The following is a 72,089-nucleotide window of genomic DNA, read 5'->3' on the forward strand; positions in this document are numbered from 1 at the left end:
TTTTATATCTTACATATTTAATTTAGTTTCAATATAACGAACGATTTCCAATTTTTCATTATTTTTAGCGTAATTCAAAGGCTTTGTGTCCTTAATATCAATAATACTTAGATTTGCACTCTTTTCTTCTACTAAATATTTTACAGTATCAAGTTTTCCAGCTCTTATAGCATAATATAATGGAGTTCTTTGAAACCAATCTACACCATCCACATCACTTCCTTTATTTAATAAAAGTTTAATAATTTCTTTATTTCCTATTTCTGTTGCAAGATGCAAGGGCATACAACCTTTATAGTATTCTTCAAAATTTGATGAAGTACAATTAAATAGATCTTTACAATAATGTGACAATTGACTGTTAGGATTAACACCATTGCTTAATAAAATTTGAATTGATTCCACGTCGCTATTATAGACTGCATAATGTAATAAAGTCCCAAAATTTGCATCATAACTATTTAATATACTTTTCTTAAAATTAGATTCAGTTGTGTTTAGAATATTTCTAATTTCTTGATGATTTCCGTTTTTCATTTCATTAAAAATCTGAAGAAAAGTACTATTTAGGTTTTCAAATAATTCCAAAATTTCCAATGAATATTTTAAATTATTTGAAATCGATTCCAATTTATTCATTATATTATTTTCGTTATGTGAAAAATTAAAATATTCCCAAAAATTTACTATTCTTTCAATATTCTGATAATTCTCTAATTTGTATAAAATATCTTGTAATTCATCATCAATTTTAATGGCTTCTAAATTAAAAATATGATACAATTCATCAATTTTATATGAGTTTCCTTTTAATTTAGAATTTTGAAGCCTTTGAAAGTTATGAAACACTTCATTAATTTTAAGTATATCTTGTGTCAAATTTTCTAAAAATATTTCAATATCTTCGGTTCGTTCTTCATAAGAATCAAGTAATCGTCTAAGTAAGTTTTTGGCTAGATGACTAAGCGAATTACATGACTCATGCCGGATTATTTGGAAACTACTCTGTGAAGCAAAGTTAATATCATTGCATTTTTTAAGGGACTGCATTGCATCCCGTAAACTATTTGCACATAAATATGACTCATTAAGTTTTCCTGTTGTTAGATCTTTATTAGAAAGGTTTGTAGTTCGAAATTGTTTTGGAAATAAATAAATTATTTTTTCTGTTTTAAATTTTATAGAGAATCCTTCATCATCTAGTTCGATATCCCAAGTCAAAAGTCCTTTGTTGATTTGATTAATAAAATTCAAAATGTGCTTTAAAATTAAATCAATTGGACTACAGTTTTGTACAGTCTCTTGGTTTTGTATTTTGAAAACCCTATCAAAAAATTTAAAAATGTAATTAAAGTTTTCAACATATTTTATTGTTGTTAATTTTGAACTTGTGTTCAAGCAGTTAAAACCAACACCATATTTTAAAAGTTTTTCAACAGCTCCAAATGATTTAGTAATAATTTTTTGATTATAAATATTAAAATTTAAAAAACCAGTAGCAAACAATGCGTCATGGTCAAAATTATAAGGCATAAAGTTTGCAATCTGTGCGTTTTCTTTCGTTATTGCCTCAAATAAAAAATTCATGCCAAGTGATAGATTTATACCTTTTTTCATTATAAAATCAATTATATTTTCATTATAGTTACATGCACATAATGCCAAATCATAGGAGTATTTTAGATTAGAAAAATGTTTGAATTGGTTTACCAAATTAATATCGAGATTTCTAATGAATAACTTTAAAACATTGTCTGGTGGCCGCTGGTACATAATTTCAAGTAGAGGCAGTTTTTCAGAGTACAAATAATTCACATTTAGTATATTTAACTCCATTAAGTTTTCTAAGACATTAAACGACCTAGAACGAAGAATTTTTTCGAGCAAATAGTGTCCTGTGAAATCGCGTGTTGTTTGCTTACTATCCATAAATTTTTCATAAATACATTTTAAAATATTAAGACTATTATTTTTAGCACTTATCCACAAAGGTGTTTCTTGCAATGATTTTATATAATAATAATGAACAAAATGTTTATCAAGTTTTTCTATAACAAAATTTGCAAGGTTCGGATAGTTCATTTCAGCGGCAAATGTTAAAATTTTTAATTGTTCATAATTTTCTAAATCGTTAATAATTGTGAAGAATTCTGAATCAGCAGAATATTCTTTGCAGGAAAACGATGTTTCTATGATACTCCAAAGTAATTGTAATGAATATTCTTTAGTAAACGATATAGAAGTTTTTTTTATAGAGTTTTTGACAAGATATTTTAACAAATAAATTATTTTGCGACTATAGTCAATAAATTCTATATTTTTAGTTGTAATTTCATGTAGTTGTATAGATTGGAAAAATTTACAGATTTGTTTTCGGCCCTGTAAAATTAAACATTCAATTATAATATTTTTAAAAATATTTTCAAATTCGTTAAAAGGTGTTGATATAAAGAGCTTCCAAAAGTATTCAGCAACGAAATATTCAATAAAAGTATAATGAATAAATTGAGGTTTCCCATCAATGACAGAAACAATGATTCCTGTCTTTTCTTCACCTTTCTTAATTCTTTCTATTAAATTTTTAATGTTTTCCCTTTGATTTTTTCGAACAAGTCTATCATATATTTCCTTATCGTCTTCGAATAACACATATAGCGCAAGTGTTTGATGATCTTTGAAAAAATATTCTTCATACATTCTTTCCAAATAATTTTCAATAATGCAAAAACACGATTGACAAATGTTTTCGAAAAATTTTTTTTTAGTAAATTTTTTATATAAACTGGCTAAATTTAGTTTTTCGTTGATTTCTTCTTTATGCATATTAAAATTATCTTCACTTTTATAGAATTTTTCAAAAGTTTTTTCGAAAACACCTCCAACCATATTTATATGCAATGGTATGCCCAAAAAACCGTCGGCGTTAATGTTTATTGAAGTTGAAAATTTTGTTAGTATATTTTCAACGAAAATATTAAAACGTTCACTTCCATTGAGATTGGTTTTCAGTTTTGTTCCCCACAGTTTTTCTAAGTATGTCTTTTGATCTTCTCGACTAAATGGCTTCAATCGGAATGAAAATGTACTTAACTTATTTTCTAATTCATTTAAAATATTATAATCCCGTGTTGTTATTAATAATTTCTTAAGTTGACATTCTTTAAGAACCATTAGCATATTTAAAACTTCATTTTTATAATATGGAACAATTTCGTCAAAACCATCGAGAAGTAATATGATTTGACGATTGTTATAAAAATGTTTGAATAGCGCAGTTTGTATGATAAGTAATCCATATTGTGCATTAAGCTTGTCGTTGTTGTTATAAAATTCGTTACTTAATATATTCGGAAACAAACTAATCAATCTCTGCATCATGTCATTTTCCTCTGTCGAATGCGAAATGCATATTTTGCACAAGAATTTTTCCACTTCATTTTTATTTATAACAATATTATTTATCTGCCAATCACGAAAATCTTTTACGTGATCCATAAGATTAAGTCTAACAATATTTATAGAAGGATCTAAAGCTTTTTTATCCTCTGCCAATTTTGTTAATACAGTCGATTTTCCCATACCAGGTTCTGCACAAATTATCATAATTTTTTCTTCTAAATCATTCAAATTTTGTGTTGAATATTCCATTTGTTTTGAATGAGACACTTTACGTAATTTACATAAAGTACCATAAGATTTAAGCCAAAATAATTTATAATCTTTTCTTTTGACCCAATGTATATTCCATTTGTTATAAGTTTTGCATAAATTTTCAAAAATTTCCTGATTATTTGAAATTACAATGATATCTTGGCTACTTTTTAGATTTTCAAAATTGTTTGATATACTTTTATTATCATCTACGACAAAAAAGTCTGTAACATTTGTAGAAAACTTTTCAATAAGATAAAGCGAACGAGTAAAGTTTCGGTCAATGTAAAGATCTTTTACATAATTATGATTTAAAATATTTTTACCAAACTCTATTCTTTCTTTTTTAAGAAATTTTAATAGTACTTCACCATTTATAAAATTTTTTAAATGATCATCAACAATAAGTGATTGTAGTCTAACTTCTTGCCCTTGAAATATAATTGTTTCGTTGTCTAAAATTTGATTTTGTGAAGAAACTGTGAGATTATTAAACCATATACTTTCACATTCCTTTGAAAAGTGTTCATTTTGCTTAATTTCTTCAATATTATTATCACATTGAGTTATAAGGATGATTTTTTTATTTTTCACACACTGCAGTACATTTGATAATTCTTTATAAAAATTTCGCACATTTTCTTTCGTTTCTGGTATTTCGCTTTCAATAACAAGTAAATTAATTTTGTTACATTCTAGCGCTTGCTTTAAAATTTGCATAATACGATTTGCGGAAACTAAACCTATCAAAAGTGATTCTTTTTGAAGCTCCGGTATATCCTTCAGGATTTGATTTATTTTAATGATAGTCAATAGCGGCTGTTGATTTATAATATTTAAAATCTGGTTTTTCTCAAAATTTGGTTTGCGGTTTGAAAGAAATTCTAACAAATTTTCCTCCTTAGAAGAATTTAAATCAAATGTGACATTAAACTTTTCAATATAAGTTCTGTAATCTAAATTAATGCCCGTTAATTTTAACTCACATAATTTCTGTTGTGCGCATTCAAATAATTTTTTACTGATATCGGCGGATATGAATTGTGTGCCTTGGCCCTTTAAGTAATTCAACATATATTCAAAAAATTCTTTGTATATGTAATCTGTTTCAATAGAATTAAATTCAATTCCAATATCATTTACAATTATATCTCCTAACTCTTTCTCATTAGGGTAATTAACAGCTAACACCAAATGCTTTAAATATTCTCTGATGTCGTCTTCTTCGATTGAAATTTTTATCAAATTAGTATTTTCTTTACTCGCTTTTCTACCTGACTTACGTTTTCTTTGTTTTCTTCTAGCTGAATTATAATTCTCTAAATGGCTTTTTAACAACGGTATTATATTATCGTTGAATTTGTACTGTTTGGCGGGTTTCGCTAACTTTTGGCTGTCAAAATTTAAAATAATATTCTTTTCCTTCACTTCTTCAACCATGTTTCGAATAGTCTTAATTTCACCAAACCATTTATATGTATTCTGCAAATCTAGATCGATATTAGTGCAAATTATTAAATTCTCAATAGTGCCCTTTTCGAAAAGTTTATCCTTGATGGTTTTTTGAAAAGAAAAGAAATATTTGGACAAGCAATAATCACCGTCAACATCTTTTAGTAAATCAATGAATTTAATTTTTTTAGATTGTTTTATTTTGTGTTTAGCTTGCAAAAGCCAATATTCTTTTCTTTCATTTTCAGTAATTTCAAAAATCAAATCATTGTATTTATCGGCGCCATCAAGTTCTGAACCCAAACGAAAAGAAAAGCATTCTTTTTGTGTTTTTATAGCCATTCCCCGTTTTAAAAACAACATCAATAACTTAAGCTGATAAATTTGTCCTTGAAGACTTGCTAATGGTTTCTTGTTTTCATTCTTTTGTGTTGTTGCACATGCAATATTGTTTGCAGACATAATTAATCGCTGGAAATAAAGAAAAAATAGATAGAGCTACAATAATCTAAAAAAATGATACAAAAAACTCAAAAATTTTAAACATTGAATTTGTCTCCTTACTCAGCATTTACACATACAAGTTACTTGCAAGCAAGTTTGTATAATATTAATTGTCAATTAGTTTTTCGAAATGTCAAATTACTTGCTATTATGACGTAGGCGTTTAGCAAGTTAATTTTTGAAAATGTCTTAGAGAAGAAAACAACTAGCAATATATATAATTGTTTATAAATTTTAGAAACCATAAGTTTGCTAAGTTTAATTTATTCAAAACAAAATTCAAAAATTTTAAATTAAAAAAAAAAAAAAATCAAAACAACAAATTTTTTTTTGTGAATTTCTCAATATGTCAAATTACTTGCTCAAATTATTGGCAGCAAAATTTTCTTGCAAGTTGAACTGCAAGTAAACAAGCAAGTAGAAATATTTCAATGTGTTAGTAAAATTTTTGTATGTATTGCAACTTTCTTGCAAGTAACTTGTACGTGTAAATGCTGGGTTAGTAACATACGAAAAAAGAAAATGTGGAAAAATCAAGACTTTTTGAAACCTTATTTTTTGTTTCTATTACTTCAGCTCTATCCTACATCAATTGCTAATTTCCATCTGCGTTGTTAAACAGTATTTCGGAACTAAATTAATGAATAATGGTGACGAATATTTTTGACTTTCGAAAAGCTTTATGTTCTTTTGACTTTATTTTGTTTGTTGTTAAAGAAAAGATAAGAAAAAAATTAAAAATGGTCATATAAAGATAACCATTTTTAATCAATAATACTGTAGTTGTGCGTAATTCCGCACTTAAAATTCATAAGCTTAAAAAAACCTATAAAATACAGCACTATTGCAATTTTTAAGTTATTATTCTGACTTTGCCTAGCTTTACGCAATAAAATTTTTGAAAATAAAGCCAAATTACCGTTTTGACTCTGTAGGCTGATAAAAAAAACGAAAGAAAAAAATTTGGGACGTTTTCTTTATACATACTTACATATATGAATTTAAACGAAATGTTTCCACTAAAAGTAAAATTAAAGCTTTCAACAAATTTTTAGTCACATTTTCCTGTTTTTGATATTTTATTAGTTTGAAAAGTAGACATGCAAAACATGAGTTGGGGCCTTACTATGTAGTTCAATTTTCGTATTTGGAACATTGCATGGTAGTACCAAAGTAATTGGATTGTAATACCTTTCCATTACTGGAAATACAAAAATTGTTCAACGAAGATCGAATTATATAGTAAGACTCCTGATTTGTCATGGAAAAATGTACCTGTTTCGGAATCGAAATGGCCGTAAGTTTACGTTATTTCAAACATGCATCATTGAAATAATGTATGATGTCATTAAAGTTGATATGAATATTTAAAATTAAAATAAAATTGGTAAATATAACAAAAAGCTTTTCAAATAGTAAAGCTTAAATATAGCTTTTTTCAGTAGGCATTTATTATGTTGTTTTGGTTGATTTAAAAAAAAATATGCCGCTTTTTTCTTCATTTACATAAGTACACAATGTATTCATAATTGGGAAGTTCCCGTATCAAATAAATAAATATCTAATTACTGATTAACATGAATTTTTTTTTGTCCAGCTGATATTTTCATTATTCCAAGTAGCGGCAAATTAACTTAAACTTAAAGTCCTATATGCACTTATAATAATATATGTATGCTCATATCAGGTAAATAGAAATTTTTTTAATTTTCATTCATTCAAATTTCAAATAAAAAACTTAAATTTTTAATAATATTGTATTGAAATCACTAATGATAACAGCAGAAAATATTTTAATGGAATAATTTAATCAATACATACCTTACAACAATATATATATATGCTATTTAAATAATTCAATTTACTATTTTAAACACTTGGATTCTATACGCGAGCAATGTAATATTTACTTTTAAAATTGTGCGTTTGCGTTTGCTTTCTATAACAAGAATGATCGAATAATGAAGAAATAAAAAAGCTTTACTACAAATTTTTGTTATAATTTGACATATTTAACTTTTAATAGTGTTAGCACTTATAATTCTTTTTTATATGTATATTGTATGGAATGTGCTTACAACGAATTAAATTGTTTTTATTAATGCCATATATAATGCCATGTATCTACTGGCCATCAAGCTCAGAGAACAAATCAAAAATTCCAAATATAAATTTGGAATTATATGGAGTTTAAATGGAAGGTGCGTTGGAATTTTATTTGTGTGAAGGAAATTGATCAATATTTTTGGCTCCACTGACTCTACATATTTTTTTAAATTTAAAATTTAAATTTAAAAAAATCGGTTTGTAAGTTCCATCTGAAAAATGAATTTCAAAAAAAAAAAAAAAGTTGCAATTTTCAGCGCAGACAACCTTTTTTGTCTTCCGAATGGAAGGGTACTGAATTACAGAGTAAATTTTTAAATAAAAAATAGAATTTAAAAAAAAAAATCAAGAAAAAAGCAAAAAAATAATAATTATAATCTAGATGGCTTTTAAAATCATACTAAATAAAATGAGAATTATAAAGAATATTCAAAAATTTCATAAAAAAAATAAAATAAAAAAATATTTCAGTCGGCATAATTCGAAAACATAAAAGATTGAGAATTGTTTTTGTATTTTATTCCGATTCAAAATTTCGGAAAATATTTTGAGATTGACGGCCTGATAGACATGTGCATTAGTTTTCATTCATTTTCATATACTTACATACGTATATATGTATGTGTGCTTTCGGTTCGGTTTTTGCTCAAGCAAAAGAGGTTATAATTTAGTCCGACAATTCTGTTCGTATAGATCATTCGGGAATTACTAGATGTCAAAAAAATGCATTCGGAAATTCATTTAAACATCAAGTTTAAATTGTAGAGAAAAACTTGTAATATTACAAAGTAAAAGTCATACTATGTAAAAACGACTGTAAGCCCCAGTATATTGAAATACCATAATTAACGTATTTATATTATGCATGTATGTATTTAAATACTTATTAAATTTAATAAACATTTTATTTATTCATTCACATTTATCCGTTCTGTATAAAGCCATGCCAAGATTACATTGTATTCTGAAGATAAAGTTTATGTATATTAGATATATAAGATATATTAGATTAGATAAATATAACGTTTATAATAGTTTAATGTTGCATATTTTTAACATACATATTAAGGATAACATAATAAATAAGAAAAATATTTTGGTTTCGCCAAGTTGAAATAGAAGAGAGATATATAATTAAATTTTGCCGTACTTCATAGGTAAGGAATGACTTGCAAAATTTGTACTACTTTTTCGTGTGATACATATATGTGCGTATGTGCGTTGGCTTTGCTTATGAATTATAACTGCAAGAAGTAAACGCTTTCAAAATTGATACATCAACGTTATAAAATAAAAAACTGAAAGTGATATAATGCCATGCCAATAAATTTACATTTTGTCCTGTTAAAATTTAACTAAGTTATTTTTTAATTTTTATCTGGGGAGGGGTTTTTAATATCAACATTATTATAAAACATTCAAAATGGTCTGTTAACAATTTTTATTTATTTTTTTCTTTTGTGCAAATTTTTATTAAGCAAAAATTTTTATATCTTACATATTTAATTTAGTTTCAATATAACGAACGATTTCTAATTTTTCATTATTTTTAGCGTAATTCAAAGGCTTTGTGTCCTTAATATCAATAATACTTAGATTTGCACTCTTTTCTTCTACTAAATATTTTACAATATCAAGTTTTCCAGCTCTTATAGCATAATATAATGGAGTTCTTTGAAACCAATCTACACCATTCACATCACTTCCTTTATTAAATAAAAGTTTAATAATTTCTTTATTTCCTATTTCTGTTGCAAGATGCAAGGGCATACAACCTTTATAGTATTCTTCAAAATTTGATGAAGCACAATTAAATAGATCTTTACAATAATGTGACAATTGACTGTTAGGATTAACACCATTGCTTAATAAAATTTGAATTGATTCGACGTCGCTATTATAGACTGCATAATGTAATAAAGTCCCAAAATTTGCATCATAACTATTTAAAATACTCTTCTTAAAATTAGATTCGGTTGTGTTTAGAATATTTCTAATTTCTTGATGATTTCCGTTTTTCATTTCATTAAAAATCTGAAGAAAAGTACTATTTAGGTTGTCAAATAATTCCAAAATTTCCAATGAATATTTTAAATTATTTGAAATGCATTTGAATTTCTCCACCAAATTATTTTCGTTATGTGAAAAATTAAAATATTCCCAAAAATTTACTATGCTTTCAATATTCTGATAATTCTCTAATTTGTATAAAATATCTTGTAATTCATCATCAATTTTAATGGCTTCTAAATTAAAAATATGATACAATTCATCAATTTTATATGAGTTTCCTTTTAATTTAGAATTTTGAAGCCTTTGAAAGTTATGAAACACTTCATTAATTTTAAGTATATCTTGTGTCAAATTTTCTAAAAATATTTCAATATCTTCGGACCGTTCTTTATAATACTCAAGCAATCGCCTAAGTAAATTTTTGGCTAGTTGATTAAGCGAATTACACGATTCATGCCGGATTATTTGGTAACTACTCTGTGAAGCAAAGTCAATATCATTGCATTTTTTAAGGGACTGCATTGCATCCCGTAAACTATTTGCACCTAAATATGATTCATTAAGTTTTCCTGTTGTTAGATCTTTATTAGAAAGGTTTATAGTTCGAAATTGTTTTGGAAATAAATAAATTATTTTTTCTGTTTTAAATTTTATAAAGAATCCTTCATCATTTAGTTCGATATCCCAAGTCAGAAGTCCTTTGTTGATTTGATTAATAAAATTCAAAATGTGCTTTAAAATTAAATCAATTGGACTACAGTTTTGTACAGTTTCTTGGTTTTGTATTTTGAAAACCCTATCAAAAAATTTTAAAATGTAAATAATGTTTTCAACATATTTTATTGTTGTTAATTTTGAAATTGTGTTCAAGCAGTTAAAACCAACACCATATTTTAAAAGTTTTTCAACAGCTTCAAATGATTTAGCAATAATTTTTGGATCACAAATATTTAAACTTAAAGAATCGGGAGCAAACAATTCGTCATGATCAAAATTATAAGGCATAAAGTTTGCAATCTGTGCGTTTTCTTTCGTTATTGCCTCAAATAAAAAATTCATGCCAAGTGATAGATTTATACCTTTTTTCATTATAAAATCAATTATATTTTCATTATAGTTACATGCACATATTGCCAGATCATAGGAGTATTTTAGATTAGAAAAATGTTTGAATTGGTTTACCAAATTAATATCGAGATTTCTAATGAATAATTTTAAAACATTGTCTGATGGCCGAAGGTACATAATTTCAAGTAGAGGCAATTTTTCAGAGTACAAATAATTCACATTTAAAATATTTAACTCCATTAAGTTTTCTAAGACATTAAACGACCTAAAACGAAGAATTTTTTCGAGCAAGTAGCGTCCTGTAAAATCGCGTGTTGTTCGCTTACCATCCATAAATTTTTCATAAATATATTTTAAAATATTAAGATTATTATTTTTAGCAGCTATCCACAAAGGAGTGTCTCGCGATGAGTTTCTATAATAATCTAGAACAAAATTTTTATCAAGTTTTTCTATTAAAAAATTTGCAAGGTTCTGATAGTTCATTTCGACGGCAATTGTTAAAACTTTTAATTGTTCATCATTTTCTAAATTGTTAATAATTGAAAAGATTTCTGAATCAGCAAACCCATATTCCTTGTAAGAAAACGATGTTTCGATCATACTCCAAAGCAATTTTAATGAATATTCTTTAGTTAACGAAGGAAAAGTTTTTTCTATAGAATGTTTGACAAGATATTTTAACAAATAAATTATTTTGCGACTATAGTCAATAAATTCTATATTTTTAGTTGTAATTTCATGTAGTTGTATAGATTGGAAAAATTTACAGATTTGTTTTCGGCCCTGTAAAATTAAACATTCAATTATAATATTTTTAAAAATATTTTCAAATTCCTTAAAAGGTGTTGATATAAAGAGCTTCCAAAAGTATTCAGCAACGAAATATTCAATAAAAGTATAATGAATAAATTGAGGTTTCTCATCAATGACAGAAACAATGATTCCTGTTTTTTCTTCACCTTTCTTAATTCTTTCTATTAAATTTTTAATGTTTTCCCTTTGATTTTTTGGAACAAGTCTATCATATACTTCTTCATCGTCTTCGAATAACACATATAGCGCAAGTGTTTGATGATCTTTGAAAAAATATTCTTCATACATTCTTTCCATATATTTTTCAATAAAACAAAAACACGATTGACAAATGTTTTCGAAAAATTTTTTTTTAGTAAATTTTTTATATAAATTGGCTAAATTAAGTTTTTCGTCGATTTCTTCTTTATACATATTAAAATTATCTTCACTTTTATAGAATTTTTCAAAAGTTTTTTCGAAAACACCTCCAACCATATTTATATGCAATGGTATACCCAAAAAATCGTCGGCGTTAATGTTTATTGAAGTTGAAAATTTTGAAAGTATATTTTCAACGAAAATATTAAAACGTTCATTTCCATTTAAAGTGGTTTTAAGCTTGGTTCCCCACAGTTTTTCTAAGTATATCTTCTGATCTTTTCGACTAAATGGCTTTAATCGGAATGAAAATGTACTTAACTTATTTTCTAATTCATTTAAAATATTATAATCCCGTGTTGTTATTAATAATTTCTTAAGTTGACATTCTTTAAGAACCATTAGCATATTTAAAACTTCATTTTTATAGTATGGAACAATTTCGTCAAAACCATCAAGAAGTAATATGATTTGACGATTGTTATAAAAATGATTGAATATCGCAGTTTGTAAGATAAGTAATCCATATTGTGCACTAAGCTTGTCGTTGTTGTTATAAAATTCGTTACTTAATATATTCGGAAACAAATTAATCAATCTTTGCATCATGTCATTTTCCTTTGTTGAATACGAAATGCATATTTTGCACAAGAATTTTTCCACTTCATTTTTATTTATAACAATATTATTTATCTGCCAATCACGAAAATCTTTTACGTGATCCAAAAGATTAAGTCTAACAATATGTATAGAAGGATCTATAGCTTTTTTATCCTCTGCTAATTTTGTTAATACAGTCGATTTTCCCATACCAGGTTCTGCACAAATTATCATAATTTTTTCTTCTAAATCATTCAAATTTTGTGTTGAATATTCCACTAATTTTGAATGAGACACTTTACGTAATTTACATAAAGTACCATAAGATTTAAGCCAAAATAATTTATAATCTTTTCTTTTGACCCAATGTATATTCCATTTGTTATAAGTTTTGCATAAATTTTCAAAAATTTCCTGATTATTTGAAATTACAATAATATCTTGGCTACTTTTTAGATCTTCAAAATTGTTTGATATACTTTTATTATCATCTACGACAAAAAAGTCTGTAACATTTGTAGAAAACTTTTCAATAAGATAAAGCGAACGAGTAAAGTTCCGGTCAATGTAAAGATCCTTTAGATAATTATGATTTAAAATATTTTTACCAAACTCTATTCTTTCTTTTTTAAGAAATTTTAATAGTACTTCACCATTTATAAAATTTTTTAAATGATCATCAACAATAAGCGTTTGTAGTCTAACTTTTTGCCCTTGAAATATAATTATTTCGTTGTCTAAAATTTGATTTTGTGAAGAAACTGTGAGATTATTAAACCATATACTTTCACATTCCTTTGAAAAGTGTTCACTTGGCTTAATTTCTTCAATATTATTATCATATTGAGTTATGAGGATGATTTTTTTATTTTTCACACACTGCAGTATATTTGATAATTCTTTATAAAAATTTCGCACATTTTCTTTCGTTTCGGGTATTTCGCTTTCAATAACAAGTAAATTAATTTTGTTACATTCCAGCGCTTGCTTTAAAATTTGCATAATACGATTTGCGGAAACTAAACCTATCAAAAGTGATTCTTTTTGAAGCTCCGGTATATCCTTCAGGATTTGATTTATTTTAATGATAGTCAATAGCGGCTGTTGATTTATAATATTTAAAATTTGGTTTTTCTCAAAATTTGGTTTGCGGTTTGAAAGAAATTCTAATAAACTTTCCTCCTTAGAAGAATTTAAATCAAATGTGACATTAAACTTTTCAACATAAGTTCTGTAATCTAAATTAATGCCAGTTAATTTTAATTCACATAATTTCTGTTGTGCGCATTCAAATAATTTTTTACTGATATCGGCGGATATGAATTGTGTGCCTTGGCCCTTTAAGTAATTCAACATATATTCAAAAAATTCTTTGTATATGTAATCTGTTTCAATAGAATTAAATTCAATTCCAATATCATTTACAATAATATCTCCTAACTCCTTCTCATTAGGGTAATTAACAGCTAACACCAAATGCTTTAAATATTCTCTGATGTCGTCTTCGTTGATTGAATTTTTTACCAAATGAGCGTTTTCTTCACTAACTTGTTGTTTTCTTTTTGCTAAACTATAAGTCTCCAAATGGATTTTTAACAACGGTATTATATTATCGTTGAATTTGTACTGTTTGGCGGGTTTCGCTAACTTTTCGTTGTTAAATTTTAGAAAAATATTCTTTTCTTTCACTTCTTCAACCATATCTTGAATTGTCTTAATTTCACCAAACCATTCATATGTATTCTGCAAATCTAGATCGATATTAGTGCAAATGATTAAATTTCCAATAGTGTCACCTTCGAAAAGTTTATCCTTGATGATTTTTTGAAAAGAAAAGAAATGTTTTGACAGGCAATAATCACCGTCAACATCTTTTAGTAAATCAACGAATGTAATTTTTTTAGATTGATTTATTTTATCTTTAGCTTGCAAAAGCCAATATTCTTTTCTTTCATTTTCAGTAATTTCAAAAATCAAATCATTGAATTTATCGGCGCCATCAAGTTCTGTACCCAAACGAAAAGAAAAGCATTCTTTTTGTGTTTTTATAGCCATTCCCCGTTTTAAAAACAACATCAATAACTTAAGCTGATAAACTTGTCGTTGAAGAGGTAATGGCTTTTCTTTTTCATTCTGTTGTGCTGTTGCACATACAATATTTTTTCCGGACATAATTAATTTCTGAAAATAAAGAAAAAAAAATATAGCAGCTACAGGTAACAACATTCGTTTTTGTTTAATCTAAAAAATATAATTTAAATTCTTATAATTTAATATATATTGCGTGTTTTTGGGAACATATGCAACTTTCAAAGGATATGAAAAAATTAAGACTTTTTTAAGTTTTGATGAAGAAAAATCTTTTTCTAACTTCTTCAGCTGTACCTGAAGAAGTTAAAAAAAAACTAAATGCCTAGGTGTTTAAATCAGTTCTGAAGTTCCACCTGCTCCGTTGAACCAAATTAATATAAATTTTGTCGATGTTATTATATTTATTATGCTCGTATGATCTTTTGACTTTATTTAATTATTGTCCTAATAAGACAACCATTCTTAATCACCGATAATAATACTGTATTGGAGCGTAATTCGGCACTTACAATTCATAAGCTCAAAAAGTTGTAAATAAAGTATTATTTTCATCTTGAAATCATTTCTCTTAGTTTGCCTAAATTTACACAATAAAATATTTAAGAATAAATCAAAGCCAAATTTCAGTTTTGACTCTATAATAAAAAGATAATGGATACAAGTAAAATTGAAGTTTTTAACAAATTTTTGGACAAATTTCTTGTTTTTGAAATTCAATACTATGAATAGTAAACGTGGAAAATATCAGCTTATAAAAATGTACCTTTTTTCGGAATTGAAATGCTTACTCTATCTAAAATATGCTTCAATTGATAATTAGAATACCATATTTACTACATTAACATATGGTATTGTTAATGTAGTAAATATGGTATAACACTACTTTAGAACAATTTTTTTTAATATGAGCTTTAGCTATCTTTTTATAAAATAAAAATGCCCACATACTTATAAATTACTCAACATGCTAATTTCTTTATTAAATTCACAATTTCTAAAATTAAAAGAAAATAAGTAAACATAACTAATTTGAAAAGCTTTTAAAATTCCAAAGTGTAGATGTTGCTTTTCGCAATAGACACTTATAATGTTATTTTAATCGTTTTTAATAAAATTTATGCTGCTTTTTTCACAGCGTAGTTTTTTCGTACAGGGTGTTTGCACATATTCGAACTTTAATATGCTTTGTGTTGAAAACTGCAGCCCATATCAAATTAATTATAAAATAAAGAGCAATTAATGACCAGTAAAATAAGCCCCCGAAATTACCCTATGTCACATGATACTGAAGTTATAATAATTTATTTGCATATATGCAAGAAAAAACTGAAATCTTTTTTTCAACAGGATATAGCTGTAAAACTAAATTCTCACCACTTTTTTAGCACTTTTTGAAAAAAAATTTTTAAAAATTTTTGAAAAAAAGTCCATCCGTCCGTCTGTCCGTATGTCTGTTTACAAAACTTCTACACCCTTGAAGATAGAAAGCTGAAATTTTGTACGTACACAGATCTTTACTAGAAACTTATTTCCGTAGAACAGAATTTTTACCTATCTCCCCCCTCTAGAAGTTATACCCCCCTTAGTTATGTTAATCCCTCTTTATATTAATTTTTGCTTTATTTCAGAGACTGCATGTATGCATCGTCCTAAATATATGCAATTCTAGAAATACCTTTGTATATGAATGAAAATAATTTTAATAGTGTGAGAGATATATATATGTATATAAAATCATCACTGAAAATATTTGCCATCTTATGCGAACACCCTGTCTATTTACATAATTTGTTTATTTTATTTTTAACCTTGACATTACAAAAATAAAAAGGCGTGGACCCTGCGTTTTTTGGGAAAGATACATACGTACGTAATGTATTTATGACGAAATAATATCTTTGAAGAATAATTTTTTTATTTGTTTCTTTTGGAAAAATGATGATTTTTCATTGCGAGTTTTGTAATCGAAAACTTAAGTAAAACCTGCAAAATTCTATATGAAAATAAAATTTGGGCTTTCTTGAACAACATACATATAAAAAATATGAAATCCAGCTTAAAATTTCAACTACAATTTTCATTAAATACAATTTCGAGTTTTTCCCGCATTTTTTTTGAGCAACCACCATTTTAAGATGTCAAGCAATAGAGAGTAATGGGAGAGAATTGAAGAGAATTGGTTTGTTGTTTTGAAATTTCGGTGTAAAGTAGTGTAATAAAAGTAGGGTTTTTATTTTTTAAATGCAGTTTTTGGGTAGTTGACTAGATTAAAAATGTAAAAATTTTATGTGAAAAGAAAATTTAGAATTAATATTTTTAACTGGTGGTGGATACTGGAAGTTTACAAAAAAGTATTCCAAAATTTTTATAAAGGTGATACATTTTTTTTTATACAGTGAATAAAAAAGAAATTGTGACATGCATATTATTAAAAAAAAAAATAGATCTTTGATATAATTTCATATAATTATGATGCGCGGTTCCTGGTTGTCTGTCCAATTAAAAAAATAAACATAATAAAAATGTAATTAAGAAACATATTCCAGTTTTTCAAGTTTTCCACTGAGCAGATTTGTAGGAAAGAATGGGTTGGGGATATTCCCAGAAAAAATTTTGAACCTTTTAAGAGTACTGGTGTAGCCATTTATATAATACAAAAATATCCTTTTATCCAAAACGACAAAAATGGCTTCGGTTAATTGCAGAAGCGATTTAACTTTGATATAGACGCACATTAATACAATTAATATAGCACAGCTGACAAAAACATAATGAGCACATATATTTATTTCAAATGTACAATTTTTCAAATTGAGGAAAACAAAAAAAATCTGCTCAATTCGTTATGTCACAAAAAAAGAAAAAAATATCCGATTTTATTTTTTACCTGTAGTGTAGTATTTTAGTGAAATCTCTAAAAATTTAACATAGTCCGGAAGATTTTTTTAAATCAATTTTTTAATGTTTTTATGACATAAAACTTTAAGAATGTTGTTAGCACTATTAAAGTAGAATAAGATTAAATTTAAAAAAGTTGATCTTGTGGTGACCAAATATTTGAAAAAAACTGATCTTTTGGCAGACTTATGATGTTAAAAGGCGTACTCTATAGACACCCTAAGAATATATATGTAAATTACATGTAACATATCAGATGTAAACTGTCGTTCTCTCAGGGTTTAGGCCAGTATTTTTGTCAGCCATGTCAACATTTCAAACATTTACGGGAAATTCCCAATTGTAAGCAAGTACATACATTATGTACTTCTATTTGGGAATTTCCCGTTTCAAAAAATCAATATCTGGTTAATTTGTATTTTTTTTTTCTCAGTCGATATTTTAATTATCCCAAGTGGTGGCAAATTAAATTAAAGTTGAAATCTTGTACACAATTGTAATAATATATGTATGTATGTAAATAAGTTTGTATACTAATTCCCGGTTAATAAAAATTCTTTTAATTTTCATTCATTCAAATTTCAAATAAAAAACTTAAATTTTTAGTTATATTGTAATGGAATCACTAATGATAATAACAGAAAATATTTTTATGGAATAATTTAATCATTACATACCTTAGAACAATATATATATATGCTATTTAAATAATTCAATTTACTATTTTAAACACTTGGATTCAATACGCGAGCAATGTAATATTTACTTTTAAAATTGTGCGTTTGCGTTTGCTTTCTATAACAAGAATGATCGAATAATGAAAAAATAAAAAAGCTTTACAACAGAATTCTGTTATAATTTGACATACATATTTAACTTTTAATAGTGTTAGCAATTATAATTATTTTTTATATGTATAGGATGTATTAACAATGAATTAAATTGTTTTTATAATATAATTTACATTCTATTCGTTTTGAAATACATAATATGTAAATATTTTCATATACTTATATAAGTAATATGAATATGTATTTATGCTTTCGGTTAAGAGTTCGAACAAAAGAGTTCTAATTCAGTTCGATAATTTAGTTATAACTTTTACGTTAATACATTAAATATTAAGCAGCAATTACTAGCTGTAAAATGCGTTCGAAAATGTCAGAAATGTAACGCAGACATCTAGTTTAAATTTTTTCGCTCCGCATGAGATTTTTTTTTTAATTTTAATATTTCAAAACTTCAGATTTAGATATTGTAGTGTAATTAAAGTAAGTTTTCTTTAAGTTTTTAAATCTTATTAATCACGTATGTATATTTTGTCAAAATTTTAATTTTCTTAATGTTATTTATGTAATTTTCGAACGACGGATTATTTAAAAATATTTCAGAATTTGCAGACTGTGTAAACATAACAAACTTGACTGAAGTATTTGTATAGTGTGTATCGCTGTGACTTATAAATATAAGTTCTTATATAAATTATTATCACTTTATTCAAATTCAAATTTTTATACTTTTAAAGTACAATTTTTGTTTCATCATGACGTTTTCATTGACATATTGTTTTTAGCAAGGACCAGGGTGTTCGGATAAGGTGATATAACAGTTGGGCGATTTTTTTTTGACTAATTTGGTCGCATGCAATCGTAATAAATGGTAGATATAAATATGCACATATTCTTATAATTATATGCTTTAATAATATAAAAATGGGTAAACTCTGAATTTTTTTAATATTTTTTTAATAGTTGAATTAAAATTTAACATTACATTTTAATATAATATAAAAATTAAAAAATTAAGAATACTACATGATTTACAAAATTACCAACTTTCATAAATTTAGTATTAAAATTTTGCTTTAAAAAATTATGTACACATAATATTCATATAGATTTAATGTTAGTACTAAAATTTAGATTTATCAAAAAATTAAAATAATACATTTAATGGCACTTAATGTATCACTTATTTTTGGAACTGTTAGATGTTTTAAAAAATAACCTAAAATTTCTATCTGGAAATGCTATTATGATTTAAATTTAAAAATAACTTCAAAAGTTAATATGTATTGTCAACAAGATTTTTGTTAAATTTACAAAAAATATAAGTAGAAAATAATAAAATTTATGAGTATGTACATACATTTATACATAGTTTAAGGGTTCTATTAGTTCTATTGTTTAATATTTTATATTGTCATTATTATATTGTAATTTATTTTGAAGAAAATTAATCAAATTTTCATTTTCACTCTCATTTGCATAATCTAAAGGTGTTCTTCCATATTTGTCAATGTCATTTATATTTAAATTAATATTCTCTACAAAATATTTAACAATGTTTAAGTTTTCAGAATAAACTGCATAATGTAACAATGTTCTACCATTAAAAGTTTTAATATTAGGCTTGAAATATTTTTTATCTAACAAATATTTTACAATTTCTAATTTGCCTCCTTCAACTGCACTATGTAAAATGGTTTCATCATTAATATTCCTGATATTAAAATTTGCATTTCTTATTTCTATATAATATTTTAATATATTTAAAGCTCCAATGCGACTAGCATAATGCATAGGAGTTTCATTATTTATACAAAGAGCTTCAGTGTTTAAAGTAGTTTCCTCTACAAGATATTTAACAATTGTTAAGTTGCCCGACTCAGATGCAAAATGTAAACTAGTTTTACCATCAAGATTTTTAGCATACACATCAAGTTGTTTTTTTATTAAATATTTAACGATGTCTAATTTTCCGCTTTGAACTGCGCAATGAAAGAGTGTTTCTTTTGATGTATTTCTAATATCGGAACTGAAATTTTTATTTTCCATAAAATATTTTAGAATATTCAAATTTCCAAAACGAATAACATCATATAAAACTGTTTCCCCACAATAATTTTTAGTATTAGACTTAACGTCACTTTTTTCAACGACATACTTTACAATATCTAAGCTTCCTGATAAGACAGCATAATGTAAAGTATTTTTATTCCAAAGACTTTCTATATTCGGATCAATTTTTAATTCTTCTATAAAATATTTTAAAATTTCAAAAGCATTGTATTTAGCTGCATAATGCAAAGGTATTTCATTTTGATAATTTTTCGAATTAGGCTCACAAATTTCATTTTCAATAAGATATTGTACCAATTCCAATTTTCCACTAAATGTGGCATAATGTATAATTGTATCCCCGTATTTATCCACTGAATTAAATTTAATATCGGGAAAGTTTGCCATAATATACTGTAAGACATCAATTTTACCTGATTGAGCAGCGCAATGTAATAAATTTCTTTTAAAACAATTTTCATTTTTTGAATTTTCTTGTTTCATCTTTTCAATCAAATGCTTTATGATATTTAAATTACCCATCTCAACAGCACAATACAATAGACTTGGTATGAAAATATCATAAATATATTTATGATTATTATCTGTATTCTTATGTTTAGAACTTATCATTTCAAGAAAATAATCAAGTATTTCAATTTTTTCTGATTCAATTGCGTAATGTATAGGCGTTCTTCCAAACTTATCTTTGTCATACATACTAAATTTACGTTCTTCTATTAAATATTTGATAATATGAAAATGACCAGCGCCAGCAGTAATATGTAAGAAAGTTTCATTTGGAATATGATAATCAAATGCGTCAATTTCGTTTTTAGACTTATAATCTATAATTTTGTATTGTTCATTACTGCAACAGATCGGTATTCTACCATAAAGATTTTGAGAATTGCATTGAAAATTTTTTACTTCTATTAAGTGTCTTACAATATCTAAAAATCCGAATTCGCAAGCGTAATGCAATATATTTTTGCCATAAATATCGTTTTCATAAACTTCATCGGACATATAGTCTACCAGATATTTAAACGCTTTATATTTTCCTTTTCGAACTGCATAATGTAAAGGAGTTCTTTCATGAAAATCTTTTACATTTAAAAATTTTCGATTGTCTAGCAAAAATTTTAAAATTTCTATTGCATCATTCTCAGAAGCTAAATGTAATATCGTACAATTTTTATAATTCTCTTCATAATATTCTTTTGTACAATTTAAAAACGAATACATATTTTCTTTTAAGCACAGATTATGGTTGGCACCCAAACTTAATAAGAGTGCAGTGCTTTTAAAATCATTATTATAAATAGAATAAAATAAGAGTGTACCATTCTCATCATTTTCAGCATTTATAAAATAATTTAAGTTCTCAATATTTTTAGTTTGTAATGAATTATATAAAGATTCTGTATTCTTAATATTCTGAAGAAAATTGATATATGATTCGTGTATACCATATAAAAATTCTCGAATTTCGGACAATATTTTAAAATTATTTATCACTTGTAAATCGTTTGCGTTAAATTCTTCGAAAATTTGATTTAGTACACTTATATTACCATTTAAAAATATTATAGATGATAAATCCAGTAATTCATGATTAATTTCGATATTTTCAATTTGAAATATTTTTCGAATTATATTGGCATCGGAAATATTCTTATCAGTATCGTAAATTTTATTTTGAAATTCTTCAATTACACCTAAAAATTTCACAAAATTTTTAACTTTTTCCCTAATTTTATCGCCTCTTAGATGTCGTGAGTAAAAGTAACTAAATGGGCTAATTCCAAAATATTTTCTTAGTGCTTTCTCTTTTAGAATAATTTTTAACAATTTACTAGAATTTTGTGTTTCAGAAACAGAAACATTTTTGAAACATATGTTTTTCTGTAGAATATATAAATCTTTGGCTATATCACCTGAAACCAATTGAATTTTTTGGTTTATGTCATATTGTAAACACAATTCATGTTCAGTGAAAATGATTTCAAATCCTTTAAATTTAGCAGAATTTGTAATACCATCTATAATTAGTTTCATTATTACCTGGGCAGGATCATATTTTTCATAACTTTTTTCACAAAATTTTCTTACTTCATTTAAAAGATTAAAAATGTCATTCAGATTTTGAACATATTGCAAAGTCCCAATACCCTGTTGTACATCCAAATGATGATAACCTATACCACATTCTAATAATTTTTTTATCAAATCAGGTAAATTACAAGAAATCATTTGACTGTCAAAATTTTTAGTGTTAGTAGTAAGTAAAATATTTATAGCATTTGAAAAATCTAAACCTTTTTGAATTGCAAATTCAATAATTTTTTTATCATATTCCACAAAATTCGTGACCAAAGTTCTTATATAATTATTTCGAGTATGATGCATATATTTGTTCAATCTTGCAATATCAGTTTTCTCTATCAATAACATAATCACATCTGATGGAGCTTTTAAAGCTATACTTCGATATAATGGTAACTGTTTTATATCATATAAATCAAATTCCATACCAATATTTAATAAATTCAGTTTCAAAAATATTCGTAATATATCAAAATTTTTTTCTATAAATAAGAAATCCATAAATGTATGTTTGTCCATATCAAACCACCCGTAGTTATAATGTAAATTTTGAGAAAGTATTTCTACAATTTGCAAATGATTATTTTTGGCTGCCATCCACACTGAATTCGATTTCCATTTTTGGGTCTTTAAATTATCTTTTAGAAAGTCGATAGGAAATTTTTTAACAAAAATTTTTGTAAGCTGTACACAACCGAGCTCAGCAAAAATACATAATAAATTTATACCATCATTATTTTTTTTGATACAGTTAATAGCATCAGTATTATTCAGATAAATATTGAAATTACCATTCAATAATGTACATTCAATCAATTGCCATAAATCTTTTATATCTATATTTGTGAAGTTATTTAAAATGCTTCTAGCAAGAAGTTCTTTAAATAGAAAATCATATTTAAGTTGATCTTCAATTATATTAATTTTTCTGTTTAGTAAATCTTTAAGCGCAATCGATTGAAAAAATTTGTAAATCTGACCGCCAATTCCATGTAAAATTTTATGCATAAAACTTTCGAACTCATTATATGAAATTGACTTGAATTTCTCCCACAAATAGCGTGCAATGAAATATTCTGCAAATGTACGGTGAATAAAACGTGGTCGATTGTTATCAACTGTAACAATGATTCCTATTTTTTCATCAGCAACTTTGAGTTGTTTCACCAAGTCATTTTTCATATTAATTTCACTTTCGGAAAGATAATATGTTATATATTTTTCTAAAAATATTTCAAAAAAAGCCAATATCATATGACTTTGGAAAAATTGTTTGCGTTTTTCCCGAATTATATTTTGCGTCATTGGTGAGTTGATTTTCATGTCATTTTTCTCAAAAAACTTTATTAATTTAGTTTCAATAAAACCCTCATAAAGTGAACATAGGTCTAATTTAATTTGCAAGTTTTGCTTTATGCAATCAGAAATTGTTTCATCTCCAGATTCATAAAAATCTTTAAATATATTTTGAGTAACATGAGCAACCATATTTGTGTGTAGAGGTATACCCAAAAATTCTTCCTCAGTATTACTAATAGAAGCAGAAAATATTTTAATCAATTCATTGAAAAATACTTTGAAACGATTTTCATTAAGCTCTGCAATATTCAAACCATCTGCCCAAAATTTTTTTAAGTATTCCATTTGTTCATTAAGTATTAATGGTTCTAGTTGATAAGAGAAACAGGATAGTGCATCTTCTAATTCATCTAAGATATTGTAATTACGGGTACTTATCCATAATCTTTCTATACTAAAATTTATGCAAATTTGAATTAGTTTAATAACAATATTTTTATAGTTTGGAGCAATTTCGTCGAAGCCATCTAATATCAAATTAATTCTACCGTACTTAAAAAAATCCATACACAATGCTGTTTCCAAAAAATTAAATGATTCATTTATTATAATATTTGATGCTATTTCATTATGGTTGCTTGAATGAGACTCAAGAAATTTTGTAAAAATAGAATTTTGGTTTCCAGTTTTATCAAATGCATTCATTGTGTTGAAAAGGAATTTTAATACTTCATTCTTATTAAAATTTGTTGGATTTGAGGTCCAATCTTCAAAGAGATCTACATAATTTAATAAATTAATTCTTAAAATGCAAGAAGAAGAAAATGATCCTTTCATTTCTATTATTAATTTTGTTAAGACCGTCGATTTACCTATTCCTGGCTCTCCTGTCAAAATTACTACCTTTTCTTGAATGTCACTAATTTTACTTGGTGTAAAATAAGTTATTTTAGTATCTATGAGTTGACGAAGTTTTTTTAAACAGCCTTTTGATCTTACCCATATATAATTTTGATTTTCAGTTTGCTTTAGCCAATGTATGTTTAGGTGATGAAAATTTTCACAAAGTTTTTCAAAGTGCTCAATTGTGTCAGAAATTACAATCAATTCTCCGTTCTCTCTTTTGCTCAATTCTGCTTCAAGAATATCTAAGTCTAAGTTTTCGCAGTTTTCAATTATTACAAATTCAGGATTTTTACCACGTTTTGGAAACTTGATATTAATTTTACGACTAAATCTTCTTTTAATGTAGTATTTTTCTGTTCTTCCAAGGCTTTCAAGCTCCCTACCAATTTCTATAGTTTTTTTACTTATTAACTGATATAGCGTTTCCCCGTATATAAGCGGTCTTAAATTGTCCAATGATACGATCGATTTAAGTTTAATTTCTTTACCTTGAAATACAATATTTTTTTTATCTAAAATATTGTTTAATGAACCAATGGTAAGATCTGTGAAATTTTCACTTTTATAATCTATTTTAAGACGTATATCAGCTGGAATTTTCGAATTTAAAAAATTATTACTAGGTGCTACAAAAATTACTTTTTTTGTGGTATTGCCCAAAACAAGTTCAGATAATTTGTTGCAAAAAATTTCCGTTCCATATCTGTTATTAATATTTTTGTATTCGATTACTAGTAAATTGGTTGAACCCCGAAATGCTTGCATTAGACGATTTTGAAGATTTAAAGCAAATTCTACATCCATTAATAAATAATTTTCTTTTGATATAGTTCTTAAAATTTGATTAACTTTAATAACGCTCAAATTTGTATAAATAGTTTCGATATTGAGAATTTGTTTCTGAGAATTAAGAAAGTTTTCCATATCAACAATTTCATTATTATTGAGATTATAGACTATTCCAAATTTGTCCAAGTTTATTCTATAGTTCTTGTTTATACCAACTAGTTCTAATTCACATATTTTTTGTTTCATTTCTTCGAGTAACTTTTTTATTTGTTCATTAGAAATGTACTCATTTCCAAACCCCATTGCCCATCTTAATACATACTGATATAATGAATTGAATACGTAGTCAGCTTCAATAATGTTTAACTTCTCTCTCAAATCTCTTTTAATAATTTTACTTAGAAATTTTTCACTTGGTTGATCAACGGCAAACACTAAATGTTTGAAAAAATTTTCATCCACTTTTTCTTTTAGGATATGCTTAAGTATTTCAGTTATTTTGTTATTAAATTTAACTCGTTGCGGTTTTTTACTTAAATTTATAAGTAAACTTTCATTTAAATCTAGAATTTCATCTTCCGTTTGCACTAAAGTTAAACATTCTCTGATTGTAACAGATTTTTTTGTATCTGCTAATGTAAACGTGTCATCCAATTTCAATCCAATATTCGTACAAATCATTAGATTCTCAATGGTATAATTTTTAAAAAATTCACAATTTTTCATTTTTTGATAGTATCTATAATATTTAATTAAATTGAAGTCCCCTTTTAAGTTATGTTTATTGAAAAGATCTTTAAAACTTATTTCTACAGATTCATCTTCCTTATGTTTTACCTGAAGTAGACGATAAGTTTTTGTATTATTTTTGGAAATTTCTAGAATTATATCATCAAACTTTTCAAAGTCTTTCTTTTCTGTTGTTAATTGAAAAGTGTATTTGTTAATTATGCTACGGATTAGAAAAAACATTAATAATATTAATTGATAAGCATGCCCATGCAATCCGGTAATTCGGTTTGATCTTCTTTCTCGTTTGCAAAGAGGTTCTGAAGGATCATTCAGTTCATTCAAATTACTTAATTTAGAATTTGACGAAGGATTAAGGATATCGAGAGCCCCAAAATTTTCCATAACCATATTTTTATTGAAAGAATTTTTGACTCTACTTGTAGACGAATTAAATGAAGTATTGGAATTTACTACTTGTTCCTTTATCACTTTCTTTCTTTTGATCTGTTCTGAAGAAGGAAGTAGTTGAAGTTGTATCTGTTAAAAATTAGAACATTGGTATGCATTTAATTTAATATGATACAATAAATTAAAAAATTTCGAATTACCTTAGCAGTTTTGACACTATGAAATTTATTTAAATTTGCAAAATATTTAAAAATGCTCACTTCCTCATGAAACCGATCAAAATTTTTCCTGTAAAACAAAAATAAACACTTCAATTTATGTGAAATGCATCTACGTAATAAAAACATTAGAAAAATTATGACTTACTGAAATGATGAGGAAGACTGTTGCAGTGACAAGATTTTATCTGCAAATGACCTATTTATTTCTCTTAGATCTTTGATTTTTAAACTTCCCCAGTAAATTTTGCAATCGTCACCTAAATGAAAACAAAAACTTTAATAATCTTCATTTAATCAATAACAATGTAATACAATATGCACAATTTAAGGATTGTTATTATTATTTAGAAGGTTAATATTGAGATGGATACATATACCTATGTATCTTTGCACATTGTGAAAAAACTGCATGGAAGTGTAATTGGTTCTCAATTTCATTTAAACCGTAATATGTGTTTGAATTTTACAATTTGTACCGTTAGGGTATGGCCTACCTTACTAAGCTAAAAAAACATACGTAGATAATTAATTTGAACGAATTGAGCTCTTATATTTAATATTTTTGTACTATTTCTAAACTAAGCTCAAATTCGGTTTTGTTAGATACAAACTACAAAAAGGTATCTATTTAATAATGCAATTTGCTTTTCAAATATTTTAGCAGTTCTTCGTTTTCAACTTACATGGAATTTTCATTGCCTTCGATATTTTTTGCCAAGATGCATCTTCATTTCTGTATTTCAAATTGTTAATATTCCAAATTTCCTCATTTTCTTCGATCAACTTAATAAATTCTACTTTGTTTTCCTTATTAAAAATAGGTTTAGACTGTTTCTTTTCATATTGGCTTTCTACTTTTCTAATTTTATAATCTGGTTCATCTTCCATTTTAAAAGTTTGATTTTATTAGTATTTATATTTGGTTTGATTTCATACTTCCTGCAAATAAATAAAATTAGTTAGATAAATAGGTAGGCCAAATTTATTGCAATTTTAATAATGCATATATAATTGTATATGTATGTACATTGTTTGTTAAAAACAAAATCAAAAACATTTTGCGACCTACCCAAATCGTGGTTTATAAGATGTAGTTTCTCTACTATAATGTTTCAAAATAACTCTTATCAAATAGATATCTTATCGATGATAAGTTATCCTTATATTTTAATTTTAATCTATCGCAAAACAATTAAACTAATACTATGAAAACTAGATAAGATTTATTGACCACGGCTGATACTTTTGTTATGTCAAGTTGGAAAAGGAAAAGTTTAATCTTATTTTTATAGATGTACATATGTAGGTGTCAGGTACATTGCCATATGAAATGTAAAATTCATTGCTGTTTTATTTTTACTACCAACTCATATACTGAATCCTTATGAAAATAAAATTATACGAAACTTAATTCAAATATTTCATTGCTTTTAATTTTATTTAAATATGAATTTATCTAGGTGCTCATTTACAGGGAACTTTGTTCCTGAATTATTAATTGTTTACATTCTTACTTGTTGTTTATTATTTAGTTATGCACTGATTACACTTTTAACTACAAAATTCTGAATGAATTTTAAATGGTTAGGTGCAATTGAAGGACACGAAGTGTTTTGTTTTGAATACTTTGACAGTTAACAAATTGTATTGCTTCATAAATCGTATTGTCAAACTTAACGATTATTTGACGTTAAGTTTATGGTTCTTGACTTTGCTAATTCCCTTTAAAATGGTTTTTTTTTTTCAGTTTTATTCAAATTTTAGGAAATTTGTTTGGTTTTTAAAATTTATATAAAGTTTACACCGGTTTATTAAAAGCTTTCTAAGAAGTTTAATCAAGTCTTAGCTTTTTTAGACATGTTTTATTCATTTTTAAAATTAGAATAATTATTTCCTATTTCTTTTTAGTACATAATTTTTCTTGAACATGCCATATGGTTTTTTCTTTTTTGGTACATTTTATTTTGAATGAAAATTTCGATATTTTTTTAAATCCAACGCATCGACTAACATGAGAAAATTAAATTCATGCTAATCAAAGACCTTACAAGAACTCGAAATATATGAATCTCAGATGCCAGATTAGAGCAAGTTCCAGCTCGAGTTATAGATATAATAAATATATCTAAGCAAAAAATTGAGCTTAATCACTGGCGTTTTTAGTACTGAGTTTTAGTTAATATCCTGACAAAATCTCCGAAAGAAATAAATTTTGCTGACAGCTCGGCTTGATATAGCGAGTTGTTCTGTTGACCAAAATATATAAGTAACAATTTTTTTTTTTACTCATTAAGTACTAAACATTTCATTCGGAAACATTTATCGCGACGTAATATGTAGGTATAAAATTTGAACGTTCAAGCATTTTTGGTTTTATATAAACTGTTTCAGTGTATTTTTGTTGTTCAGTTATTTCTCTTTTTCTTTGTTTTTCTTACATAATTTACCGTTTTATTTTATTCTTTCATAAGTTAATTATTGATTAAACAGTTACACGTGACGTAACATATAAATATATACATACACATACATCCTGTCAAATATGTGATAATATCAGAACATATGATCTTACTTAATTATTGTAATAGAAATTAATGAAAAATCTTTAAATTTTAAGAAAACGAGAAAAAATTTTCATTGTTCCTTTTTTTCTTTATCACTTTTCATGTCTCCTTAATTTTTCTTTTATTTTTTTGTTAATTTTTCATGTTTTGTTATTGTATTTCTTTTTTCTTTTCGTTCTTGGCTAATTTAACGTTAGAACCATAATATTATAAATACTCGTTTTTGTTTTTAACTCTTTGTCAACTTTTTTGATATACTCGGTAAATTTTTTGAAAAAATGTTGTGTATAGGTACTAGTAAGTGTCATTCTTTTCTGTATTCGAATATTTATATATTAATTCAAAGATCACGTAGTTAAAACTTAAAGAGAAAGAAAGTACAATATATTTGGAATAAAATTTTCCAGTTATTTTACTATCTTTGTTCAATTATAATTTATTTAGGCTTCTAAAAATCGCTCTATCTGTTTTAGTTTTGCCAAAACTGATGTCTTCTAGTTTCGTATATCATTTATGAAAATCTCTATTAAGTGCCTTAATTGTACTATTTAGATATTACATATAATAATTTGTATTCTTTTATATGTTAAATACTCGTATGCTATAAGGACTTGAAGTAAAAAGCTATAAGGACTTGAAGTAAAAAGCTACAAGGACTTGAAATTTTGAATATTAGTTTTCACTTTATATGTCTCTTTGTCTATTTGTATGGTGTTAAAAGTCAACAAAACGCATTGTTGAGTTTTAACACCAGTGGTTTATGAGTTTAAATGTTCAAACTGAATTTTATGAAGGCTATTCGAATAACATTACTGCAAATTTAGTAATATTATTTAAATTTTGGTTTCTGTTTATATATTTATGTATGTACATATGTCTGAAAATCTTGGTATTTTTTATTTCAAGGTATTTGTCTTATTTTTCTTTAAATTATAATTAACTTATATTTAATTTGACTATTGAATTTTTGATTGACATTATAATTCTCTTAAGTTTTTAACCATATTTTAATTAAAAATTTTTCAAAAAAAAAATTGTTTTAATGACAAATTTTAAAAAATAATAGTTCATAAAAAATTTCATAAAATGTCAAAATTCAAAAAGTTTGACAACTTAAAAATTACAAAATAAAATGTCAAATCTAAATTATTTTATGAAATTTGATGCAGAAAGATATTCTAAATTTTCTTAATTTAATTTACAAGAACACCAAACTAATTTACTTTTACTTCAATTAAATCAAATTTTCACAAAAAAAAAATCGGCGTAGTTCTTCCCGTGAACCAATGTAACCAGGATAGTGGAGCGTATGTAGGACAGTGGAGCTTGTATAAGACAAGAGTAAAATTTTAATTTTTCATTCTTTTCTTCTTTGCTTATTTTCCTCTTCAAAATTTTTAAAATTTTTTCACATTCTCATTTTTTTCTCTCTCTTCAAGTTTTAATTGAGATTAATTTTTTGTTTTTGCACTTGAAGTATACTGTTTTGACTTCATAATTGCGTTATAAAATTGATTATGATATTAGAAACAAAAAAAAAAGAAATTGTTATACAGTTAGAAGATGAAAAGAATTGATAAGAAAACTTTGGTAATTTGATCTCGTCATAAATTATTTATACACAATAATATGTAAATTCATAATAATTATATGTACATATTTAAATACTTTCAGTGTATTAGTAAATTGTGTACAACTTATAATACAAGTAATATAATATATATGTATGTTTATGTACATTCAAATAATATTGTAGAATAATATGCATGAATGGAACCATAAGGAAAACCGTCACATATGAATTTTTAATTCCATATGGGGGAGCTTGTTATACAGCAGGACAGGTAATGAAAATTTTCTTTCAAATTCGTAAAAATCGGCATGTATGTATGTATATGTATGAATACATTATCTACACATAGCTTTATGTACGTACGAGCTTAAATAAGTACATATTATTTTATTGTATGTGTTAAGAATTTAAAACAAACATGTTGTAATCGTCTCATAATTTTTGTTATTTCATTGGTGTACAGTGCTTGAAATTCCCATACATGTATGTTCATACAAAGCCATTTAAAAGCCTAAGATTAAAATATAAATTAAAATTAAAAAAAGACGAAAAAGAAAAACTCAAAAATATGAAAAGTTAATAGAAGTTATCGTTAAAATGTGAAATAGATTAAGATCTATTAAGTTATAAGAACAAGACGTGTACATACAGCAAAGTACGGTTAAGTGCAACAACAAAAAAAGTGAAAATTACCATTAAGTCAATTAAGTGGATAAAGAATCTTATTGGTTTCGTCCATTCGTCTGTCAATTATTTCAAAATCCTGAATTTGAAAATTTAGCAGCTTTTAGACACTATAAAAAATAGTTTATTTTCTTTGACATTATTTTTTCAACTCTAACCTCTCCCAAGCTACCGCCTCTCAAAATTATATAAAATTTGAATTTTTGCATGTCTGCCTAAGCCCTGAATTGCCTAAACTATTTTTTTCCTTAAAATAAATCCATAAATTTAAAATTAAAAAAATTCCTAGAAGGTTTTTTTTAGTATAGAATTTAAATTAAAATATTGGAAAAAAAATGAAAGCAAAGAATTTTTTTTTTCACAAAAAAAAATATTTAAACAAAATTAATAGTTAAAAACAAAAAAATTAATTGAGAATCTATGTTAAAAAAATTTTTTTAATCGTTCTTCACTACAATTAAAAAATTACAAGAAAAAGAGAAAAAAATATACAACAAGATCCATGTGTGTGTTTTGCCCTACCTAAATTCATATATAGTCGAAAAACTTTTAATTATTCAAAATATCCTTAAATAAGTGTATTTAATTGAAAGAATTTGAATCCCTTTAACCCATTAATACAATTATTGGGTAGATACAATTTAATTTTTGACATAGGTTTCATCCTTTTTACATTTATTATCTAGGTATCTATCGTGTATACTCGCAAAATTTAAATGAAAATGTTGCCAAACAAAATAAATTTTGCTTCAAATTATTTTGTTATTGTGCTATACAAGCTAAACAGAATATAGAGTGGAAATTAACGTAAACTCACTAGTGTCTTAAAAAAATTGTGGTCACACCTAAAAACAATTTTTGTTTTTTAAGCAATATTATCAATAATATTTTTTTAGCAATTTAGTTTTTAAAACATACTCAGATTAATTTTTTTAGCACTTTTCCAAAAAATTTTTGAAAAAAAGTGCTTATTAGTTTCACTCTGTCTGTCCGTCCGTCCGTCCGTCCGTCCGACCGTCCGTCCGTCCGTCCGTTCGTCCGTCCGTCCGTCCGTGTGTCTGTTTACAAAACTTCTACACCGTTGAAGATAGAAAGCTGAAATTTTGTACGTACATAGATCTTTACCAGAAACTTATTTCCATAGAACAAAATTTTTACCTATCTCCCCCCCTCTAGAAGTTATACCCCCCCAAAACCCTAAAAACGGCCTTTTTTAACTATTTGTTGCAATGAAACCATAAGCATTTTTGAAATTTTGCAAACGCAGAAAGACAATGGCTTGCTTCCTCTTACACGGTATACTATAGCTAAACTTTAGAAAAACAAAATGGCCGTTCAAATTTACCGTTATCTAAAGTCTTTTTTTTCCAAATTTTTGATTTCGTTTTTCTTCTAGACCCCAGCCTGTAGAAGCTTGAAATTTTAGGGCCTTTTAGACATTACCAAATAGTTCATTTCGTTAGAAGAAAATTTTTTTCCATCTCCGCCCCCTTTCAAGTTATCGCCCCTTGAAATTTGTAAAATTTGAATTTTTGACACCCTATATTTCCGAAACCGCAAGCTTTTTCAAATGTCTATAAACGCTAAAAGTTAGCGGTAAATTCCATGACATTAAAAAATATAATTATTTTTCTTAACTAACACATTTAAACCTTAAAATCGAGCATTATGTTAACCCCTCTTTATATTATTTTTGCTCTATTTCAAATACTGCATAAATCGTTCATCCTAAATATATGCAATCCCAGAAAAAGTTTTGTATATGAATGAAAAAAATTTTAATAGTGTGATAGGTATACATAGACTGTATTTAAAAACAGAATTTTCACTTGGCGAAGGGAAAAGTGCTACAATACAAACCATTGGTTTGACCCAACTTTATTTTTCTTTCGTTCGGCAATTGTCAGATTTTTTCTAACAAAAGTTATTATGTATTGTCAGTCCAGATCGTATACTTAAAACTCTAAGCATTTCTTTGGTCAGCTGGAACAAATTTGTAATGTGAGAATTCTGATTTTAAGAACGAACCCAGTGGATCTTATTCTGTCATTAAAAAATTTTTTCCAATTTTCGGGTGTCAAAATAGTCTAACATATTCTGAGTATCGAATCGCTAACTGATCTCTGTATATGAAATCCAAAAATTTTTTTTTCAAGCACGCTCTGAAAGGTGGCCGTTGTTCAATATTTACGTATTGTTACTCCTTTATTATATGGGACTTGGTGAGTAGGCCCACGAAATACTGACATTGTCATACTTTTAGGTTACGAAATAGCCCTGTCGGGCATTTTGTCGGGTCAAAAAAATTTTGAATTGCAAAATACAAATAGGATCTTCATTAATGAGGAAGGCAGACATAGTGGCATCATTATAATTGCTTGGATATTGTATGTATATGTATACATAGAAAAAGGAAATGGGAAGGAAAATTTCATTTTTACTTTTATAATTCTTTAATAATATTTTCTAACACTGTCTGAAATCTTTATAAAGATAAATTACTTTTCTATGTATAAATGTTTTCATTTAATACATTTTAGTATTCTATTTAGTCCTTTTCTTTTTTGGCTTAGAATATATTAAGCTGTATGTATATATATACACATATGTGTTTGATTGTTTCATTTATATTTTATAGTTAAAGTTTTCTTTCAATTTGTTTTTCTCACGTGATATAGGAGCAAAATTTTTTGATGAAAATATTAAAGAGCATGGTTTATTATAAATATATATATTACATTTACATATATATACAAGGTGACTTGTATCTAATTGCATTATTATATATCATTGTGTAGATCCACATGAGAAGGCTAAACTTTTGTATTGAGACCACGTTCACAGCTCAATTGATTTCGAGCTACAGAGGTATTAACTGATCTAGTTTAAAAGTTATTGCAAGAAAACAAAAATATTGAAAATTTTATCTTATATCAATGATATTTCTTAAAAATTAAAACAGACTGAACAGAATTGAGTTAACGAAGATACTCTTGAGAAAGCTCTTGTTCTCAGGTTTTCAAATAATTTTTAACAATGCGCCTATATGAAACAGAAACAGAGTTATACTTATAAATTGTGCTGTGAATTCCCTAATTCTTTTGCAATGGTATATAGCAGTTCACATTGATACGAAACACCCGGTACAAAATGAAAAATATATAAATATACCTTTTTTTTAGTTCTTTTGAAAAGGAAATCCCGTAAATACTTTTAAACCCTTAAAATAAGGATTAAAATTAAGAAATATATGAGAAATATTAGATGAAAAAATTAAGTGGATTCAAATATTTTATTTTATATATAACTATACGTTCTAAATAAGTATATTATATTTATGTATGTATGTACATATAAGGACTATAAATATTCATTACAAAAATAATAATATACAAGAATGTAATACGGTAATCTAATATTATGTAAGTCATAGGATTCGTAAATTATATTATAATATATTTGTGTTTTAATATTTTGAAGGTATATGTATGTACATGTATATAGGAATTTGTTACAATATCCTGGTAGCCAGGAAAATATCAAAATGTTTAAATTTTTCTTGATATACAAATTATTATATTATTTAATTCAATATTATTTTGAATATCCTTATATACATACGTGCTTCGTGTAAATAAATTTAAATAGGGCAAATATACAGGGTGTCTGAGAATCAATGGTATTCTAGAAGCAGAATGATAGAATAACTTCAGACGAACAAAAAACACCTAGTAACATTTTACTTTTTGGGCCCTCCTTCTCAAGTTATAGGGCCTTAAAGGTAGTATATGTGAAAACTGTCTAATTTTTACATTTTTATTTATAAATTGGTAAATATTACAGGTGAAGGCAACTATTTTGTATACTTATTTTAAAAAATAAGAAGATTCTCCCTCTACCGGTATACCAGTTGTTGCAAAAACTTTTTAATTTCAGGGATATTTAAGTGTAAAATCAAATATTTTGAAAAATTTTTCCAACAAATTTTCGTTTAACTGTCATTTATTCATAATTACACGTTACTAACGTATCGGTTTTTTTACAGGAAAAAAAAGCCCTTTATTCTAACCTTCATTTTCAAGAATATCGTGTCTACAAATAAAATTTAAGATCAAATTCAAAATCAACTAAAACAAGCTTTTTCGCAACAAATTAATTATAATTCAAGGAATGTTCATCCTTTAACCTTCTGTGTATTTTAAGTCTCTCAGGACACTCTGTATATTAAGTTTTTATTTTTATAAGATTTTTTGCTTGCTTATCCTTTTTTTAATAAGTTGAATTTTCTCATAAATAACAATTCATATCGATTTATTTAACTATATTATAGCTTTGAAACTGGTAACATATGTATTAACATTTATATATGAACACATGTGTATAATATATGTATAATGAATAACGTTATTAAAAAAAGGATAATGATTTATTTATACCTTTCTTAAATGCCAAAAATTTGTTTTACATATACGCATGAATGTTTTTATTTTATGTAATTTTGTAAAAATAATTATTATTGGTCTTACATAATGTTAAGAAATCGAACATAAATATTTTTCTCAATAGAATTTCTATTCAATGGTTTTGTGTTGTATATGATAATTATATAGATATACATACATATGTAATTATTCTGCAATAGGATGAAGTAGATACTTACATAGTATTTAAATAAAAATGATTAAAATTTAAATAAAATCATGTTAACTTGTGTGGGGCAATGCAAACAATTTGTGAGTTGTATTTGTGAGCTTATGATAAGAAGGACTGTGAATTTGTAGACATAGAGAAGAGGAGAAGAATATTGAAACACATACATATATTATACGAATTCATGTTCTAATTATACACACATTAATGGATTCTGGGCTCGAAATTTCAATATTTTTGTATTTAAGATCCTAAATCTTGTAACAGATCCGAAATTAAAATGACTGAAGATAATTCAAATGAAAATTTTCTTGATTTCAGAGTACTCAGTCTCATTTTTAATAAATTTCGACAACTTTCTATTCTATTACATTCACTATTTTAATTTTATTTCGGGAAAACCCCTAACTATATTTTAAATTTAATTTTTTTAAATTACAAAATTCCAATTTTGAATTATATAGAAAATCATTTAAGATCAAAACATATTTTTCATGATTTTTGGTTTATAAATTTTACACATTTTTCTTCATATTATAAGAGGACCTTTTGTTACCAATATCCATTTTTTATATGGCTTTAGAAAAAAAACCAACGAAAATAAAAACTAAGGATTTATATTTTTCTTTTAAAATATTTTTAAGTTTCAAGGTTAGAAACATTTCAAGACCACAAAAAAAAAAAAACAAATACAAAAAAAATTTAAGATATTGTTGTGTATACGTATATCATCGGTTTAGTGCTCGTTTCGGACAAGCGCCACTAGCAGATTTTCAGGAAAATAAACTTCAAGGTTAATTTTTCAAAAACTGCCCTGTAGATTTCAATGAAATCGTTCTTGTTCAACACCGCTTTACTTTATATCGAACACTACAACCCAGGTTTATAATTTATATTTAGAGGGGCAACTTTAATTGCATTTGTTCTCAGGCTGTTCGAAGACGAATCTCTATAATATTTTACTGCATGTTCTTTGTAACATATTTTCTTGCATATCGTTGCATATGTAAAGCCATATTATCTGCATATTCCAGATCTTCCAACCAATTTATTGTTTTCTTAATAACAGCATCAGCATCATATTGATCAGGAAGATGCTAAATGTACAGTTATTTTTAAATTCTGATTTCTCAGCGCCAAATTTTGCCAACTGATTGCCTGTGCTTCAAGACTACTTCCGTCTTGTTTGGTGTCATCAGGAGGTTTGTTCTTATACATTAAAAAATTGTAAAAGATCTTCTCAAAAAATACTATAAAACATAATTTTTAATGCAAAAAAGTTAAAAAATTAAATTTCCCCGAAGCGGGCACTGGAAACAAGAAAGGAAATAGAAAAAAAAAACGTATATATAAAAATGATTTCTATATCCTTATTGAATTTAAAAAATAAATGAATGAAATAGTATGAAAGAAAATTTAACTGACAACTAAATAAAAATCCAATTAATTAAAGTGGACCATATATAACATTTTAAATCAATACATTTATACATATATACACACAAATATCACATATGTATGGGTGTATATAAATATATTTTAGTTCAAGGATATTCTTGTTCGTATATAGCGCATATTGATATTGAATTAAATTATGAAAATGGGAAATAATGTTGTTGTTGGTGAAGTTCCAATATTTTGATTGAAAAGATTGATAGCTTCAAGATGCAATAAATTGGAAAAGCGGACAAGAAAAAATGACTGTTTTTTTTTTTGATTGAGTTTATTTTAATTTTTTTTGTGATTTTTTAAATTTAGCTAGAAAAAATTTAATAAAGATAAAATTGTAAAAATTTACTGCTTTAGTTGAAAGTTGAGACAAGGAGGATTTGTGATTCTTGTTTTTTGCTTAAATATTTTAAAATTATCAGCCCTTTAATTTATTTTTAGAATAATTTTGTCTTGCAACTGAATGTGGTAAAACAACCATTTAATTTTTATTGCGATCATATAATTTTTTTCAGCGAAACTATAATCCTTTTATTATTATTGTTTGTTGTCGCCATTATATAAAGTTTAACTGTACCTAGATAATAATTAATAGTTTTAGTACGAGGGCTGTCCCAGAATTAAGTAGCCTAACCAAGAAAACACAAAAATTTAAAAAAAAAATAAGCCTGGCAGAAAGCCCTATCATTTTAAGGATTAACTGTCACACTTTTATTTATTTTTTTTTTTCTTTTCAGATTACCGACCATTAATAGTGAAGCTTTTCAGTAAATTTTTAATATAAATAAAATTGGTCATCGTTATGCCATTCAATATTTTTATTTGAAAGGTCTTAGTCCAGCCGGTATCAAAAGTGAACTAGATTTTACACTAGGGGAGTCTGCTTCCTCATATGCAATGATTAAAAATTGGGAAGCGCATTTTAAACGTAGCCGTACGAGCTGTGAAGATGAACATCGCACTGGTCGACCAAATGAGGTCATACTCGTAAAATAATGAATTTGTGCTTTTATACATAAGCCTTCACGAAAAGGCAAGTCAAACTTTGCAAAATTCTAAAAATCCAAGCCACCGTTTCCATAGATAAGAAAACAGAGAGGAGGAAAGAAATGCTTTGAACTGGCATATATGTAAAACGTGTGGGACTCGATCTGCCTTATATTCCATCAGGAAGGAATGAGGTAATGATCCAAAGATACTATTACTCATTGAAATTTTGGTGAGGTATTAAAAAATTAATTTTTGTGTAGTCGGAAATTTGAAGAGATTGCGTTTATGTGGAGTAGTATTCATTCAAGGTTTTAACTCGAGTATCGTAAGATCGTGTTTATTTGTGATAAATTGATATATTGCCGTTTTTCTATACTGAATTTGTGCTTAACTCAAAGAAAAAATTATTAAAACTTTCGATTTCTTATTTTATATACTGTACTTGTTGTTAAACATCTTTCCAATTTGAAAGGAAACTGAGGATTTAAAGATATGCAAATACAAAAGTTACTCTATGTGAAAAATATGATGAATTTACTCTTAAGAAACTTTTTTCGTATCTAAAAAATTTTATTCCTTGCAAAATAATTTCTTCTAAACTTAAATACGTTTCATATTGAAATTTCTTTTACGGGATATTTTGTTAGATATTATGGTATGTAATTTTTATACACACACATATATTCATAGAATATCTTTAAGTATATAATGTATACAAATATTGCTTATATAATATAATAACAATTGAATTCAACACAAACTGTTAAGCATTAAATTTGCCGCTAAATAAGTTTCATGTTATATACAAGGAACTGAAAAATGGAGAACTGTACTGAATATCTTATTGTTAAACCAGATAACTTTCATACAGAAATTCTATTCTTATAAGTTTTGAACGTATCCATAAGATTTTAGAAGCGAATGTTCATATGTATATTATGAATCATGAATGAGATATAGAATTAACCCTCGAAGTGAAGAATTGGGTCTATTAAACATAATTAGAGACTCTATAATTTTTTAGTTTAAGTGAAAGAATTTGAAATGTATTTGTTGATACCTTAGAGTAATACAGAAATTATTAACAAAATTTTAAATTTTTTACATCACAAACAAAACGCATGGTTTCGTTAAAAACGGTTTTTACAAAGAAATGTTTAAAATTAATATTGAGTGGAAATTGAAATATTTGAAAAATAAAAACGTTCAAAGTAATAATTTTTGAAATTAACAGAAATTATTAAAAAGCAATGATAGAAAATGTAAAAAAACTGGCAAAGGTGTTGCCATACCCCATATGAGGAAGTTAAATAAATTTTTTAAAACAATCTGTTAAGCATATAATGTGCCTGATGCTATAAAGAAAATCGACTATAAATTTATGTAAAATGGGAATTAATTTGATTGGAAAAATTTCACTTGGAATTAAAATTTCTGCATCAGATTTTCGAAAAGAATTTTGGTTTCAAATATTACGTATATGCTTTCAGTTCAGACATATGAGACACATGAGACTGTTACACCGGGAGAGGTTAATGAATCTATGTATACATTATTTTAATTTGAATAATCGAATAAATAATAAAAAAAAAAGTAAAGTGATAGATGGAAAATATTTAGAAAGACATTTTTCTCAGACAAATAGGAATTCTATCTTCTTGGTATTTATTATTTGTATATATAAAAGGACATAACCATATATCATTCGATTTAAGGGAGGACAATTTGTTGAAAAACAATTGCATTTGATAAATGCACTTTTGAATCCTTTATTATAATTTTTCTTTTTGAAATATTTTAAATGGAATTTTATTTTTAATTTTTTCTTATCGTTTTACTGTATATATTTTGCATAATTTTTACTGTTATTACTCTCCATTTCTTATTCTATATTGCAAATTATTACTGTTACAAATGTGTCATCCATTTTCAAATTAATATTATTTGTATACTATATTATAACGGTATTATTGAGTATTGTATTGTTGTGCTTAATATTATATTATATTTGACATTAATTTATAACGGTTTTTTTAATATATATCTGAGTTCTTTTCATTTATTATAACAGCTTATAATCATTGTTCTGTTTTTAATTTAAAATAAAATCATTTGAATTTGAAAAAAATATTTGAAATTATTAGTTATTCAAAATTATCTTGAGTTACATTTTGTCCAAACAATTTCGTTCAGAGATCAGGCATTTTAGATCTTGTAGCACAATAGAAATTAAATTAATTAAGTAGAAGACTTATGTCTGCCACTATACTTAAATACTCACGTAAGATCCGCATACAATTTTTCCAAAAATAATCATAATTTTTCATAACAATAGCTGAATCTTGCATTATTAAAATGTTCTAAACTTTAAAGGACTGTTATAATAAAAACTGATGTTATGATGTTATGAATTCTATCTAAATTAATTAACATAGTACTCAACAATAATGTGAAATTCTGTTGGTCTTATGGTCTAATAAAACGACTTATAGAGTTTCTGTTTAAATGTTGAAGCTCGCGGGAGGTCATTCATTGTTGTTTTTTAAGAGAAAAATTGCATGCTTGGCGAGAGGTGATTTCGGACGTCTAAAGGTATTTTGGAGGGTAAACAGAAATCGGATTGAAAAAGTTCTATCCGATGAATATCCACTTCGAAGTTGTGGATTAAAAAATTGCTTACGCATAAATTTTTAATTTGCCTATGCAAAATTCTGGTTCACCTCAATGCACCACTGTAGGGTACACTCTATATATTTATTTAAGAATTGTTGTGGAAAATTATTGCATAACAATTTAAATTGAATAGTTTTCAGCTAATGCAGTAAATTACAAGAGAAGAAGAAAGAAAAGAAAAATATTAAAATTTATTAATTGTTTTGCATTTTTAATAAGTAAAAACTAATAAAGGATTCTAGTGTATTGTTGTAGTAATTTAAAGGCCGAAGAGTGAATAATAAATTGCTTGTTCATCTAAAGCCATAGTTGAAGCATATTGTTTTTTATAAAGTTTGAGAAAATATAAACTTATAAGAATATTTTGAAGGTATTATCGTATTTATTTTATCGACTACCAATTACTTGAATATTTAAAAATGGAAATAATAAGTGAGAGCGAGAATAACTAGAGTTTGCCGTATTAATGTCATATACTTTCGCAATATTGACCATAACGTTGTATGAGAATGAGAACATTTAAGTTGTATTAGAGCACATTTAAGTTGTATTTAAATTGTATGAGAATAAGGCAGCTACTAAATGTTCAAAAAATTTTATTTAATTTCTTTCAGAGTATGCTCATCCCTACCATACAAAACTTTTTTGTGCAAGATTCTTATTGTTACAATCCCCAATTATATCTTAAATTACTGTCCAAGTTGTGTGGCAATTGATCACTTAAATTCTCACTATTTCGATTAAGACCAAATTAAAGTTCTATTACAGCATTAACTATTATTATATACTATTACCTTTTGAATAAACACTGCATTGCAGGGGTGTATGATACAGTACAAATATAATTTGTATGGGTATGAGAGCCTGATCATACATAGAATAATTTATTGAGATGCCATGTCATCGAATAAACAATTTGATCTTTAGTTGATCTTCAAAAATGGTAGTGGATTTTTACGATTTTCAATGATTTTCTTAAATCAATATGTTTTATATTAATTGCCATTGAAAAAGGTGATTTAGGTTAACGTACAACAGAACCTTCTGGTTATGTTTATTTTGTGTTTGACGTACTGTATATACGTTCAATAACATATTTTAATATTTACTTAATATTTTCCGTCCAAGTTGTTCACTTTAATTAACTAAATTAAAAAGAGTATTGTTATTTTAAAATCTGAAAATTTTGCTAAATAATTAAAAAAATATTGTAATATCGTAATATTTAATTATTACTAGTTGATTTTCATGTTTGTGGGAGAAAATATACAAGTATTTCCAATAATCTATTGGTTATTCTAACATGGCATACATTTAAAAAAAAAAAGTAAAAAAAATTTTAAAGTCAATAGGTTTTTAATTACAGGAAAGCAAGTTTTCTCCAATTTTCCATGTACAAATATAAAATTTTTTTTTTCATTATAAATTCTAATTTAACATGCGGATTAAAGCGGCTTTGATAAAACCAAAGTGAAAAATGATAGTTATTTTTTAAAATTCATTTGTGTTTTATCTTTGTTCATCGACTCTCCCTTCTATATTGAACATTATACGATAAAATCTTTTTAAACTGTTATTAGCATTGGATCATTACATTAGTCAGGAAGTTGTTTAGTTAAAATTTACAATATTCATTATTATTTATTCAGATTTCAGACCAATTTTTTTTCTACAAAATAAAAAATGTTTAATTGTTAACTCTTTGTTATTTGTGTTTTGCATAATAGGGCTTTTTAACTAACTGATATATTCTCTTGTTTTTTTATAAATACACACCAAAAAAATAATTGGGAAATTACAGGAATTGCCTCAATATCTGTTGAACAGATACTGTTGGTTTAATTTATTATATTTATATGCTTTTAATAATTTCTTAATATTTCATTTAATAGGTTAAAATTTTTCAGTTCTTTTGGGAACTTCTTACTTACTAAATTGCTTGAAAGATGATCATAAGTTAAAGATGCCAATGCCACTTCAATGTGTGTCGAAAAAGCTTTTTATTTTCATGTTATGTGCGATCAAATTCTCCCAAAGCATTTTTGATTTCTTTTTCCTGTTCATTTTGCTAATAAAATCTGTTAAGTACCCTAATCTTTGCAGCTGTTTCGACGCTAACGGTATAATTAAAATTTGTTCTCTATTGTCAGTGCAATTAAAATTTTGTGAATCATACAGTTGAATGCTGATAATTGGAATATTCATTTTATTTTTCTTATATCCACAAGTGTAGCTTAAGTACCTTTTTCTCATTGTAAGATAGAAGGAAAATAATTTGAAAGACCTTAAGTATTCAAGTTTATATTTAACAATTTATAAGGGAATAGTGGCAAAGTATGTAGATTTTGATTTTTCACACGAAAAGTAACTAGCTATTAATAAAAATGAAGTGACTAGCTATTGATAAAAGAACAAATGAAAAAGTGTATTATTAAAATTCAGTTAATTAAATTCAAAGGATAGATTTAACATTTTAAACCAATTCTTATACATTGTGACAAATGTTGTATTTTAAGTAAATTTTTTTTTTGAGTGTACATATAAAAATGGTAAATATTATTTGAAAAATATTCAGTAAAATATTTTATGTTATGAAATAATTTATAAAAATAAAAGAGATGTAAAGGAGTATGAGAATATTGCACAAAAATAAATCTATGTGTGCAATAAATTAATTTTTTTTTTGTTTTTTATCTTAATGAAGACAGGGCAATTTCAGAGTTGTTGTATAACAACATGAAAATATTGGAAGAAGTCCTTTGCTCCTTAAATGAACATCATATAAACATTCAGTGTAAAATTCTGTGTTGATTTAGACATGGCTGCCAGTCTATTCGTTCGATCCACCGATAACTCAAAAAAGAGCCTTTTTCCGAACAAGAGAAACACTATCAAACTTTTAAATGTTGTTTCTTTTCTGTCAAGAACGCTTGCTATTGTTATTGAACTAATTTAAACAATACATTTAGATAGCTGCTATACAAACCAGAAAGATAATTTTAAATAGTTAGGGTAAATGCACAAAATTTGGCAGTCATGTCGCTAATTATAGCTTAGACATATCCTTGAAGTTTTTATGGAATAGATTGACAGGTGCAATTATAGCTGCCATATATCCATAAAAGTAAATTTTAAATTTATTAAAAACTAATTGTAATATTGTCAAATTATAAAGAAGTTGTAGGTTAGAATTTAGTTTAGTTTAGATCGACTCGAATATTTTTTACTTGTTACATCCCTCCTTACACATACACTCAATTTGAACTTCTTAAACACTTCAATTTAAACATATTAAATAATATTTTGAACTCAATGATTGACCTTAAAATTATTATTTTAAATATAAAGATCAATATAAAAATATTTTTATTGTAAATTTTAAAATTTTTATTTTGCATATTTGATTCTAGATGCATTTTGAAAATATAGAATCAAAGCCATAATAAAAAAAAAAGAGAAGGAGAAGAAATAAAAGGAATGCAACTATACAATTTTTTATTTATATAAATCATTTGAACTCTGTTTCCTACTGTGTTAAATCCATTATCCTTCCGATTTGTTGTCAAAAAAAAAAAAAAAAACAGAAAAAACAGAATGAGTAGAGGAAACGAAAAAAGTAAGAGAGAGAAAAAACAAAACAATGTACGTAAATCCTGAAAAATTTTCTCTGATTTCAACATATTTTTTTTTTTTGTTGATTTTATAAATTATAATTTTTTTTCATATAAAAAGGATACAAAAATGATGACTTTTGCAATATGTGTTTTTCATGTTTTTTTTTTTTGTTTTTGTTAGATTATTTGTTTGTTTGTATTTTCATTTTGTTTTTTGTCATGTTGATTATCTTTTAAAGGATTTTATGCAAATAAATTTTATCCTTTTTATAATATAAGTGTTATACTTTTCATTATTGCTTTTTTTGTTTTTGTTTTAGTTGTTAGTATAAATGTAATTATTTGTTATTAAACTGAGATGATATGAATTTAATTCGAATAATTTAAAATTCCACTTAAAATATTTCTATTAATTTTTTTTTCTTTTTTTTGGGTTTTGGTTTTTGGATAATGTGTATGTGAGGTTTTCAGAATTTGTATTATAAAATTTTATATAAAAATGTTAATGAATGTGTGTATACATGTAAGTAAATGTAGTTTTTAATATTGTTGCAGATTTTTGTCGTTACTCTTGAGACATTCTTTAAAATTCAATGATAAAAAAACCTACAACAATTAATTTTGATTTTGTATTGTAAATCGATCAATGCCTATACAAAAACAAAGTTATGATTAAAATTTTAAAATGGTGTAAATATAGTAATAGAATAATGTGTAAATCTCACATAATTCTAATGTAATTTTAGTGTTAAAATTGAGCTACAGTATCCGTGTATTTTAACCTGAGTGCCTCGGGTATGATATAAATTATGTTGTAATATTATAATTATCCCAGAAGGGAATTGTGTAAGATATGTGATGAGTGCTTTTATGTTATAAAGAAAATGATATTTTGAATAAGATGGCGCCGCCTCTTAACTCTCTTACACGCTTATGATCATCCTACACAATTTCGTTAACTTATGTTCATCATTCAATACATTATTTGATAAGTAATCAATAACCTAAGAAAATGCAACATCTGTACATTTGAGACCATTAACTAGGATTGCGAATACAAATTGCGAAAATTATTAAATACGAAAACAAAGAAGAGAAATGCAACAATTGCTGAAAATTCTACATAGGCTAAATGAAGTAACCAGTAACAGCAAAATTAAAAGAAATATTTGATGTTGAATGGGTGCGAAGGCTAGGAATCGAGAGGTTACTCTGCTAGTTAAGGAAAATTTTTTTTCTTCATTCTAAAAATGTTTTTTTTTTTTTTTTGGAAATTAAATTTATTATTAATAAATTAATTTTTATTAGAATTTCAACTAAATGTGTAAGGAGAAAAAAATTGTTTTATTTGGATTTTAGAGCTTCAGCCTAATAGTATGCAATATCCAAAATATTTTCTATTATTTATAATACGCTATAATAGCTATTGCTGAGTTTAAAATATTCAATTATTACAATTTATTCATAAAATATAAAAAAAAAAATAAAATATACAAAATGGCAGACACTTTTAAAGTTTATAAGAACATTGTGTAGATAATATGCCAAATGATAAACAATTTAATATTTACGTGTTTTTCAATTAAAAATAAATAACAGAAAAGGTTAATAAAATTAAAATAATTTTCAGTTTTTTTTTCGGTTTGTACTTCATTTTGACTTATTGGGCACATGCAGGAATATTTTAAGATACAAATTCTTTTACAATATTATAATTGAAATTAGGAGTTTGTGTGTAAAAAGTTTGAACAAAATAACTACAAAATTTATGTAAAAAAGTCCTGAATTGAAATGCAATAAAAATTTTTCGAAATTTCAAAATTATTTTAACTATTTAGCTACATGTTATTTTTATAAATGAAAGTTAAAATATTTGAATAAAATTATTGAATACAAAAATAAACTTTATTTTATTGTTACTGACAAAAAATTACGAAAAAAAATTTCATTTTCCTGCCAATTTAACGGGAACATGCAATTGTAGTGTTTATCGTAAGTATGCTTCAAGTTGAAATTAAAAATGTTGCTAAATGAAAGAAGCATCGGGATGAAATCATTATGGCGTGTATCTTTTTTTATGCAGGATTTTCGTTCGCACACCTCTCATGTGGTCATAATGAAATTTTGGGATGTTGTTTATAAAAATCCCGTAATTGTTTTGTTGTCTTTCAAAAAAATTTCAAAAAATATGTCAATTTGAAAGTTTAACCCAGATTTCGAACCTCTCTAAGCCACATTTTACTGAAATTTAAATTACTAAGTTATTTGAGTTTTTTTTGGAAGGGTCCAGGCAAAATCTACAATTTTTTGTCGTGGGTATTTTTTTTTAATACTCCTGTAAGGTTCCAGCTTCCGGAAGAACGAATCAGAAAAAAATATGTAGATATGTATTTAGTTTTATACACAGTATAAATTTTATGTAGCTGATTTTTTATAGATTTTAGTAGATTTAAGAAGAAATCTAATGGGAGGTCACCGGTGATCACGGGGAATCTTAAACATTAACAAAATTTTAATATAATTATGTGCTGTATGAAGAAAAAGATTTTAATGCGTTCGAGAAATTTGTTAAATCACTAGACTATAATGTAAGTGAAACACAACATTCTGAAATCACAGCAAGACCCAAAGGGTTAAGTGTAGTTAGCTGAAGAAGTCAAATGTTCCTTGAAATTTTCAATGCAAATTACTATAAAATTTGTATTTATTCCTTTAAAACAAATTTTATAGTAATTCTAATATTTATTTTTTACAATATTGAAAAACAATATTTTCTTACAATTGTTCGTATTTGATATTATGGCATGACACTGTTACATTTAAAAATTTAAAAACATTGTAAATATCGATAAAATCTATGTGGTTGCAGGTGTTTTATTTTAAATTTTCTAAACATAAATTAAATTGAAACGATTATAGAAATTAGATTAGCATATCTATAATATATAGGAATAATTAAGAAATATACTTACATTGTCATATACATGCGTTCCTAACATGTGCAGACACATATAGTGTATAAGTGGATTTTATGCTAAAGAACAAATTATTTGAAGTATATGGGCTTACTTTTAAGGACTAACATAAAAGAAAACATTTCGTATTACAAGGAAAATTCTATAGAACTTTTAAATAGAAATTCATTTAACCACTCTTATATAAATCACTAGAAAAATGCAGTTGCAATTAAATATTTTATTTAAGAATTTAAAATATATTTTTAATAATTTATTATTTTCTAAAATTATATTGTGTTTCAAATTGTAAGTAAGAAGTAAATCCTTTTATTATATAATTTCGATATTGTCTACCAAAAGTGGTATTTAATAAAAATTTTTTTTTAAAGGAATCCTACATATGTGCAGATATGTTGAAAGTACAGTCTGTTAACAAATTAAAAATTGGTAAATTAAGCAGCCAATATGCAAAAAGATTCTCAAAATCCTTTTTGTTGGTGAATAGGAATATTTTGCTATCTGTATCCTTAAGCGAAACTGGAACGTAAATTGAATTTTTTGTGTCAAATCATTAAAATTTTATTAAATTTTACTAAGGTTTTTTTCCAAAATTTATCATATAGATAAGATATCGAAAGATTAATTTAAGACAGTTGTCGTAGTCAATTCCTGGAGAATGCACTTAAATAACATTTCAGTAAATGAAGCACCTTGTCTGTATTAATAAATTTTGATTATTACAGGCTGAATTTGAAAGCGATACGATTAAATTAATTATGAATGCTAAATACCTAGATTTAGTTGGAATATTATTTAATACTTTTTTGACAGACTGTAAATAAATTTTTTGTTCGTAAATCTATTGAATATGGGAAGGGTTTATAGAATGTAAGGGATTGTATGTTATTTGTGTATTTTAGTTAAATATATCCGATTTTGCATTGAAAACGCTGTAAAATGAGTGTTTCTAGAAAGAAAAAGTGGGCTTATTTCTTACAGTTTTGAATTACGTGACATAGAGTCGGAATTAAAAGTCACTTAACTCCATTAATGTTCGTAATTTAGGAATAAATAATTTAGGACGGATGCGGAACAATTAATCTCATTTAACGACATTTCTTCTTGATTTTTAAAGAAAAATCGTGTCATTGTGGCTTTGTTAGTAGTTCTATATGCTTTACAGCATTACTTTTCGTTAAATGAGAAGTTGCAGTTTTATAATTGCATAATGATTATTTTCTGTTATATTCGTAATTAGTAAAAATATTTTATTTGTAGAGCTTAAAACAATAATCAAATGTAAAAAACTTTATGAATTCTATTTATAAAATGAAAGATTAACTTATATTATAGGAGTGTGGGGCATTTAAGTATGTGCTTATAGTAACAAAAAATTCTAATAACATTATGGCACATTTCTATAATTAAATCGAAAATTTTCTTTTATGAGAACGAGTATCGTATGTATAATACTTAAGCAAGCTAAAAATAATAATTATAGAAATAAAAAAAGCAAAAACGAAAAAAAAATAGGATAATAAGAGTAAATTGAAAATCTATTTAATCCTCTGTGTAATTTTCACTTTCCAACCCGAAGAACACACAGAACAAAAAAAAAGGAAATTTATTAATTTGTGGTTTTTAGCAAGTCATAATGATTATTTTCACTAAATTCCTTATTATATTAAAACTTTTTGTTTCGGATATTTTCCTAAATGACTCGTGCATAAAGTCTTCAATCTTGTTGTTTGTTTTTTGTTGAGAAAAAACAGTTTATGTAGAAATTTTGGTGGCAAAAAATAAGAAACAAAATTAATAATTTTTTAATTTTTTTTTCTCTCTTTTTAGCACTTTTCCAAAAAATTTTTGAAAAAAAGTGCTTATTAGTTTCACTCTGTCCGTCCGTCCGTCCGTCCGTCCGTCCGTCCGTCTGTCCGTGTGTCTGTTTACAAAACTTCTACACCCTTGAAGATAGAAAGCTGAAATTTTGTACGTACATAGATCTTTACTAGAAACTTATTTCCGTAGAACAAAATTTTTACCTATCTCCCCCGCTCTAAAAGTTATACCCCCCCAAAACCCTAAAAATGGCCTTTTTTAATTATTTGTTGCAATGAAACCATAAGCATTTTTGAAATTTTGCAAACGCAGAAAGACAGTGGCTTGCTTCCTCTAGCACGGTATACTATAGCTGAACTTTAGAAAAACAAAATGGCCGTTCAAATTTACCGTTATCTAAAGTACTTTTTTTGCAAATTTTTGATTTCGTTTTCCTTCTAGACCCCAGCCTGTAGAAGCTTGAAATTTTAGGGCCTTTTAGACATTAACAAATAGTTTATTTTGTTAGAAGAAAATTTTTTTCCATCTCCACCCCCTCTCAAGTTATCGCCTCTTGAAATTTGTAAAATTTGAATTTTTGACACCTTATATTTCCGAAACCGCAAGCTTTTTCAAATTTCTATAAACGCAAAAAGTTAACGGTGATTTCCATTACATTAAAAAATATAATGATTTTTCTTAACTCACACAAATAACCCTTAAAATCGAGCATTATGTTAACCCCTCTTTATATTAATTTTTGCTTTATTTCAAAGACTGCATGTATGCATCATCCTAAATATATGCAATCCTAGAAATAGTTTTGTATATGAATGAAAATAATTTTAATAGTGTGATAGGTATCCATACTCGTAGACTGCATTTAAAAGCAGAATTTTCACTTTTTGAAGGGAAAAGTGCTACAATACAAACCATTGGTTTGACCCAACTTTATTTCTTAATATCATGAATTTTTTTCGATTTCTGGTTCATACCATTAAATTGTGAATTTAACAAAGTTACCAAAATGATTTGTACAACTTCAACTTAATTATTATTGTTGCAAAACGAGGCAGAGAGGGGCGCACCACAGGATTCATTTTGCATAAAAATTTAGGCTAAACAACTGTGATTATTCTAAGGATTTTACAATCTTGAAATCTTGCTTAGAATAATTACTCTATTATTAAATTTGTGAAACTAAGTCTTAACACAAATGCACTCATATAATACTTTCTGTTTTTAGGAAATTATTAAATGGCAACTTACTGAAATATGGCTTCCATTAAATACCCTTTAAATTGGGTACAAGCAAAAATTTGTGAAATATACGTTTGAATTTCGAAGCATTTTGGAATTGAGTGTGAAATAGACGAATATACGTATTGAAGTAGGAGCAAAATATGGTTAAATTAAATCAGGGTTCAACGCTAATAATTTCCATTCCATTGTCTTTCAAGAATATTGATAATTTGTATTATTCTGTGAATGTACTTTTTAGGAGTGCAATAATCGCATATTATAATTTCTACAAAATTCTGAAACGTATAGGGAATTATAATTGGCGAAACTTACAGGAATTTACTCTAATTTTAAAAATCACATTGTTTAATATGCATTGTTACTTTGTATTTATTTTTGGATTTTATTGGGCTCTCAGATTAGAAGATAATAAGTAAACCCACAATTGAATTGAATAAATTCATCAACCAAGAATTTTCAATTCGGATTTATAGTTCATTTGTGAATTTAGAAATTAGTAAAGTACCATTAGTTATAAAAGACAAATATGCGCGACTAAATGATTATCCTTTTTAAGATTTTCGGGTTACTGCTACTTAACATTAAAATAGTCTTGATCCCAATTTCTTAATAGGTTAAAATTTCTTTTATAATTCCTTAAATACTTTCTCTTTTTCCATTTATTGCTCTTGCTCAATTGAATACAAAATTCCTTAATGAAAAAAGAAAAATAATGTCCTTAATTTTAGTGCTAAATATTCTTAAATATTTGCGGATTATTAGACTTACACTTTTGGTATATATTTAACACGCATAATATTCATTTGTGAATTGATATGAGCAGCAACACAAAAAAAAAGAGGATATGAAAAAAGCGAAAAGGAATTTTGTGAAAAAATAGAGAAAAGAGAAATTAGAATAGAAAAATCAGTCTGCCTTAATTACCAATTCAGAATTTGAAATTGGCGGCGTATAATAATTAACAATATATATAAAAGTTTTCCTTCGAAAGAAGGTTGGTTATTTTGCGGAAAATTTTGTAAAATTACGTTTGTAAAAAAAAAAAGGTTTCTACATTTTTTCTCAATACAAGTCCTCTATATTTTTCCACTTTTTTTTCCAATATTCTAAAATTGTAGAATGAACGTTATGTTAATCCTTTTTCTATTTATTAGCTTTTCTCTTTTGTTTTTTTTTTTATATTTAGAAAATTGGGAAAGTAGTTAAGATTAGAGAACTATTTAGAAAATGAATCCTATTTGTAACTGGGTTAAATGAAAATTTAAGGCGTTCTCTATAATATTTAAAAGAGAACAGTTGTAAAATAATTTTCGTATTATAAGCAAAAATTTGAAACTCAAGAATATTGTTAAATTTGCAAAAATATTTTGGTATAAAGCTTATAATTGCAAAAATCTTTCTCTTGCAGGGGGTTATGTTAAATCTGAATTAAACCATTTCTTACGTGAAGTGAAGCGTTGTGACTTTTGTGAATTGGCGTCATATTATGTGACATTACGTTACGATATCCTCAATATTACTACCTATTTGGTTCATCACTTCAATTGTCAGGCGATATATTCAACTTGGGTCACAATCTATTCTTGTGACTTAGGAGGAGTTGTGGCACTATTACAGCAAATCATTATATCTATAATATTAAATATAAGGCAAATCATGTTGGATAATTCTAAATTATCTATAAGGCAAAGTGCATTTTCCAATATTATAAAATTTCAAATGCTTGTACACCTGCATTTGTGCACGCAATTGAATTGAAAATACTTTTTGGTTTTCACTATGTTATTGTATGTACATCCATATCCATATTCCAAAGGTCAAAACTTAATTTCAATGTCACAATATAAAAGAAAACTATTTTAACCCACCATTCTATTCACGTCAAAATCAAGTTGAAAGCTAAAGGACATTAAAGTATGTTTTTTTTTATTAAATAAAATTTTTTGTCTTTTTTTTTTCTTTTCATTCAGTTTTCCTCAACGTTATTAATATTATTTAGGGCATACTTTTGGCATAGAAAAAAAATAGGAAAAAGTAATTTAAAAAAATGCACTCTTTTTTCTTTTTTAATTTACAAGTATGTATTGTATATGTTGAGAGATGTGGAAAGAGAGGTGCTCTCTTAAATTTGTTTGTGTTTTATAGTATTTAGCTCTCTTATGCTTTTTCATTTTAAATGTTGTTCAAAAACAAAGACAAAAACAGCACTTCAATACTATTTTCTTCAGAGCATGTATGTATGTATGTATAAATAAAAATTTAATTCAAATAAACTATTTCATTGTAATGAGAAATGTCAGTTGTTCAAAGGATATTCATTAACTTGTACTTTTTTTCTTTAGAATAAATTTTTTATTAGGAAATTTCAAAAACATATTTTGAAAATTGTTTGATTGTATGTCTGTTTATAAAATTTCATTTTACTCAATTTAAAGTGAGGTTAATTGGTAGGCATATCTGGAAGAAAATTTTTCTTCATTTCTTTTTGATCTATAATAGCTATAAAGTACTGAAAAATCTCAAGAGTTCTCATTTTCCATCGATAAATCAAAACAAAAATTACTTGTCTCAAAGTAATTTTTTTAATGTTACTCCTAAATAAGGAAACTAATTCAATAGAATATTAGTTTAGTTGTCGAATGTGTGGCAGGGAAGCTTAACCGTTTCTTGCCTCACAATTATATTTCGCAATTTTACTTTCGATTTAAGGTTTTAATATAAAATGTGATTTTTCCAATTACGTGAACAATTGGTTTTCGTCAAAAATTTTCCTTGAAAACTTGACAAGCACCTATATAGCCTATCGAAACGCAACAAGAAATAAAACCAAAAATATAATAAAAAATTCAAACAAAAGATTACAAAGAAAAAAATTTATTTGAAATTAAAAAAAAAATTTCTTTTCTTTTGAAATTCATGTTATTTTTATAAGTTAGACCTTCTATACAAAAATATTCGATATAGAATATCATTAAAGAAAAAAATTGCCTTAAAGAGCTTTTCCTTATTTTTCGCTTTAATCGTAAGTAATTCTTCGGTTTCTTAAGGGTTCTCCTCTCTTTTGTTGTGTAATTCAAATAATTTTCCTATATTAAATTGAATTTTTAAAATCCGAATCAATTCGAACTGTACTTGCGTGCAAAATTTTTGAAAATATTTCGAAGCCTCCGAAAAATTAAAAAAAAAAAAATTTTAAGAAAATGTTGAAAAATGTACTTTTAATTGTGATTTCAATTAATATTATAACATTAAAATTCATTGTAATTGGAATTAATTTAGAATTAGACAAAAATACAAATGAAATAATTAGAATAGAAAATTCATTGAATTGTGATCAATTCGTTTCTGGTGAAATTTTAATGCATGCTAATTGGAATATTTTAAAAAAATGTTTATCTACGATTTCCGAAGCAAATATAAATGATAAAATTGCACAAAATATTTGGAATTTAATTAAGGATGTAAGTATATCATTAATTTACTTAGTATAACATTATATTACATAAAAAATTTTTTTGTTACATACGCGTGTTCTATTTTAAATTAAAATAAAATAATTGTTAATTTACCAATAAGGCAAATGATGGAATCGATAATATTGAACCAGAAACTTTCAAAATTATGGGAAATTTTATTACAAAAATTCCAATTGATGACATTAAAAATATGACATTCGATGAAATTGATATTATTGAAATATTTGGAAAAGCTAAAGGTTTCGAAAATAATGATGAAAAAGTGAGTAAAATTAGATATTAGTTTTTTTCCATCTTGTATGGTATTATAAGCACTTTTATGAAGAATTATTAATTATTTTTATGTTCAAGCTTTGCCACATAAAAGCCACATATACTCTTACAAAATTTTCTGTTGTGACAGTGTCATTTTGAAAGTGCATGTTTAGAAATAATTATCGAATTGTTCTAGTTGTATCTCCCTTGCAATAGGGTATTGGTGCTGTAATATGAGTGCTGATGATGAATCACATGATCGTCGGATATACCCGAAATATGTTCGGGGGGGAGGAGAAGAGTTTAAAACAGAAATCCACCTCCGATTAAATGTTATATGGGTTTCTAATGAAGAAATTTCGTTTTCTGATAAAATTATTAAAACTGATATTTACTTAATTATATTATTAAACTAAAATTTCATGTTCGATCTTCCTCATGCGATCGTTTCGTGTTAAAACTCACTGTGAGAAATTTTACACATATACACGAAAGTATTTGTACTATAAAGCTATACTTCTATATATGCACCATAAAATATTTTGTTAAAAAGCGCTATATCCTCATATTAATGACATATTTCTTTTGTGTTGAAGTGAGTAGCGAACTAAAGCCTGCTCTGTTTTTATTGCTGCCATCTCAGCGAGTAACAGAAAATATCTTGTGCAGTAGTTAATTACTAGATAAATTACTAATTTTATAAATTCATTCAATAATTAGAATTAAATTCAATAAATTACACTTATTCATTCGGGTCCATTTCGAAAATTTCAGTAGAACAAAAAGCTATGTAGCTGTTTGAACATCTACGTGGTTATTGACTTGAGAAACTAACAATATTATTTTGATTATTTTTGTGAAAATGGAAAACAATTGAAATGCAGTAAAAATTTTTAAATAATAGTTTTAAATAGATTAAATTAAATGGTACATTAATTGAATAAAAACTTTAACATACAAAACGTTATTAATTAGGGAAGATAATTTCAATATTTTTTTTTAAATTGCGACAATTACTCGTATCCATATACCATGTTTACAATGCTAAATGTCAAAAAAAAAAAAAACAAATTTTTAAAAAATTTTTTATTTTCCCAAACAAATTAAATAAAATAAATAATTATTCATATTTCAATAATTTCAATAAAATTTATTTAAAAAAAAAAATCCGAGAATTCTTCATTATTGGAATTAAAAATGTAGTTAACAGTACCGATAAAAATTTTTTAATTATAATAATTTTGGCAAAAATTTACTTTATCAAATATTCAGCATTTTAAAAGGATTGAAAATACATTTTAAGGGTCCAAAATCTAAAATAAATGATTGGAATCGTGACATATCTCAGTTTATATTGACAAGTAACCTATGGGGCTATCATATAAAATTTCATTTATTTGAAATCTGCTTCTTTGGAGAGGACGTGTCTAAGATGAAATTTTAAATTATTAATTTATTCATCTTATATTTTAGACCATTGTTTAGTACTATTGTAGTCCGACTTTTCCAGAAATTGGAAACCCAAATTTAGTATAATCAATTTATTTATTGTTTCAGTATTATTGTTTCAGTACATTTTCCCAGCTTATTAGATCAAATATGATTAGATTCCTAAATGCAGTACAATCGTTTATGATTCAATTTCAAAATTTTTAATTCAAGCTGAATTTGCTTTAAAAATCACATTATTTTTCATCATGGAACTCAAAATTTGGAACGTGTAATTTTAATAAAATTAATATTAAATTTTAATTTTTTATCTGTACAGATAATTTTAGCTTTTACTGTATTGTTTTAAAAAAATATTCAAAAATTTGTTTGAATTTATGTTTTTGTCATAAAATAAACGAGCGTTAAATTAATTTCTGCAAAAGCATAAGGCATTATAGCTTTGACATATATTTTTTTATTATATTTATAATAAAACTACAATATTACATTATTTAACTACATATTTACATATGTGTAGAAAGAATATAACAGATATAATATTGCATTTGGCACCATACATACACGTTATTTTAAATGCTTTACCACAGACATTCACAGTGCAGTCAATGTAAATGGCAAATTAATAAACCCAACCTTTAAATTTTTTCACTTTCTATTTTGAATGCCACCAAATAAGAGAAAGTGCTTGAATATTAATGAATTGTTATCGTTATAGCTTAAATTAATTGCTATGAAAATTAAAAATGAATGGACGAGCAAAAATCCAGAGAAATTTTCCCAATATGATTTGGAAATTTTGGGTCAAATTTTATGCTCTTTTAATAAAACGGATGTATCAAAAATTCATCCGGATGCTTACAAGTATAAAAATAATTTTTTTTTTATCTAGATAGTTTTGATTTTTAAGAAATTTATTAAATTTAAAAAAAAGGGAAGCAGCTAAAACAATTGGATCATTAACAAATTGTCCGATTGAAATACTTGAGGAATTTGCTAAATTAGCTATACAAAAAGATGCTTTTGGACCAGCTTATAAATGGAGTAAAATTGATGTGAGTAAAGAAAATAAAAATCAAAATTTTTTAAAATGTGTTAACCGTAACACCTTTGGTCACTTTTCATAATTTTCAGTTAAATTTTGCATATTTTTAGGTTAATTTAATTGGAAATGTTATCAATGGTTTGGATCAAGCAGAATATGCTACAATTAATCCTAATATTATTAAGGAAATAAATCAGCAATCTAAATTATCAAATGTAAAACCCATACAGAATCCTTAATTCCCAAAAGTCTATTTAAAATATCCACTTATAATACGAACTTATTTACCAATATTTATCAGCTAAAATTTCGAATACAATATCGGTCCTAAAAGTGCAATAATAAGGGAAATAAATTGATGAACTAATTTAATCTGTAGCTAATTTTAGTATGTTATGTCTCCAACAAACAAGTAGTAATAAACGAGTCGAATTTTAAATTAAAATTTTTCAAAAATTGCATAACTAATGGAAATTTCTTCAACATTGCAAAGAGAAATTCATACAACATTACAAAACAGGTGGATGACGTAATCAAAGGAACAAGTCAAGGCACAAAAAATCAAAAAAAATTGTATGTAGTTTCATCATGGCTCCGTATCTCAGTTGGCCATACCGTCCAGAATGCGGTAAGTAATTGGTTCGATTCCGATTCGAGTAGAAAAATTTTTTAATGCTTTGACTCGTTCCTTTGATTACGTCATCGTTATATTGGTAATTTTTTAATATAAAAAATTGCATTTTATTTGAAAATTATTAGAAATTAATCCTAAAGAGTTAAGAGTGCAATAAATGTACTGAATTACCTCAGGACATTTATTGAAACTATTTTTAATTTTAATGAATTGTAAAACTTTTTGCAAGAAATAAAAGAATTTTTTATTTTATCTTAATGGCGGCAAACTTTTGAAGATAACGCAAAAAATTGTCTCAATTGAAATTTAAAAAAGATTTTCATAAAATTTATTAATATTTTAAGGGTTTCTTTAGCCAATAATTTTCGAAAAAGAAATTCAAATGCTTTTTATTTTTGATTAAAATCTTAAGTAATTAATTGGGAACAAAATACAAAAAAAGGTATTAAAAATGGAAGTATCAATAACAAAAAAAAAATCTGGTGTGTTCGACACATCACCGAACGAATCGTGTATTTTCGGAACAATAAATTGGAATAAAATTGTTTTCATAATAATTAAGCGAAATTGTTACACAAGATTATGAAAATTTCCTTTAAAACTTATTTCATATTTTAAGGAAATTTTTTCTAAGTAATATTTTGTGAGGTGAGTCACGACATTCTTAAGAGTTCACTATTCGTAATTATCTAAGTATTCTTCAAGGTAATATGCCGAAGAAATTTTAACTTAGTTGTTAGCAGTTGTTTACTTACTGGGATCTGGGATTAACCTAAAAAGATTGTCATGCAGTTTAACTGGTAATCAAAATTAAAATATTTGCTTCCAAATTAATCATTGTTCCTTAAATATTATGGTGATAAATGTAAAATCGGCTCTTAGCAAAATTTTGATTTCCAAGCTCTCATATTCCTTAAAAACTTCCACATTACACAGAGACAGATAGACTGGCAGACAGACATCTGTCCAAAAATAGTTTGATTATTTTTTGCGGCGAAATATTCTATTACGGAGTCTGTCAAAAACTCGACATCTGAAATATGACGCCATTACAATACCTTCCTTTCTATATTATGCAAAGTGGTCGGCAAAAAGAAAAGATCAATTGCTTAAGTTGAAAAATTTTATAGTTTTTAAAAGAAATTCAAATAAAAACATCCTTTTTTTTTGAAGATAAAAGGATAAATTTTTAATAAAAATCAAGATTTGATAAAAAGAAAATTTTCAAAAATTATGAGAACTGCTTTTACCTTTTCATAACAAAGGTTCTCTTAATTGTGACTCTTGTTTTTTTAACTAATAAAATATAATCTTGAAAGACAAATTTTTAGGATTTGAACCTCAAAATTTTAAACATATTGTGTAGGCGGCAAAGGATTAAAGGTAAAAAATTTTTATTTATAAGCGTTCTAATTTTGGTCCTTAGAGAAAAAGGCATATTAAAGGTTTATATAAAATAATTATTTTAAATATTTAAGAGCTAAAAGGTAGGTATTGATTATGAAAATTAAAAGTGAATTAAAAATAATTTTTTTCTTATAAAATCCTTTTGATTTTATTAAAAAAAATAATGCTAACAAACTATTTGATGCTAATGAAATGGAATTTTAGATATGGAAATGAAATGAAAAGCAATAATTTTATTTTTTACTTTTAAAAATTGAAATAAATAATTTAATAAATAAAATAAATTATTTTTATTCTTGTACTCGTAAGATTTTATTCTTGTAGTGCTAAAATTGAATTTGCAAAGATGAGAAAGAAAAATTTCGCTTGTAAATTTGCGAGTAATTGAAATTCAAAAATTTTTAAGTGCCGATGTACAAATTATGAATTATTTATTAGTCAGAAATGATTTTATTTTGATAAAATATTTAATTTAAAATAAGTGGTAATAGAAGTGTAAGTACAAGAGATCCTGTGTACTGCAGTCATAAATACGCCGAGTCTCGCCTTTTTTAATAATTAAGCTCATAAAATTTAGAATTAATTTAAGAGAATATGTTTTAATGCTTTTAATTTAGCGAAATTGCTTGCAACTCACTTAATTATTAAGTGATTGTTGTTGAACTCACAAAAGTACTATGATTAATGGCATCCTGTTATCAAAATGTTAGATGATTGACTAAAACCAAGGTTTAGTTTTCATATTGGTTAAGATTTCTGAGTAGCTCAAAATTGAGCCTCAAATTAAAATAACATTTTGTAATTTGGAATTTTTTTTGATAAAAATTTTTTCTTGGGAAGAACTTTGGAACTTGTCTTAGCTTAAAATCCAATATTACAAAGAATGGGCCGAAATTATGTTATGCGTATACTATATCGAATCGAAAATAAGGTTATACTGTATTAAATGAATTAAATTAAAGCCTCTTTGTCAATTCTAGAGCTTCTTATGTAAGTGAAAAATACATCCTTTTTTTCACAGTTCCGATTTAATATAAAAAAAGAATTTTCTTTAATATAATTACTTTACTTAGGAGGAAAATCAATTGAATTGAATTAAAATTAAAATGAAGAAAGGATAAATATAGGGTAAAATGTTTTGTAAACATAATGGTTATTCACCCTGAAAAGGGTTATTCATACCCTGTGTGTGTACATGTTGAATTTTACTCATTCGTATCTAATAATCAGCCGCAATTTTTTTCAATTTTAACATTTTTTTTATTAATCAATTCCTAATAAAATACGCATGGTGTGCGTGTGTAGCGTAAAATTAAAATTAAATATTCTTGCTCAGGATCTATTTGAAATTTTTTTGTACATTTGTACCATTATTTGAAAATTCTTAAATACGTTATCTATATACAAGCAAGGTTACAAAGCCAATGATTTCAAATTGAGGTATCGTTAGATGATTTTTTCGCCATATGATTATAAAATTTGTTTGAATGGATTGCGGATTGTATGTCGGATAGGGACAGCTCATTTTGAGGTTTTTAATTTTAAAAGGGTACTTTTATAAATGTACCTGCCTTTAATAACCACGGTGATAACTAGCGTATGCTAAACTAATCAAGCATAAAAATTTGTGGTGAAAACAAGCCATGAGCTGACACATAGATATTGACTTCTTCGGGATTATTGGTAATTTCACATCTTGTATAAATTTTTAATCTTGTTTTCTATAATACACAATTCAAGAAAATTTCTTGTTTAATTTTTTCTTTCCTTTGAAAATTAATTTAATCGGGGACCAAGAATGATGAACTGTATAAAATAATAATGGTTCCGAAGAAATCAATTTTCAAGAATTCAAAAGAATTTCTGGTGTTTTAATTTTTTTTTTTTTTTGCGTTTTACTTTGGATTGGAAAAAGTTCAAAGAAATTTTAATAAAAGGATTTTTTTGCTTTTAATTTTTTATTTTTTTATTAACTAATAAGCTGTTATATTTGAGTTTAGGGTTGACGTAAAAAATTAAAAAAAAAAAAAACAAGAGTGCAAAAGATTTTTATAAATAAATTTTTAAAATAATTTTTGATTTAAAAAAAAAAAGGAAATTTTTTTTCAATTCCAAAATTTTATTCTTTGATTTAAAATTAAAAGAATATTTTAATAATATTGTTTTCATTTATTTTTAGAATTTTATTTTAAAAATTGTAAAATTAATTATTAAAATATAAGTGAGTGAGTAATATTGTTGAATAAGTTAATTGAAATAAATAAAGTGTTGCCGCGTTGGTGAATTTCAATTTTACATTTCCTTGTTTTAAATATTCACATATGGTGTGAGAGTTGAAATAGAGAAATGAATTTTTTGTGGTGAGTATATTCAAATTGAGGTGTATAAATTAGAAGAGAAAAAGTCATATATGGTTAGAAGCAAGGGTTACATTGCGTGAGGCCGATCATTTTGTTAATGAGGTAATAAATAATTTTAATCTATAACCCAGTGTCGGGTACAGTTGCATAGCATTTTTAGAGTCGATCTATCACTCATGGCGATCATATATAGACATGTTTTTGGCGAAGAATGAAAAGTGATAACAAAAAATAATTGGCGTTAAATGAGTTCAATGGAAAAAATTCTAAAAGGATTCGTCGACTCAATTTGGATCGGAGATAGCTCGTAAAAGATTTTAGCTCCTTGATATAATCTTATGAACAATTTGATCATAAAATTATTTTTTGTTTGGAAGTACTCAATAAATTTTTTGCATAACGTGGTTGTTGAGCTATGGGAATGTGACTTTAGAATTCGGGTTTGAAATGCATTGCTGCTGATTTATCATATACTCTGAGAGTATAAATAGAAAAGTTTATTTATTAATAAGATATTTATGAAAAACTCACCGTCTAAATCAATTAATTTTTGAAGATTTTTAAATTAAAGTGCCATAGCCCTTGGTTCTGTTTTAAAATTTTTCATTTACAATATATTTGCCATATAAGGAATTTATGAACAATTCTATATGAGTTGAACTGCAATTTATTTCAGTATGAAAATTTTACAAAACTGTTTTGGAATTATTTCAGTCAATAATGGAATGAATTGAGGGAAAAATATAATCGTAAAAATTATTTTGTAAAATTTAAATTGATAAAAAAGTTGAAATTTATAACCTAGTAAATCTTTAAAGTATATATGTAGTTATAGGTCAGGGAAGTTATATAATGTAAGCTATGTGCGTTAAATTTTTCAATACCTATAAATTTATGTCAATATTTTCTATTAATCTTATCTCAAAAAATTCATTGAAAATCATCAAACATATGGTGTGAAATGGAAAAAATTTTTAAAATAAATTTTTTTTTTTGAAAAAAAAAAAAGTCTATATAAAATTTTCAATAAAATATTGTTAAACTATAAATCTGTGACAAAGTTATTCGAAAACCTTGTTAATAGCTTTTAATTCAATTCCAATATAGTATACATATAGTTAAGTGACAATATACGCAATATAATATGACAATAATCAAAAAAGGGTTAACACAGTAAGTACAAAATGAATTTATCATTGTAATAAATAAATTTTCCACTGTAGATTTAACAGTAACGAAGTGTCACGGTACTTGTTATTTATGACAGTTCATATATATGAACCTACATTTACAATATCGTATTTAATAAACATTATGTCTGCTATGAACAATCATAGTGCCCTTTAAACATTATATGAGTCCGAAAATGAATTTTATTTGCCCATTGTATTTGTACATGAATGTGTGAACATTTTTGTATAATACTTTCAGAACGAATTGCATGTGCACAGTGTATAATAAGTATAAAAATTTGCAATATGTATTTTTGTAGGTGTAATTTTTGTTTTTCGTATTTTCTGTTGTTTTCATTATATTTTAAATGCGATCATTCAAGGGAAATATTTATTTCGTTTTTTAATTGTTTCACAACTAACTACTCTCCAATTACATAGGAATAGCTACAATATTATGAGAAATTTATGAACTGCAAATGAACATGAAAACAAAGCTTATAAATTTCGTGATAACCATTATTGTGAATTGAAGGATATTTTGGACGTAAAGTCATTAAAGAATGTAATAAAGTCATTAAATACGATGGTATAACAGTGAAATTAAAAAAAAATTGCTTTTAATGGTCATTTTTAAATATAGGTTAGTAAAGTAAAAGTGTTATTTTAATTTAGCAGTGGATTAAGTTAAAAAAATATTAAGTTATTAAATTCAAAATTTTGCGGATTCAGTGATGTTCCCATTAATTTTGATTAAATTTGGGTTTCGTGAATGCACAACATTTTTCTGAATAAAAGTGAAACTGTTTCACTCCCTAAAAATCTAATTTTTGGGCACTATGTATAAGTTTTTGTGTTATTTTACAATATTGTTATAGCAGCTGCTATAGCAAGTGATCAATTCCAGAATTTTCCAAGAATATCCAAAACATAATAAAGAATTGTTGAAAAATATAAAATATATGAAGGAAATTTCTTCAGAAATTTTCTAATAATTTGACGGAAAATTTTTTAAAATTTCAAAGTAATTTTTATGCGAAATTTGGAATGCAATTATTTAACGATGCCGAAGAAACTATTATATTAACGCATCAAGACACTTTAACAAACACTCAACCAGAGTTACGTACTTAATTACGCTTGCTCATCGGGGTTCTTATAGCAAATATCTAGCTAGATAATAAATATGTATAGCAAATTGTAGTACAATTTAAAGCATATTTTTTGACCGTGACAATGAACTTATTCACTTTTAAAATGTCTCTTATGTATACAAATTTTAAATTAATTGTACCATAAGGGTACAAATGTGGAATAAGTATTTTATCAGTAATTTATTTAAGTATGTACATATGTATATATTGTAACTATGCAAGACATTGTGTTATTAAGCGCTAATTAAACTTGCATACTTATATAAACACTTGCACTTGTTGAATTGATTCAAATGTCCTTACGGAATAAAGCATTTTAATTTATTAATCTTTCTGGTCATTAGATGTATATATGAGTAAATATTTTCTAGTAATTAAAATTTGCTTAATGTTTTGAGATTTTTAGTTTATAAAACATAAAGATTAAGATTAATTTGATTGTAAATGAAGTTGTCAGCATTTGAAAATGATTAAAATTTATAATGGGTTTGTTTAAGAAAATTCAATTTTAAACCAGATTATTGAACTTCCATTTTGGATAATAATATATTGGATTGGAAAATTTTGTACAGAAAGAGAGAATACTAAGTTCAGTAATTGCAATATTAGTTATTTTTTCTTTCGGCTAGTATTCAATTAAGTGTGTTCCTGTAAAAGTTCACTAATCTATTAACATGTTTGCTATTATAGTAATCCTAAATGAAGATGAAGTTTAGAGAACATTATAAAATTACTCAACATTGTTCTTAAAATGTTGGAGAGATTCAGCCAGGTTTAACAAGTTGAAAAATTAATGTATGCTACACGAAATTAATGTATGCTACGTATTGTAGACAAGTCTATTGTACGTAAGTCTAATGTGAGACTGATATGGTGCAAGAATAAGGATATAATAGAGAATTATGATATGCTGGCCACATTTTTAAAGCGTGATTAAGGGGAAGATGAAACAAGGAACTATTAATATAATTCCAAAGGGCAACGTTTAAGAAATCCAAAAACAAAGAGTTTACTTCTGGTATAATGTAGCTTTAGTGATTAATAAATGACTATTCGTTTCTTTTTTCAGAAATCTGGGTCCGTGAGTCAACTACAAAGTGCAACTTTTTTTTTTTTGCATAGTTGTTTAATTAAATTTTCCTTACTCTACTATAGAGAGATAGATTCTAAGGGAACCGAGTAAGACAGGAGTAACCCCCCAAGCCATCGCAGCCATTTTTTAACTTATTATAGCCCCCCCCCACACACGCTCCCGCCTATAATATCCCCGTCCCAACCACAAAGCCGGAGATATTCCTAAGGGAGTTGGACAACAGTTTCCGAATACTTAAGGACCCATGTCCAAGGCAATTGCGGCGCCGAACAGCCAGTGCCGGACAGTCGCAGAGAATGTGCACGGCGGTCTCATCGCCAACCACACAAAATCTGCCCAGGGGAGAGCCAGACTTCCACAGCCTATGCAAATGGTACTTCACTGGGCAGTGCCCCGTGAAGAAATTCGCAATAGTGCGAACCCGGCTCCTGCTTATCCCCAGCTCGCATTCCGCCGCGAGCAGGCAGGCAAGTCTGGCTCCCACGGCGAAAGAAGACAGACCGCAGAAAGGCAGCGGCTGCACAAAGTCAGCCCCATATCCTCTCTGCGGCAGCCCATCGGCAATTTCGTTGCCCGCATGGCCGCTATGGCCCGGCACCCAAATGAGCGTCACTCTGTTCTCCGATGCCAATTCCATAAGTGCAGCAAGGCAGCTCCAGACCAGCTTGGATGTAACCTGAGCTGAACGAAGCGCCAGCAGCGCAGCCCTGCTGTCCGAGAACACATAGATGGTGCGGTTTCTATACCCCCTTTCTAAATTGGTTCTTAGACAGATCTCTATTGCACGTATTTCGGGCTGGAACACTGTGCAATACGGGTCAAGGGTTGCATATACATGCGTGTCCGGGCAAACACCGTATACGCCCGAACCCAAACCCGAATCCGTTTTGGACCCGTCCGCATACCACATGCTCGAACCCGACCTAAGTACCGGGTCACCCCGATCCCACGTCCATCGATCGGGAAACAGAACCCTGTACCTTAGGTCGAAGTTGTACCGCGGCAGACAGGTATCCGACATGGTTATTCCTAGAATCGGACCGCTCTCAATGAAGTCTCTGTGAGTCCTGTGGGCCAACTTTAGCCCTGCCCCGTCCTCGCCAGAGAGAAGTCGGTAAGTCACTAGCCGCGCTTCCTTCAATATATGGAGGTGCAGTCGCGGCAATTCGATCGTCACCTCCAATGCAGCGGTGAGAGCCGTCCGCAATGCCCCGGTCACTGCCAGGCAGGCCAGCTTCTGTAGCTTTTCCACCTTGGCCCGCACACTCGCCTGCTGAGCCTTACGGCACCATACAATCGACGCATAGATGACGATGGGCCTATATAGCCACATTGCTATTCTGGGACTAATTCCCCAGGTCGCCCCAATGAAGCTCCTTTGCGTCCACAAGGCCGCCGTAGCTCTCCCGATAACTCTATCTATATGGGTATTCCAAGAGAGGCGATCATCCAGGGTTACCCCCAGATACTTCACCTCCCTAGAGTAACTAATACGTTCAATAAATAGTAACTAATACGAGTACGTGCAATATGTTGGAAACCCCTCTGCAAAAATGCAGGATATATCCCGTCATCACCTGGAGATTTGAAGGGCCTGAAAGAGAAAACAGTCCATCTAATTCTGCCCATCGTGAAGACTAGACGGGATTGTTGCCAGTCCAGGAGGGATCCAGGATGCCCTCGGTTCAATGACCGCATTTGAGTGATTCCGAAGAATCTCCGAGTCAGGAAAGTGCGTTGACGCCATAAGCTCCAACGTCTGCTTTCCGTTCTTAGTCATGGAGCCATCAGGCTGTTCCATTAGGCCCAACCCGCTAGCATACTTTCTGGAAAGCACCCTGTGAAGACGCGCACTGCTGGAGAGTTCATCAATGCCCTTGCAGAACGCCCTCCACGAGATTCTCTTCGCTTTCCTAATTTCTTTATTGTATTTTGTGAGTGAGTCTTTATACTCTTCCCACGAACCCGACGCCTTAGCCTTATTGAATAGCTTTCTGGTTTTTAATCTAAGCCTTGAAAGCTCTTTATTCCACCACGGGCACTTCCTATTGCTCCGCCTCCGTTTAGCGCGGCAGCTCCCATGGTAGGCATTAGTAATAGCCGCCGTCAGAGTCTCGCTAGCAAGTTCGATATCCATCACCGTTCTGACAGAAGCAGGAACGGATCCAATCCCATCCATGAGGAGCGTTTCGAATTGACTCCAATCTGTGGATTGGGGTACCCGATACATTTCTTCTGCCAGGCCCCCGGAGACCATGATATCAAACCTAATCTGCCTATGATCGGACATGGATGTCTCATTTAAGACATGCCATCTACCAAGCCTACTGCCGATAAATTCAATTCAAAGTGTGATGTCAAGGACCTCTTCCCTAATTGCATTTATGAATGTCGGCCTATTGCCCTCATTCATAACCATTAATTGATTTCTATATATAAATTCAAGTAGACACTCACATCTTTTGTTTATATTACTGCTTCCCCAGACGGTGTGGTGGGCATTGACATCACTTCGTATTATAAGTTGGAAGTTCCTCCTTCCACAAAAGTCCACTAGATCCCTCAGTTGCTCGTCCGGGTGGGCACAGTCTCCCGGGAGGTAGGATGAGCACACAATGAACTCTGTCCAACGGAGGAGACCCCCGGAGGACTTCACCTTCACCAACGGAGTTACCTGATTCTTAGAACAGTAATCTGGAATGGGAAAATAAGTTAGCCTTTTACTAAACAAAATGCCTGCCCCCAATTGTATTATCATACAATAGCACACCTGTTAAGCTCTTAACCTGATCCTTCACTATGTAAGACTCTTGGATAAGGGCAATACCGAGGTGATCCTTCATAAGTCTATGAGCTAGAACATCAGTAGATTCCCTAGCATGCTGTAGATGTTTTTGGATGCACCTCACAGCCATATAATTTCCTCCGGCTCTTGTCTATGGGCTTTGGCCCTTTAGACAAAGGCTTTACATGAGCCTTGTTTCCCATTGTCGCCTTTTTACGCATCTTGGAGGGCGCCTGCCCTACCGCAGCCTCTTTTGCCGTCCCAGGTGCCATGCTAGCCCCTCCAACAGCAAATTCCGAAGCAGTACCGGGTTTCCCAATGAGCTTGGGCCCTTTTGGTTCACCCGGGACGCTTGTATCCGGCGCGCTGGTCGATGGTCCTTCCGTTTCGGCCGTCGGAGTGACTTCAGACTTTACAATGAGTTTTGGCTCTTTTGGTTGTCCTGAAGTGCTCGTCGTTGTCGCGGTGGGCATTGGTTTTTTATTTTGTCCTGCCCTGCTGCCAGCACCTTGAGGGGATTTTCTTCCTTTAACCCGAACGGTAACACGGAAGAAATTCAGGATTTTGCTTCCCCATCCTACTTAGAAATTTGTCCCTGGAGAGACTGACGGTTGTCTCGTCCTTTGGCACGTAGGTGACGCAGACATGCTGTTTGGGCATGTCACTATATTATCTGCAGCTACTTCCTGCAGTTATCCACTCCCTGGTGTTTTGATTGTTGCATGTTACAGATATCCATCCGTCCCTATGCAACGCTGCAGTGAGTTGTGGATGAGAGTCCACAACTTTATCTATTTCATCCATGATGGGTACTTTGATTTTCCCTATCTGAACTTCGGATAGCCTTTCCTCTGGATGCAGTCCATGAGTGATGGCCACCTTGACCTGTGCTACTGCATCCCGATAAGAAGTCATTTTCGGGTTTTGTTGAGGAATGTTCCCAGGGACCTTTCCCTCAACATTGCTCTTCATCGACCTCTTTTTTGAGGGCCCTGCATCAAGGGTGTTGCTTTCCGACCTTTCCCTCTTCTGGGGATGGTCGGTCACAACACCCGATCCGCAGGCCCTCAGCTTTTCTAGCCTTTCCTTCTCATATCTGCGAGCTTCCTCTGGGGACAAGCCAGCCCTTACTCTATTATATGAAATACATGATTCATTATAATGGAATAACAACAGTGGAAATCTCTAAACAGCCTCTAAAGTGCATTATGTGTGCTTATGTATTTTTGGACGTGTGAAATAAAATATTAGTTTTAAAAAATGTTGTTATATTAAGTAACTTTAAAGTTCTCTGTATGAGATGTGAATGGAAGTAGTTCTCTATATATTAAAGCGACCATTAATATCGAATTAATCGGCCTAATCGGAACATACTTAAAGCTGTACGTCTACTGTTCATATGAACGATTTTATTATTAAATGCTTATTTCTGTCAATTTGTGCCGTTAGTGAGTGTTGACTTACCTTCCAGCACGATATTGTATTCACAGCTTGCTGGAAAATAATAAATCGTTTATATATTTTTTAAAATTTTTTAATAAAGTTGCTCATTTATCTTTTTTTCTTTCTTTGATTGCAATAAAGGTCGCCGGCCCCGTATTATAAAATGATAAATATGGTCATCCCATACTATACATATTTTATCCCATAAACACTATTGTCACAGTAAATATAAATATAAATGAAATTAAAAAATAAAATCCTTTATTTAATTTATTTTTGTTTTTACTCTGTTTTATGTTAGAACGTTCACATTACGGGTTTATGTAATACATATAAGTTTTACGAAAGTAGAAAAGTACGTTGCTGTATAGTATATTCTTCTCCTATTAATGGGTATGTTTGAATGTGTTTTGTATAACTAATTGTTTGAATCATACCTTCCTCGTATTACTATTGTATTGCTTGTACAATTTTGTTTGTATACTAAAGAACATTTTAAGACGAACTTTACGTGTAGCTTTACGACATAGAAAAAAAACTTTTATAAAAATGTTTGCTACAAATTTCTAAAGCAAACGTAGAAAACTTACAGAAAATTGTCAAAAGAAAAACTAAATAAAAAAGTCTTACTTTTATGTACTTTAACTGTGTACAAACTTTTACAAAAATTTAATAAAATAAACGAGGGGGAAAAAAAATCCCGTAAATTAAATGAGTCAAAGGAAAAGCTAGTATAAGTTATTTTAGCTTCATTTTGCGTATATATAGGTACTTTAAATGTAATATTATATTAAGAACGTTTTTTTATTTAAAATGTTTAAGAAAAATTAAATTGTTAATTAAGATCAAAAGGAATTGCCGCATAATAGCAAAAAATTCGTTTGAAATCTGTGAAATGAATGTACGCGAACGTTCTTATATATTATTTCAAGCTATCGTGTATCTTGCGGTACGTTTATCTTGCTTATACGCTCTAAATAAAATTTTTATGTATGAGTTTATACAGAATAAAGTTTAATAATATAGTGTTAATACTCCGATATTCTTTTAGAACCAAACAGATGCTAACAATTTTTTAAACATACCATTACACGCTATTATGCGAATAATAATTGTTATTTAAATTGGACAATGTGAAACTAGTCCAAAAAATTAGTCAAACTTACTAAAATAGATTTGATAATAATTATTATATGCGGTAACACTCCTTATTACTTAAGTCTGTTAAATAATATATATTGTGCATCTCCAAATAATCATTTCGTATTATTATTGTAGACAAGTAAAGTCGTATTATTATTTTTTAAAATTTAGAACGTGTATATCAAAAAATTAATTAATTTTCGAGAGAAATATTTGAGAGAGAATTTAATTCAATAGAAATAATGTTCTCAAAAATAAACCAAATATTTTTATGCTTATGACAACTTCCCTGGTTAGTGTAATACAAAAATGAGTAAAAAAAAAAGAAAAATAATTTCAATAGGAAATAAATTTGAGAAAAAATGTACGAATCATACTGAAGTTTGACCCGATTGAAGTAGTTCGTAAAAATATTTTTTAATGGGGTAGCCTTATATACCAAACAGGGGTATGCGCTTGTGGTTTAAGTATGATCATAATTATCATTCACCATCATCATGATCATAACGCTATGCGACGGATTCTACCATGGTGTTCTACTCATATGAAACGCAATCATAGAACATTAGAATTTTTCTCTTTTACTCAAAAAAAAATCATGTACGCCTCTTGGCTGTTGCCATTTTGGCCCAAATATTTCAGCAACAGATTTCTTGAACTCAATTCATTTATTTGAAAAGAAACTTTTCAAAATTAAACACAAAATTTTGTAAATAAATTTTTCATTTTTCTTTGCTTTTCAAATTTAATAAGATTAACAATTTTCATAAGGACATTTTTACATTCTCTCGTTTTCTCTCGTTTCAATTCTCTCATTTAAATTATCTTTAATAATATTTATAATGACTATACGAATTTATAATAATTATATTTGAGAATATTAGTGGCAAAAAATAAAATCAGTGAAATTTTAAAGCAAAAAAATTCAAAATTTTTTAGTCTAAATCTTTGTTTCTCATAAAAACTATTCAAGCGTGGCCATACTTCCCGTATCAAATTCCTCTTTTTTGTTTTTCTTTCTTTTCTTTATTATTGTATATGTGTTTAGAGTATCCTTGATTGATTGATTTACTAAGTGAATTTGATAAGCCGTAGAAAACAAAATAAAAACAAAATTTTTTTGTTTCTTTTTTTGTTTTTATTTTTTTTTTTAAATTAATGATAATTTGATTTACCTGGGTGATGAACAAATATAATTTCTTGTTTTCTTCATCATCATTATTTTTGTATTATAATTTTTTTTTTGTGTATTTTATACTTATATATAAAAAAAAATCTGATGTGGTCGGCATATAATCGACTGCAATTTGTAATTTTTAATAATATTAAGCAATCGCTTTTAATTTATTCTTGTTAGAAGATTGTGAAAATGCCCTTAAAACTGTTCAAACTAGACAAATTGTTCTAATTAAAGGAAATTTCCAAAAATTTAAATTTGGCTCAAAGTCCTCTAAAAATATTCAATTTCAAAACATTCTACTAATTATGATGAAAAGTGCAACGTCCGCTCCTATTAAAAGTTCGACTTCGGATTTCTGATATTCTCATAAGCAATTTTGATGATTGAATTCCAAA

General features: G+C 27.0%; 1 protein-coding gene across 1 annotated transcript; it reads right to left on the reverse strand.

Moving 5' to 3' along the window:
• Positions 1-19,702: 19,702 nt before the first annotated feature.
• Positions 19,703-26,950, reverse strand: LOC129605147 (uncharacterized). The gene is made up of 2 exons (XM_055514726.1): positions 26,843-26,950; positions 19,703-26,771 (listed from the first exon to the last, which is right to left on the reverse strand). The coding sequence occupies exon 2, from the start codon at positions 26,640-26,642 to the stop codon at positions 19,746-19,748; it is 6,897 nt and encodes a 2,298-aa protein (XP_055370701.1). The 5' UTR covers positions 26,643-26,771; positions 26,843-26,950; the 3' UTR covers positions 19,703-19,745.
• Between the last annotated feature and the right edge of the window lie 45,139 nt (positions 26,951-72,089).

Source organism: Condylostylus longicornis, unplaced genomic scaffold (genome assembly GCF_029603195.1).
Source record: "Condylostylus longicornis isolate FDR11 unplaced genomic scaffold, ASM2960319v2 ptg000013l, whole genome shotgun sequence".
NCBI lineage: Eukaryota > Metazoa > Arthropoda > Insecta > Diptera > Dolichopodidae > Condylostylus > Condylostylus longicornis.

What these genes read in the sequence shown, in the direction of transcription:
- LOC129605147 (XM_055514726.1), bottom strand. Translation starts at nt 26,642, where the DNA reads ATGGTTATGGAAAATTTTGGGGCTCTCGATATCCTTAATCCTTCGTCA.